Genomic DNA, 72,089 nt, shown 5'->3' on the forward strand with positions numbered 1-72,089 from the left:
CAACCAACAGCCTCCCGTCGGCGTCCCTCCTGCTCAAGGTAATCTCCGATTTCAAACTGATGCCGATGGTTTTGATTTGGGTATGAATGATTTCTGCTGGCCGTGAATTTCTGATTGATTTTAATTTTGTTTGTGAGGGATTAGGTTATCCGCCGGAGGGGTACCCCAAGGACGCATACCCTCCGCCGGGATACCCGCCGCAAGGCTATCCTCCTGCGGGATATCCGCAGCAGGGATATCCGCCAGCAGGGTATCCCCAGCAGGGATATCCGCCGCCCTACGCCCAGCAGCCGCCGCCGCGCCAGCAGCAGAGTAGTGGACCTTCCTTCGCCGAGGGATGGTAACGAAACCCGATCCTTCTCTCTCTCTCTCTCTCTCTCTCTCCATCTACCTATTGTTCTGCACTGCTGCCGGATCTGGCACATCTGGAGAAGATTTCGTCGATGGAGAGAAGGTACATAGTCGATCAAAAGGGGCAGAACTTTTGATGAAGGAAATGTAATAATTCCGCGAGATCGAGCGAATCGATCGATCTTGATCAAAAGTTCTATCCTTCTGATTTTTGTCTGGATTTTTTTCTTCTCCGTTGACGAAGTCTTCTCCACAGCAGGCTTTCGCCGCCGTCGGCTGGTGGCTGAGCACAGCCTGGTCCATCGGGACCACGCCACCGGCGCATGATAGCGTAATTGTCGTTATCGTACCAACCACTGGCAGCTAATTCCGCAACATTTTTTTGTTTTTCTTCCGTTGTTTCACCGTCGATGCTGCTATGTTTATTACTTAACGTTGAGATGAGCCAAGTGCGGACCCACGATGATAGTTATGTTTGATCAAATGGTTCTAAAAGGGTCCGCACAGAGTTTCTCAGTGCAGGTCCTTTGGGGGAAAAAAATAAAATAAAAGGAAATTAAAACAGTGTCTCTTATTATTTTTTTAAGTAAAAAGGACGCATTATTTTAAAACAAAAATATTTTGATATTATTGTAGCCGCTGTCATCGTATTGGAACAGAAGGGTTCAGTTTCGTTGATCCCTTAATTAAATATACACAAATAAATTATGGGAGTATTTTTTACCCTAACATAATGACTTTTTACCTGGATGAGATTGGATACTAACCGGATATTTTATACTCTGAGAGCTATCGAAATAGCTGTTATCTTCGTAGCTATTATAATACGTAGTCAATTATGTCCTTAGTATAGCTGCTATTACAATGTTGATGCGATTTTGATGAAGTTGGATTGGTATTGTTGGAATTGAAGTAATTTTGATCGATAAATAATATTTTGGTATAATAATACTTTTTAACTCCGCCCATGATAATTGGTCATGGTCGATCCTAAGCCCGGATAAAGGAGAAGGGTTGTGTTAGGTTGCCAGTCAGCGTCAAACTATGACAAATATTCAATGAATGAATTCATTAAATTATTGTGCTAATGTTAGGTTGTTCCCCGGAAGGAACACGTTGTAGGGTTCGATTGTAACGTCTCGACAAGAACCGCTACATCTCCAAAACTCGGGTGTAGTGATAAATATGCAAGAGTTCGCGTTACAGGATCTGACTGTAACGTCTCAGCAAGAACCGCTACATCTCCATGAGAACTTGAGTGTAGTGTTAAATAGGCAAGAGTTCTCGCACCATAAGTTAGATAAGAACAAATATGAAACATGGAATATAGAAACTCTCACTGGTAAATCAATGGAGGTAGTAGATATGATGATTAGGAGAAAAATTAGTATTTTGTGTGTACAAGAGATAAAATGGACAAGCGAGAAGGCAAAGATGATAGAGAACTCGGGTTTTAAATTATAGTACACTGAAAAGAGTAAAGCAAGAAATGGAGTGGGTGTCATTGTAGATAGTTTGTTAAAGGATAAAGTTATAAGAGTAGTTAGAAAAGGGGATAGAATTATAGTCCTTAAAATAATAGTGGCGAAAGAAACTATGAACATAATTAGCGTATATGCACGACAAGTAGGATTAGATGAAGCTACCAAATCAAGGTTTTGATAGGACTTAAATGAAATATTACAAAATATTCCACCAAATGAAATGATTTTAATAGGAGGTGATCTAAATGAGCATGTCAGAGTGAAAAATGAGGAATATGAGAGAGTACATGGGAGTTATGGGTTTGGAACGAGGAATGAGGAAGGGGAAACTATATTAGATTTTGCGATAGCATATGATCTTATATTAGCTAATACGTTTTTTAAGAAAAGAGAAAATATATACAATTCTTAGAATTAAGTGGTGGAAGTTAAAGGATGGGAAATAAAATATATTTAAGGAGAAGGTAGAAATACAAGCATTAGGTGAAATATACGATGACTCTAATACAACATGGGATAAGATGATATCAAAGTTGAAAATAATAGCTGAGTGTACTCAGTGAGTCAAAGGGACATGCACCACTAAGTAAAGAATCTTGGTGGTGGAATGAGAAAGTACAAGAGAAAGTAAAGGAAAACGAATAGCTTATAAAGAATTATATATTTGTAAGATCGAGGAAAACTTAAAAAAATACATAATAGCAAAGAAAAAAGCTAAGAAAGTAGTGAGTGAAGCAAAAAAATGAAACTTTTGAACGGTTATATCAAAAATTGGATACAAAAGAAGGGAAAAGAGGCATTTATAGAATAGCTAAAGTGAGAGAAACGAAAACAAGAGATCTTAGCCAAATAAAATGTATTAAAGATGAATGTAATAGGGTATTAGTAAATGATAGAGAAATAAAAGAGCGGTGGAAGAGGTATTTTCATCAACTTTTTAATGAAAGCTTAGGTGACCAACTTAACTTAGGTAATTTAATTAGGTCAAATGAGCATAGGAATTTTAATTTTTATCGTAGAATTCAAACTTCAGAAGTAAAATAAACTTTAAATGAGATGCATAATGGAAAAGCTGTTGGACTAAATGATATTCCGATAGAGGTATAGAAGTGCTTAGGGAAACAAGGTATTGAATGACTTACAAAATTATTTAGCATGATATTAAAAACGAAAAGAATGTCTCATCAATGGAGAATAAGTACTCTAGTTCCCTTATATAAGAACAAAGGAGACATACAAAATTGTGCAAACTATAAGGGTATTAAACTAATGAGTCATACTATGAAACTTTGGGAAAAAGTAATAGAAAAAAATTAAGGAAGGAGACCACAGTGACAAAAAATCAATTTGGGTTCATGCTTGGAAGGTCGACAATAGAAGTTATACATCTCCTTAGACAATTAATTGAAAAATATCAGGAGCAAAAATAAGATCTACACATGGTATTCATTGACTTAGAAAAAACTTATAATATAGTCCCAAGAGAACTTATATGGAGAATTTTAGAAAAGAGAGGTGTTGGCGTAACATATATTGAACTAATTAAGGATATGTATAAGGATGTAACGACCAAAGTAAAGACTTCGAGCGGTGCAACTGAAGCATTTCCAATAAAGATAGGGTTACATCAAGGATCAACCCTAAGTCCCTATCTTTTTACACTAATTATGGACGAACTCACTACACACATCCAAGACACGGTACCGTGGTGCATGTTGTTTGCAGATGATATTATTTTGATAGATGAGACACGTGAAGGAGTAAATGCTAAGTTAGAATTTTGAAGGGAAACACTAGAAGGGAAAGGTTTTAAGCTTAGTAGATTAAAGATAGAATATATGAAATTTAAGTTTAGCAATATTAGAAGTAATAAAATAATTGTTAAGATAGGAGAGGACGAGTTGCTCGGAACCGAGAGATTTAAATATTTAGGATCATTTTTACAAAATGATGGAGAGATTGAAAGAGATGTCTTACATAGAATACAAGCAGGATGGGTGAAATGGAGGAGAGCGTCGGGTGTTTTATGTGACCGTAAAGTACCTCTTAAACTTAAAAGTAAGTTCTATAAAATCGCAGTTAGATCTGTTATGTTATATGGAGCTGAATGTTAGGCTATGACTCGAGCACATGAGCAGAAGATGAGAGTTGCAGAGATGAGGATGTTAAGGTGAATGTGTGGACATACGAAGATGGATAAAATAAGAAATGAGAGCATTAGAGAGAAAGTCGGAGTTGCATCTATTGAGGACAAACTCTGAGAGACACGTTTAAGATGGTACAGACATGTACTTAGACGACCAATAAATGCTCTAATTAGATGATGTGAAACTATGATAAACATGCATATCAAACGAGGAAGAGGAAGACCAAAAAAGACTTGGTTAGCAACAATAAAACAAGATAAAATTTATTTAAATATAGATGATGATATAATAGAAGATAGAGCTCAATGGCGTAAAAGGATTCATACAGCCGACCCCACCTAGTTGGAAAATGCTTGGTTGTTGTTGTTATTGTTGTATAATAATACTTTTTTATAGCAATTTTGATAAGTAAGAGTAATTATGATGGTAAAAAGTGAATACGCTCGTCCCCAGCGCCCTCGTCAACTCGTCCCAGGATCAACATGGATGAGGTAAATCACGGGCGGCTACTAGTCTTTAGAATAGTGACTAGTACATAAGGAAGATTTGAATCCCAAATCTTATGATGGTAACATTTCATGTGCTAGTCACTAGATCGTCCCGAGAGAACTAAGTGAGAGTAATTATGTCACCTATGACCATAGCTGCTGCAATAATCCTAAAATAAGAAATTTCTGAATGAAAAAAAAAAAAGAGTGGAATGTCCTTTTAATATATATATTTTTTTTAAAAAAAACTTTTTGAAGATAAAAAATAGCCTTTTGATATTTGCTCTAACTATTTTTCCTAAAAGCACTTTAACTAACAATACCAGCATCTTGTGGCTCTTCAATTGTTAATAATATGAGTGCGGAGCAAAAATTTATGGATGTTAGGAAAAAAAATATTTTTTTTTTCCCTTTTCCTAATAATATCCATCAATTTTTGTTCCATACTTGTGTTTTTGACAATTGAAAAGTCATGCTCGTGCTGTTATTGTTAGATTAATGTGCAAAATACTTATACGAAGGGACCTACACTGAAACTTTGTGCAAAGTAATGGTGCTAAATGAGACAAAGTCATTTATGAACTATTCGAATCTTCGCTCGAAAAAAAAATTATTGATTAAGTTAACGAGCTGAACTCGAATATAATTTCGATCTCAAAAATATTATCAAGCCAAACTCGAGCTTAACAGTATTTGATTCATGAACTCATGAACATATTCATTTAAAGACTAGTGAATGTTTTTGTTAAAAGACTCACAAACGTATTTGTTAAGAGACTTATTTATATTAATTATTATAATTAATTATCTTAAAAGAGCTCAAACTAAGCTCGTTTAATTTTTACACGAGCTTTTTTTTTAACCGAGCTCAAGCCAAAGTCGAACTATTTAATTTTGTATTAGGAACCAAGCTCGAGCTTAAGAACTAAAGCTCGAATCGAACTCGAATCGAACTCGAGTCGAACTTAAGGACAACGAACCGAGTCCAAGCTCAAGCCTCTTATTGTTCTACTCAGCTCGACTCGTTTATAGCCCTATGTGCAAGCCACCTTTCGAACCATTCAATCAGAAGGATTAAATGTAAATCAATCTGAACAGCCAATTAATGGTCCAGATTGATTTTTCTTCTCTTCCAATGGCTTAACAAGAGGTTTTAACAAAAAAATCTGGCCCTCTTCATATAAGTTTTTTTTCCCTTACTAGAAAATGAATCCAATCTTTCAATAGTGCCACATATGCCTGCTAATTTTTCTTCTCTCAATTTTCTGTTTCTGAAGCTTGGCTGCGCTTTGCTGCTGCTGCCTTCTGGAGGCTTGCTTCTGAGAGTGGATAAGAACTGTCTCCTATATCATATGAATTTGAGGATGGCATTGATCCTGTCAACTAAAGATTCCTGAGCAAAATTATCATGTAAACATTGATCTGTCTTTCTTTTTCATGTAATAGTTAGAAACTTAACTTTGGTGTGTTTTGGTGGTTTTGCATTTGGATTATACTATCGTCATGATTTCTCATTATCGAATAAAAATGAACCATTTGATGGTAGTATTTGGCTTGTTAAATACTCTGGAATGGTACTAAGGAATCTCTTCCACATGAAAAGAAATGATGCATTCATATACTTCAAATGCAAATTGTTGTTGTTTCAAATACAAGTATCTCGATGCCCTAGAATTTGTATTGTTGATAACAAATTGAATCTCTTTCTTCTACTGTTAAACTTTTAATTCAATAGGCCTTTTTCTATGTAAGTATACTGGATTTTCCAGGATTTCCCACGAAATATCTATTTGATCTCAGTCAAATTTGTTAGTTTACAAATTTTATTAAATTTAATAAAACAAAGATAAGTTATATCAAATGTAATCCGATCAATAAAAGTCTATCATTGATTTGGCATGCAAGTTTCAGTGAGCCTAAACTATGCAAAATACTTTTTACTAGTCAGTAAAATTTATCTGAATTATACAGTTTGTCGTGAAAATGAGACGTTGAAAGCTAGCATTTCGGGCTAAGGTGAAATCTAATATTGAACAGAAGTACTTGCCTATTAAATTTGTGAAAAGAGCTGGCATTGAGTGCGCAAAATTTGACCAGCTAGCTGCAGTGACCACAATGTCAGATATGAAGATCCTCAATGTCAGTCAATAGAGTTGCACCACCAGTTGATCTTTGTTCTGAAAGGTTCAGAACCAATTGCCCACAGGCACCACTGATATCTTGACCCATCTCTTGTCGGATTGTTGTCCTGATATTATACACACCTCTAAGAACTTTCTGGAATCTTGTTACGCTCTGCTCGCTGCTAGTCTTGAAAGAACTGGAACTACCGATCGGATTGAAAGGAATCAAATTTACGACCTGTCCATAAAGGAAAACGTTAGAAACAGGAGCTTGCAGAAGATATCACCTAAGAAATCACGATAACATCAACTAACCAAACAAATTGCATATTCCTAAAAATCCTATTTATAAATGACATGACTAGATCAGGAAAAAAAATGCAAACCTAAAGGAAACTAATGGTTTGGTCTACTTTGACCATATGCTAAAGTTTAACGGAATTGCATATTTGATCTGCTATATCATTATTGAAATGAAACATTCTATATAATTTTGAAATGATACAGCAAAAGATCAGCACAATTCAATGTGGCCTCATGATGGATAAGAGAAAACAAAAAACAAGAACAAACGCTCAGAAAAGGGACATATAAGTTTATTTCACATAGACCTGGAACAACGTCCTACACTACAATATTCATGATTTATGTATCAAGCACCAGATTGTTTGTAATTATAACATTGATGATCCATTGGGAGAAATTTTCCTCCCATCTCTCTCCAATTAAACATATTCTTAAGCAGGAAATGCATGCATATACGTTACTTAACAGATCACGTATCATCAAGAAACAGAGCATGTACAGAACAACATGTAGTCCCACTATCCTGTAGACTACTTATTGGGAGGGCAGGTCCTCTAGTTCGCAATCCCTGGTCCCCTCCTAGTTCCTTCCTCAATTTGCACGTCGGATCGCGATGAGAATCTAGCCAAAATTGGCTTCGATCTCCCCTGGGTCCGCCTTCCAACCTAAGTTGTAGTTTGGGTCGAGCTAGGCAGCTGGAGGCCATCGGCGGTGGGCAGGCCGCCCCTCCCCCCCCCCGGGTGCCATGCAGTCCATCCACCGCCGGGGCGGCCTCCTGCCGCTTGGCTTGACCCAAACTATAACCTAGGTGGGAAGGCGAACCTAGAGAGATCACAGCCAATTTTGGCCGGATTCAGACAGCAATCCGACATGCAAATTGAGGAAGGGACCAGAGATTGCGGAGCAGAGGATCTAAACGCACTTATAGGCATGATTCTAGGATCCCATTTTTCATACCAATTGGAACCACAACAAGATACTGAATAGGACACAGCTCCATCAAGAGGAAAGTGTCACTTAAATTGCAACCATGCACAACAGATGCATCTCTAAATCAGAGAAGAAAATCATACACAGTGACACAAGTTGATGAACCAAGTTAGATGACAATTCAAGAGTGAAGCATTCATATTCATCACTCATTCTCACAATTGACTATAGGAGCTTGGACATAGTTCTCTTCGTAAAGCCATAAATTAGGGCAGTTGTCCTTGCAAAAGGCATAATGGATAAATATCCCCGATATATGGATTTCAGAGAGTGCTTGTCCCACAAAGGACTGATAGCAGGCTAAAGTTCTCTGGGCCAATCAATATATATTTCCTTTCTGTATTATAGATAGATGTGGTATGGCATTAGCTTGACCATTTCCTAACATCGAACACAAGACAATGTGTCCCAATTATTTCTGGAAACCAACATAGTATAGGATGATAACTTAATGTTTGCCACATAAGTAAAATAAAGAAAGTAACTGAAAATATTTAAAGATATATCTTAGACAAGAACCAATCATTTGATATCGAATACGCCGAACAATTTTAGAAATGCAGCTTTGGATTTCATTCCAACAGACGGCAATGCAGCGGCCAAGCCTATAAGAAACTACACAATTCACACTGATTAACAGGAACAAAAGTTAATGTGCAAGATTAATCTTGTGTCTACTCAAGGGAAGCAAGGGGGGATAGAAAGGAAGAGTGTCGGAGCAGGGAAGAAGGGACCAGAAAAGAGATAAAGGAAGAGTGTTTTTCTTTGTTTTGTCTACTTGAAAGGAGACGAAAGAAGAGGAAATGAAGGGAAATAACAACTTAACCTTTAACTTTTGTCATTCTCAAGACTTGCAAGGTTAAACTGGTCTTTTTAATATTTTTCTTCCCTTTCTCCCCTCTTCTGGAAGAAAATAAAAGTAGGGACAAGAGAGCTCACTTTTACTTCTTTTTTTTTCCTTTACTTTTTATTCTTACACTAAGTAGACAAGAAAATGACTTTCTGTCCTCCCTTCTCTCTATTCGGGATTCCTTCATCTCAAGTAGAAGTGTTTTTAGTGGCAATCAACAGAACTTGTAGAGTATAAGACAACTGTTGGCATGCAAACCAACAAATTCTTTAGCCTCAGAGCAAATAAGATGCATCCATAGATTCTACAGTAGATTTACTAGTAATATTCCAACCTAGAACTCCAATAACTAATCCTTGATTCATGAGAAAAAATCATTAGTATATTTAAAAAAAAAAAAATTGTAGGAGAATCCTGATAATATGGAGCATGGGAGGATTGGTGGAACAGCAACTTGAGCTACTAGCCTCCTAAGTTGAATCAGAGCAATCTAGTACGGATATAAAGGTAAAAAACAGAAAACTAAAAACAAGTCATTAGATAGTATAGAGTCCAATTGTTCCCAATTGCATCTGTCAGTTTCATTTTCACAGGAATGTCTCATGTTGTCAGGCATTGAACTATGGTAAACTACTGTGCTTGAAATTTATCTGCCCCTGGTCAAAATCATACACAAAGTTTGTGCAGAATCACAAGATGCTGACAAGTTACAACAACAGATGGTAAGCAATATATTGAGATAACTAGTGTTTCATGCACTTGATCATTTTTCTAAACTTTTTGCACAACCAGAAATCATGTTTATAGACAAGTGGCCTACCACATGAAATGTTTCTAGTAATTTGCCAAGCTGGTGGGCATGCAGCTCCAAATCGTTGACCCCATCAAGCATGATGTACTCAATAAAAATTTTCTGCTGACTGCAATCAAAATTGAAAAAAGAAAATGAAAATCATTAACCTCTGATATAAAAAATGTTAGTATGCAGGAGATATTATTTTAGTTCTTACGTGTTTGTTTGATAGGTCTGTAATGCATCCATAAGCTTTCCTATAGGAAAAGCTCGTGCTGCTGGCATAATATGACAACGGACATCCTGATCTGGTGCATGCAATGACACAGCTAAATTTACATTGGGAAGATCACCAGGTAGCTTGTTGATAGCATGAATTATCCCAACCTAGAGAATTCATGGAACAAATTGCATATTCTTTCAGACAATTGACTGTGCACTTTAAGGCAGCTTGTTATCAGTTCAGGAGTAACAGATTTTAATTTTTACAAAAAATTGTTTGTTTCAACTTTTTAGTGGATGGTGGAAAAGACATTGCAATAAGATTAAACTAGCTTCCTTTGCCAAAAATAGCGGAAACTGGAAAGTAATAAAAAAAACTAGAATTATGATATCTAATTGTCTGTATTTTTCCTATATATATATATATATATATATATACGGGTGGTTCCTAAATAATAATAAAAAAATCACTAACTCCTTTTTACAGGAAAAAAAATGATGTTATGTGAGGAAGGATCTGATTGTGTATGAGAAAGAGAGAAAACAAACCAATGAAAGATGAGATATAAGAAACTAAGTTATTGCAACATAGTTTAATTGTTGAATTTACACATGATCACGACTTCTCAGTTTCTTCAAGCACATTGTGATAATTATCAACATGTAGAGGCATCCTAAAAAAGGCATTGGCGGAGACCATGGTTTAAATGACGAGATTTCGGTCCCAGACCAGAACGATACAGTTTATCATATCGTGCCGTACCGATATGGTTTCGGTATTTTTTTTATTTATATATAGTAATTATTAAATAAATATGTTTATTGTGTATAATTTAAAAATAAGTTGTATATTGATTTTATATAATTTCTCAATTGTTGGACAACTTAATATGGTTAGAAAAAATAATTAAATATAATTTTTTAAAAAAATTAATTAATTATTAATTTAAATAATATATATTTTAAATAGTAAAAATAACTAATTAAACAGTAAATAGTAAAAAATTATAAAATAAAAAAAAATATCATAATATAAATCTAATTTATTAAAAAAATTTAAATTTTTAAATGAAATTTAAAATAATAAAAAAATATCAGAATATAAATCTGAATTGTTATAATTTTTAAATGAAATTTAAAACATTAAAAGATAAATTTTCAGAATATTAATTAATAAAATTAATTAAAATTTTTTATATATTTTATGGAAATAATTTAATTAGGGTTTATAAAAATTTGTTCGAAATATCACACATACTTGAGAATTGTTTAAATTAATTAAATTAAAATTTTAATTTACTGTGTTAAAAACATCGCCGTGAATCGCTGCGAGGGATTGCGGGGGCGTCCGACGGCACCGAAAGTTTCCCATGACGCTCCCAACACCGCTGGAAGCTTCCCACGGCGCTTCCGACACGTGAGGTGCCGGTTTTGCCAACACAACGGAACGGTAAATACCGTCTGGCACGGACCGACATTTCACTCCATGGTGGAAACAAAAGAAAAATAGGATTTAAGGATCTATTACATGGGATTATGCCATCAGGTTTATGGGAATACTATATGGGATCATGCGCACACTACATGAATAATGGAATACATAGGGATCGGAAACTCTAAAGCTACTTCGATCTAATGAACTAAGCTTATAGAAATCTCTCTCACAAAAAAAAAAAAAGTAAGTTAATGGTCATTAAATCAGAATGGCCAACAAGAAACTGTCTTTTCTCTTATCTAACAAATGAGTCTAGATATCAACAGAAAAAAAAATCTAGCCGTCATATGATTTGTTTACTTCAAAGCCAGAATAAATTACAAGACAAATGTATGCATATGGGAAAGAAGGAACAGTTTTATCATTAGAAAGACACCAGTGTTAGTTAAAAAAAACAGCATTACATGATAGTACCTACAGTTGATACAGTAATTCTTTTGGGAGATATCTGAAATGGGAATCCTGTCATGATATGGATAGCTTCTACTAAAGCAGCATAGTTGTTCAATGGTTCTCCCATGCCCTGTACAAGTTCAAACACCAATTTAAAAATTGAAAGAACCGAATAGGGCAGGTAATATGATCAGCATCTCATGATCACAAGATTTCATGTTGTTTTATGTACATGATAAAGAACCTCCAGATCGATTCACTAGATCTTTGGAACTATATAAACATTGTTTCACAGCTAAAGAAATGCACAGTATAATATCGCATAGTTTCAACTTCTTTGAAATTATTTATTAAATAGCCTAAATTCTTTTTTTTCCTAATTGTATACATGAGATTCTTATCTCTTTTTATTTATTTTTTTCCATTTTTTGGTTTTGCCTAAAAATTTTACCTAAGTAAACATGATTACTGTAGCTAAATTTTATTTTCCCAGTATGCTTATTCTGCATAAACTATGATAAATGTGCACATCAAACAAAGAAGACAAAAAAAAAGATTTGGTAAACAACAATAAAACAAGATAAAATTTATTTACATATAAATGATGATATAATAGGATATAAAGTCCAATGGCATAGAAGGATCCATATATCGACCCCACCTAATGGATAATGCTTGATTGTTGTTATTGTATATTTATTCTGCATAATTTTCTTAACTGACATTTACTGTAACTAAATTCACCGATACAATCTAGCTAAATGGTAACAAGAGGATCCATGCATATATATATATTTCACCGATACAATCTAGCTAAATGGTAACAAGAGGATCCATGCATATATATATTTCACCGATACAATCTAGCTAAATGGTAACAAGAGGATCCATGCATATATATATATATATATATATATATATATATATATATATATATATATATATTTCACCGATACAATATAGCTAAATGGTAACAAGAGGATCCATGCATATATATATAAATCCAAATCTGGTACTCAATCATGATAGGAGTTAATAAGATGCAGGAAGGATGGAAAAAACAATTCTCTGAGAGATGCAACATAATTACTATCGAGTCACTGCTTGCCGGCAGTCTCCACCAGGACAATGAGCGCGGTGGTGTAAACAGTGCTCTTTGCCACAATCATAGAGACATAAGAGCAAAGAGCAGGCCTAGATGTGATGTTGGGAGCAAGCATGGCAAGGACTTTTTCACAAGAGAATCTGAGGCAGGAGAGAAAGAACATGTTCTCGCATCCAAGCACAAAGTCAGAAAATGAAGCACCATATCACAAGAACCAAGAGATAACTGTCCTTCAACCTGCAATTCCTCTACCATCATCGCTCCTGATTTTAGGCAGAAGCATTTAATGCAAATTTGGAATATGCTGACTCCTTTGTCAATTTCATTCCATCATTTTTCTGTTAAAGTAAACATCGAAGTCCCAGATCCATACTGCATGATCCCTCTTCTGCAGAATTGCTTCCACATTCCCTCGAAGTAAACAGACCTCAAGAAACAATGGGAGAAAGGAGAAAGGAGAAAGGAGAAAGGAGAAAGGAAAAAGGAGAAAGGAAGGCCTATAAGGCAAGTTATTCTAATGCTTGTTGAGATGGCATAATAGATGGTTATCATCCATGTAAAAAGTGTCATATGTCAGCTTAAAATGTGTGTATGTGTGTGGAGGGTGTGTGTGTGGGAATATACTATCTTTAAAAACTCAAAGCTTAGGCTAAATAGAGTAACCTGCTAATGAAGACAGGAAATAGACAATTAAGTTGATCCAGTCACAAGATGAATACTCTACAAGGAGAAAACTTTTTAAATGGTGAACAGTGCTATTACTCTTTTCTTCGTCTGATTAACTTTAGGTTTCTAAAGTTCGTATTGAGATTTTTTTTAATTAAATCAACTTCTGTTTTAGATGTTACAAAAATAAAGAATTAAATGCACAACAACATTATATTTAAGGAACAAATCCATGATCATTGGATACATAGAATTAATTAAACAACGATATACTGAAGGAATAAACCCATCATTGGAGACATGGCTGGATCCTCTACTGCCTGAGCAAGTAGGTGGTGGCCTAATGCCTATCCAATGGTTGAGATAAATAACGTATGTGAAAGTAAGATGAGATATTGTCTCAAAAAACTAGTTCACACATATACCTACCATGAAAACAACATTCCGAATATTTGTGAAGCGTGATGCATACACCAATTGTTCCACAATCTCTCCTGTTGAAAGATTATTCTTAAAACCCATTGTGCCAGTAGCACAAAACTTACAACCCATCTTGCAGCCAACCTGAAAGAATCTGGTTAGAATCTAGCCTTTAACTAAGAAAGTTGTAAAAATTTTAACTAGAAGCAGATCATAAAATGGACAAAATAGCCTATCATATATTGAAGATGCAAACTATAGTCAAACAAACAGAATATTATACCTGTGATGACACACACAAGGTAGATCTTGGGCCTCCAGGACGAGGCTTTCCATTGTATTTTCCTAATCTTGTATCATATCTCATGATTACAGCTTCCACAGAATTTCCATTCTGATAACACAATTTTTTTATGAAAGAACGTAATGTATTTTAAATTTTAATAAGACAAAAAGAAATAACATCAGAAAAGATATTTCAGCTTCTCTAAAATACATAAGAAGAATTTAATAGATAAATTAGAATGAATGCTAAAACATCCATTAGCACAATCCTTGTCTATCTATTTAGTTAAATATTGAGAAATTTTACTTTTATACTTCTAATGGGCATTGAATAAGTTTTCTGAAAACTTACTTTAGTGGTATGCAATTATAGGGGTGTCAAACATTGACCCGACCCGCCAACCCAACCCAAGTCGATTCGAAAAATATCAGATTAGCATTGGGGGTTTTCGGGTTCAAATTGGGGGTTGGGGTTAAGTTTGGGTTCGGGTTGACCCGAATTTAAGATTTAGGAGTTTTTTTGGTTAAATTAAATTTTATTTTAAAAATTATGATGTTTTATGTACAAAAAATAGCAAAATGCTAGTATAACAATGATAAAATATTGAGATAAAGTAAAGAATTATAGGAAAATAACCAAATAAAAATTGGTTAGGCAGGTTATTCATTCAGGTTTAGGGTTTTTGGATTGAGTTCAGGTTCGAGTTGAGATTTTCTTATAACATTCTTGCTTCGACTCGATCCAACCCGAACTCACATGATCCATCGGAATTGACACCCCTACGCAATTAGACACCACATAATGCATATGTCATGTGTATGCATATGTGAGTGCATATGCAGTTCATAAAATCTTTTAGAAAACATGATGCATCCAAAAATATGAGTTTGCATTTATTGTATAAGTATCTAAATTAATCAACCAACCAACCATTCGAAAAAAAAATTGCATCTATCACTTGATAATTAAATTGATCATGTTAATTCATTCAACTTAATCAAATATTTTGTATGAATCTAAGCAATGCATATAACACAAATTACATGACACGTTAATACATATGTTAGTCAACCATGACAATTCATATAACAAAATGTTTACCTTTTGAGGTAAGGAGCATATATAACTTGCTCCAGAATTTTCTACAACAACAACAACCAAATCTTATCCCACTAGGTGAGGTCGACTATATGAATTCTTATACGTCATTAGGCTCTATCCCCTACTATATCATCATCTGTACTTAAATAAATTTTATCTTGTTTTATTATTGTTAATCAAGTCTTTTTTGGTCTTCCTCTTCCTCATTTGATGTGAGTATTTATCATAATTTCACATCGCCTAACTCAAGTGTTTATTGGTCATCTAAGTATATATTTGTTTCATTTTAAACGTGTCTTTCAGAGTTTTCCTTCAATAGATGCAACTCCGACTTTCTCTCTAATGCTCTCATTTTTATTCTATCAATCCTCGTATGTTAACACATCCACTTTAACAACCTCATCTCTGCAACTCTCATCTTCTTCTCATGTGCTCGAGTCATAGCCCATCATTCAGCACCATATAACATAGCAGATCTAACCGTCATTTTATAAAATTTTGCTTTAAGTTTTAGAGGTGCTTTACGATCATATAAGACAGTCGACGCTCTCCTCCATTTCAATCTTGTTTTTATTCTATATAAGACATCTCTCTCAATCGCTCTATCATTTTGCAAAAAAAATATCCTAAATACTTAATGTGCTACAACTCGTCATCTTCTATCTTAACAATTGTCTCACTACGTCTAATATTGTTAAACTTAAATTCCATATATCATGTCTTTACTCTACTAAACCTAAAATCTTTTACTTCTAGTGTTTCCCGACCAGATTCTAGTTTCTCATTTACTCCTTCACATGTTTTATCTATCAAAACAATATCATTTGCAAACAATATGCAGCACGGTACGATATCTTGAATGTGTATTTGCTCATGATTAGCGCAAAAAAGATAGGAACTTAGTGTTGATCTTTAATGTAATCCTATCTTTATTAGAAACGCTTTAGTTAATCCGTCTGAAGTTTTCACATCGTTACATCCTCATATGTATCCTTAACTAGTTCAATATAAGTTACGCTAACACCTCTCTTTTCTAGAATTCTCTATATAATTTCTGGAGCTCTATCATAAACTTTTTCTAAATCAATGATACCATGTGTAGATCTTGCGCTTTTGTTCCCAATACTTTTCAATTAGTTGTCTGAGAAGATGTATAATTTCTATTGTCGACCTTCCAAACATGAATCCAAATTGATTTTCAATCGTCGTGGTCTCCTTAATTTTTTCTATTACTCTTTCCCAAAATTTCATAGTATGACTCATTAATTTAATACCCAGTTTGTACAATTTTGTACGTCTCCCTTGTTCTTATATAAGGGAACTAGAGTTCTTACTCTCCATTAATTTAACATTTTTTCGTTTTGAGTATCATATTAAATAATTTTGTAAATCATTCAATGTCTTGTTTCCCTGAGCACTTTCATACCTCTATCAGAATATCATTAGGTCTAATGACTTTTCATTTTGTATCGCATTTAAAGCTTGTTCTACTTTTGAAGTTTGAATTCTACGATAAAAATTTAAATTTATATACTCATTTAATTTACTTAATTACCTAAATTAAGTTGGTCACCTAAACCTCCATTAAAAATTTGATGAAAATAACTTTTCCACCGCTCATTTATTTCTCCATCATTTACTAGTACCATATTGCATTCATCTTTAATATATCTTATTTGGATAAGATCTCTTATCTTTGTATCTCTCACTTTAACTATTCTATATAAAGGAACTAGAGTACTTATTCTCACTGATCAAATATTTTTTTTCATTTTCAATATCATGTTAAATAATTTTGTAAGTCATTTAATACCTTTTTCACTAGCTATTCTATAAATGTCTCTTTCCCCTTCTTTTATATCTAATTTTCGATATAAGCATTCAAAAGTTTCATTCTTTATTTCATTCACTGTTTTATTAGACTCTTTCTTGACTATTATATATTTTTTATATTTTCCTCATTCTTACAAATGGATAATTCTTTATAAGCTATTCGTTTTTCGTTAACTTTCTCTTGTATTTTCTTATTCCACCACTAAGATCCCTTACTTGGTGGTGCATGCCCCTTTAACTCACCAAGTATACTCTTGGCTACTATTTTCAATTTTGATACATCTTATCTTATGTTGTCTAAGAGTAGTCATATATTTTACCTAATGTTTATACTCCTACCTTCTCCTTAAATATGTTTTACGTCCCAACATTTAACTTTCACCACTTCATTTTAGGAGACATGTATATTTTTCTTCTATTGATATTATAATTGAGACATATATCCAACATTAGTAACATATGTTGGGTAATTAAGTTTTCTCCGAAGATGACCTTGCAATCTTTACAAATCTTTATATCCCTCTTCTTAACCATAAGAAATTTTGCCGATGACGAATTACTAGGTCGGTCCCAAGCCCGGATAAAAGAGAAGGGTTGCATTAGGTTGTCAGCCAGTGTTAAACTAAGGCAAATGTTCAATGAATAGATCCATTAAACTATTCTGTTCAGAATTTCCTATTTGGCAAAATTAGTTTAATCTAATCAATATTAAATTGAACATCACCTTGACTTTAACAAGATAGCAATTGATGAAACCTGCATGATCCTTATGTGGCCGTTAAGTCAGATGTCATGCAATCCCTCACTGCATAAGCTGGTGCAGCCACATAAATGGTTTATGTGGAGAATTTTTTTAAAATAATGATCAGTTGATTGATGTGGTGGTTTTATGCTAGATAGAATTTTTATATTTCCACATCCAACACAAGCTTAGAATGCATGGTGTGATATAGGTAGGTATGAATCAGCTCAGGTTTCATTTATGTAAAACTCAACCTTACTACAAAATAGGGAATTGTGGCCTGTCATACGCTTCCTACAACTTTTCACAGTTCAATAACTAGCTGATTTGAACTTATTTGTGCATTTAGCACTCATTTATATCAGTAGTAATATGAGAATAAGTGGTCGTCTATAATTATTATCAGAATATAATAAAAGAAATGAAACTCAAACTTCCATGAAGCTTATAATTAATTGTATCTAGATGAGAACTACTCGCACCGCCTTATCTCCCACAGTTGCAGGAGAACCATGATGCTTCTAATGGATTGTATGTACAAGGGGGAAAAGGAGGAGATATCTAGTCACCTACTTCAGTCATCATCTCATCAGCATTACACTTGCCATGCTGCAGTTGCATGAAACAGTATAGCTTCTACCTTTCCCTATACTCTCATTACACTCGAATTGGAGAGAGAGTTAAGAGAGAATAGAGGATACGCCAACCAATGAGAGAATGATTCAAACATTTGGTCCTCCTTGAACAATCCCCGAGAATGTCAGTTTGTAGCACTAACAACTACTTAACAACAGCAAAGCATATCCTACCTGGTGCATATGTATGATTTATTTGTAAATGCTGAATGAAAAGTAGATTTTCCATGGACCGTAACTAAGAGCAAAAGAATCCACTAAAACAAATCCTGCATGGAAAAATATGCAAGAAAATAAAAGGAGCCAAAACTAAGCGCAACGCAAGAAAGAGCAAGGAACGAAACCTGGAGGGTGATGAGGAGCTTGGTAGTGAGGTGGTCCTTGGAATCGATGGCGGAAGAGAGGGATGAAGTAAAGGGCCGGAACTTGGAGCGGAGAATAGGATATGCCGCTGAAGGGAGGGAGGGAACATTGCCGAGGTCGCATCCCGGGACCTGGAGGACGTACCTGCCCACATTGACGCCATCGAGCAGAGATCAAAACGAATGATCGCGCAGCCATTGCTTGATCGATGATAGAAACACAAGAGGAAATGAATGAAACCCTAAGAGGACGAATCAGGGAAGGATAGAGAGAGAAAGAGACTTCCAGATTAGCGGGACGAAATTGGGACTGATGCCGGCGCTTTCGAGCTCGGCCCGCAGGGCTCCGCCGTCGAAGACGGAGCGCAACGCCATGAATGAGAGAGCAATCAGATCGATTCGATCGGAGCAGCAATGACCGACTGGACTCAGTCACAGTTTGTTTGGGAAATCACAGATTACACTTCCAATAAACTTAATAGGTAGATATTTGGGAAAGATTAAAAACTAAAAATAAAAAAGACATTTTATCATATTCTTACCCGAAAACAACATTACCATATAAAAAAATATAATAAGATATATTTTAAATATTTTTAAAAATAATATACCATTTTAAAATAATTTTTAAAAAACGCTTATTTAATTTTTTTTTCTAAATTTGTTAGGTTGATTGATTAGTTTTTTCCCTTAAATAATCATATAATCTTTATTTTTATATTTTTTGAATTTTTAAATGCATTCATTTTGTTTGTAAAGATGCGTAACTTTCTTTTTCTATATTTTGGACGAGTTTAACTAAGTTAAACTTTATTTAAACGGGTTTATATCGACCTAAGTTAAAGCGAGGCTAAAATAACTAAGGTATTAAAATAGTTACTCAAAACTTGATTTGATTTCTTTGATATGAGCTTGGATTTAGTTCAAACTTCACTTAATTTATTTAGTTATTATTGTTGGATAATATTTCATAATTTAGGAAATATTTGTCAGAGTTATAAAAAAATAATTTGAATTAAAATTATAATTAAAATTAGATTTATTTATCGAGATAATTTGAGTTGATAATCTCAAACTGTAGTCTAAGTTAGTTAGGCCAATCTGTTGGATTATCTAAGTGGTGTTCCCAGGTAATCCCAAGTGTCACAAAGTCCAAGCGGCCTGAGTGCTTCCTGAGTCCGAGTGGGAAGTCGAGTGTCACCCTAGCGAGTTACCGAGTTGGGATATCGAATGCCTAAGCTGCTGAGAGTTAAGTCAAGACGTCGAGTGCCCAAGCTTCCAGATGTTGAGTTGAGATGTCGAGTGCTTGAGCTACCAAATGTTGAGTCGAGATGACAAGTACTCGAGCTACCGAGTGCTCGAACTGTCAAGTTGTCGAGTCGTTGTGTCACACGATTACCAAGTTGGCAGAGTTGCCGAGTGTCGATTTGGCCAACTCTGAATGGAATAGCGAGTAGGGAAAATGAGAGGTCCAAGTATGTGTTTGACGTAATTTCCTTAAAACATATTCATCCTCTCCGGTGGTGCTTAGAGGCTATGTCGAACGTCTATGTCTTAGGATACAATAGTACAATCATGTACACAGATAGAACTGCCAAGCAAAATGCACGACAAAAAGAAAGGAAGAGAGAGGGAACGAAAGTGGATGGAGTTTCTTTTTTTTCCATTTGCTCTTGTGCTTCTCTTTTGCTTATGGTCATGACTATAAGTATTCGAGATAGTTTTGATGTTGATCAACTGAATTAAGTTAAGTCCTATTTGTTGGTCTCTTAGCGACTGACAAGAGGGAGGTAAATTACCCTGCAAGCACAAAGACACCTTTCTCAGACTTTACAGCGTAATTAAAATTAACACTTGCATAAAAGGAATTAAGAAACTAATTAAGAAAAAGAGACACCAAATTTACTTGGTTTGCAATCAGGTAATTGCTAATCCAAAATCTTGAAAAAGCGCACTAAAATTTTCCTCTAGGCGAAGTAGCCTCTTACAACATTGAAGCACACAATTACAAAGCCAAACAAGAAAAGAATTGATTACAAGTGATGTGTTTAGCTTCGGGGATCAGGGTTGTATTTATAGCCCTGATCGGAGCGCCTAGAAGGATTCCAGGCACCTGGACGCTAATAGAATTTTATCTGCGTCGCAACGGTTCGGGACATATGTCATTTTGATAAAATTTCTAGTCTGGGCACCCGGACCGGGTTGACCCAGGGCGCAGCCAGGGTGCGTACCGTGGGCGCCCTGGCTGCCCCTGGTGATTCGGGTGCTTGGACCAAGTTCGGGTGCACAGACCAAGAAAGTCAACATCAATTGACTTTTTTGGTCCAAGACTTCCACTCTAATTCCTCTCGCTTGGGTTCGGGTCTTCCGTTCTGGTTCCACTCACTTAGGTGATTTTGGTCATCCAGAATAGAGCTCACCTGAACCCATCTTCAGGCCTTCTAGTAGTCTTCTGCTCCGACTTCTCATCCCTTGGAAACACTGCGCGCCTCCTTCTCATCCGCCAGCGTACTCTTCCGCGACGCCTTATCCCTCGGACGCACCAAGCCCGTCGGGTCTCTCCCATGCCGTCCTTCTCGCTAGCTGCGTCTTTCGCTTGACCTCTTGTGCTCCTAAGTTCCTGCATACTTAGACACAAAGTATTATATAATAACAAAACCTAACTTGACTTGCTTGATCACATCAAAATCATCACGAGATACTTACAATCTCCCCCTTTTTGATGTGGATCAACCCAAGATAAGTTAGGGTAAAACAAGATATTAAATTAAAGACATTGAATGAAATTAAACAATAGATGTAACAGTAGATATGCAATAAAAAATTATACCTCCCCCCTAAACTTAACTTCTAACTCTCCCCCCTTTGATCACATTAAAATAGAGATTTTATTAAAATAAGTTGAATTTAAAGTCTAAGGAAGCTATACTTGAAATTTAAAAACAGTGACTAACACTTAAAAAAACTTTGGAATTTATATTCAAAATTCTGATTTTTTTTTTACTAAAATAAGTTGAATTTTAAGCAGTAAATTATTTTCTAAAAGAAATAGTTTTGAAGTTCAAAATTTTCTGAAAGTATAATAAAGCAAGTATTTTTGTAAAAAAGATCAAATTTTCAAAAATTGAGTTTTTGAGAATTTTTTAAAGTTAGTATTTTAATAGAAAATTCAATAATAGTAAAATAAATTTTGTAAAAATAACTCTGCAAGATATTTTTAATCCAAGATATAATCTTTTTGAAAAAGTTTGGACTTTAATAAGTTATAAATGAATTAAAAAATATTTGAAAAATATTTTTAAGCATTTGAAGAATTCTGAAAATTTTAATAGGGGTTGAATAGACATATATTAAACAGATATAAAATTTTGGGAAAAGAAGTTATTTAAAAAAAATAAACTAACAGTTAACAGTTAGTCAATTAAACATTTATTTCAATAATTGGCTTCCAAGCTGTGACGAGGTACTAGGTCTTATTGGATATTAGAACAACAACCACATCTAGATAAAGCTTTTTAAAGAAATTAAACATTTAATTTTCTTTCTACAAATTATAACCTTTTTAAAAAAATGAATTTATTCTAAGTAAGATTTGGGAACCCAATATAGATTTCTTCCTACTAGATTGATCAAGTATTTTCTAGGGATATATGATTTTATTACTTTTATAATTTAACCATTGTGGAATTTGTAATATCAGTTTAGTTTTTGATAATTTCTAAAATTTGAAGTACAAAAATTTGAACATGTAAAACTTTTTAAATTTTCTATTTGTTCTTTCAAATTAATATTTTCACGTTTTAATTTTTCAAAATCTTCTATCAGACATGATTTTGCTAAAAAAAATTTATTTCTAAGATCTCCTTTTTCAAATTATCATTTTTACTTTTTAATTTTTACATTGATTTAGTCATAGACTTAATACCGAAATAGAGTTGATTAGGAGGTAAAAGACATACCTCACTTACCATGTCGGATTTAAAGCTTGACTCTCCCCCTGCTTCGCTGCTTTCATCTAACGTCACTCCCCCTTCATCGATGTTGGCTTCTGAGGTGCTTTGATCTTCGTGGCTAGCCATCAGTGCTAGTTTAGCGTATGCTTCTATTTCTGACTCGGATGTGTTGGCGTAGGAAGCACCAGACGATCAAACTTGGATTTTGATTATATCAAAGGGCCCAAAGTTAAGTTGTCTTGTGATCTAATAAGGTTAATTGAGCTTGCAAAAAAGTCATAAGTTGTCTTAGGCAAAAGTCCTAGTGGATTCTAGGTAGGTAGGAAACCCTAGAGGGTGGTAACCGTAGGTGATGGAAAGTCCTAGCTGTGATTAAGCAGGTGGAAAACCCTAGGGGGGTAACCCTAGGTTCTAGGGGGAGGTAACCCTAGGTTCTAGGGGGTGGTGACCCTAGGTTATGGAAACCCCTAGGGGGAGGTAACTCTAGGTCCTAGGGGTGGTAACTCTAGGTCCTAGGGGTGGTAACCCTAGGCAGAAAGTCCAGTCAGTCTAGAGGACCGGTCTAGCAACAGGTAACTTCTCTTGAAAGAAGTAGGTGAGGACACGTTCCCTGGTGAGGGAACAGTAGGCGTCGGTTCAACCTAGGATTTCCGAAGGAAATCCAAAATTAGAACCGGATAGTTCGAATGCTGTCAAGATATTAAGTTATATATTATTTACTATTTTATCTAACTCTATTTTGCAGGAAACTAACAGTTTTGCAAGGTCGGACTTAACCTTGATTGGTCGATCGAACCTCCTAAGCAAACAGATAGATTTCCAGCTTAATGAACAGGTTCGATCGAAGGATCAGTCGACTGAACCTGGGGTTCGGTCGACCGAACAGTGGATATACGATAACTGAAATCAGGCCGGATTGATCGGATCAAATGACATAAGCTAGCGAGGATACTAGGATCGGACGACCGAATGGCGGGATCGGTCGACCGAACGAGGAATCATCCAAAGCTGAATCTAGACCGGAAGACGAATTGATTCAAGCAGGATCGGTCGACCGAATTAGAGGATCCATCGACCGATCAGCGACGAGTCAAACCTGATCCCGAGATTAGTGCTTTTGGATCAGGCCTAGCTTGGCTATTTACTGAGAGCTTGACCAGTTGCTTCAACAAGACAATTACCAAGATCAAGAATGAACAACTGCTACTCCGACAACCGACGAACAAATTCCTAATTCCTTATTGTCGGTATACTTTATTTTTTTAGTACTTGTAATTGCTTACTTGTAAAAGATTTCTGAGCTACTAGTGATTGCCCACCGAAAGTGATCAACGATCGCGGGCCTTGGAGTAGGAGTCGTCACAAGCTCCGAATCAAGTAAAAGAAAATTGTGTTAGCATATATAGAAGAACAGTCCAAGCATGGGTTCTAAAATCTAATCTGACTAATCAAATTGGATTTGGTCGATATTGGATCCTCAAGGGTCAAATATATTACCTTGATAGACCCTATCGAGGCTATGATCCAGGGGAGCTAATAGAAAAATCATATTCATTAGATAAACTTGTTTGATATAAGTTCTACTGCTTTCTATTATTCTTGCTTACATTAGGGTAGATAAAGACTTAGCTTGATTCACACTTGACTAGTTAGACTTAAGATTTTCATAAAGAAAATTAAAATATTTAAGTTCTTTAAAGGTTTTATCTAGAAGTGATGGATGACCTCATACCCAAGAAGGCCTAATGTCTCGCCATAGTCTGGAAGCTAATTATTGAAATGAATATTTAATTAACTAACTGTTAAATCTTAGTCTAACTCAAATGTAGATCAATCCTTAGATTTGAATTTAAATTGAAGATTAAATTAACTATCTTACAAAACTACTAAGGTTCCTGATTGAAAATTTAGAAAAGGGTGAGATGGATTTAGGTTTAAAATATAAAGTAGTTAACCAAACTCAAATTAATTAAACTCAATTAAGTTAACTGAAAATTAATTCAATTAATCTAAGTTATTCTAATTAATAATTAATTTCAAAATCTTAATTAATTTAAAAATTATAATTATTTTTAAAATCTAATTAATTTCAGAATCTTAATTAATTTTAAAATCATAATTAATTTTAAAATCTAATTAATTTCAAAATCTTAATTAATTTTAAAATCATGATTAATTTCAAAAGCTAATTAGTTACAAAATTTTAATTAATTTTAAAATCTGATTAATTACAAAAGTTTAATCAATTTTTAAAATCTTAATTATTTTTAAATATTAATCATTTTCAAATCTTAATTATCTTTAAATAATAATTAATTCATAATTAATTTTCAAATCGTGATTAATTTTTAAAAATATAATTAATTTAAAATTCTTAATTAATTAATTTTAAATTTTAAAATTCAAACTTAAATATTCTGAAATTTAAAATTCAATTGAAATCTAAATTTAACTTAACTTATTTTTTAAATTCATTATCTTTCAATATCATAAATATTTAACTCTATCTCACACAAATTTATAAGCCGAACATGCTTGATAACCTAGAATGGGTGAGATGAAAAATCAGGAAAATAAATAATAACTTTATATTTTTAATTTACATGCTTGAACTCTATGACCCTCAAACATTTTTGGCATTAATTAAGGGGGAGTTAAGACATTAATTTTTATTTTGTTAAAGTATTATTTTTCAAAGTTAAACTTTTTAAAAGTTCAAAATACTTATGAAAGAGGAAGTTTAATTTTTTAAACTATTTTTTAAAAAAAAACTAAATTATTTTTGAAAAAAATAGAAACTAAGTATTTGATAAAGTATTTTTAAGTATTTTTCAATGAAATCATTTACTTAGCTAAGTATTTTTATCAAAATATTTTTAAAGCTAAGTGCTTATCAAAATATATTTTTTTAAAAATAAAATTTTTATTATTATTTTTTAAATCAAATAACTTTTTTTTAAAAGCCAAGTTGTTATTAAAATTTCTTTTCGGAAAGTTAAAGTACTTAATAAAGTATTTTTAAGCTAAGTGCTTTTGCAAAGCAATTATTTTCAAAGCTAAGTTTAGCTAATTTTTTTTTTTAAAAAAAAAAAGGCTAACTCACTTTCAATGCTTAAAAATTAGCTAAATTTTTTTTAAATGCTCCCCTTCAGGGGAGCTTAAAGTTAAACAGAGTAAAAACGTTTTGTCAAACAACCTTTTTTCCACTTATATTACTTTTTTATTTATGTCAAAGGAGGAGAGACAAGTTAAAGTTAAAAATTAAACATAATTTTTATGAAAGGGAGAGAATAAGGGATTTTTTTATTTATGCTCATGCTAAAATTTCCTTAATTATTGTTATGTTTTACTTAACTTTGAATCGGGTTGTTATAATCAAAAAGGGGAAGATTGTTACTGCAGAAAGCACCAGACGATCGAACCTGAGTTTTGATTATTTCAAAGGGTCCAAAGTTAAGTTGTCTTGCGATCTAACAAGGTTGATTGAGCTTGTAGGAAAGTCCTAAGTTATCTTAGACAAAAGTCCTAGTAGATTGTAGATAGGTGGAAACCCCTAGGGAGAGGTAACCCTAAATCCAAGGGGCGGTAACCTTATGTGATGGAAAATCTTAGCTGCGATTAGGCAGGTGGAAAACCCTAGGGGGTGATAACCCTAGGTCCTAGGGGGTAGTAACTCTAGGTTATGAAAAACTCCGGAGGAAGTAACCCTAGGTCCTAGGCGGTGGTAACCCTAAGTTACGGAAACCCCTAGGGGGAGGTAACCCTAGGTCCCAGGGGGTGGTAACCCTAGGTCCTAGGGGGTGGTAACCTTAGGTCCTAGGGGTGGTAACCCTAGGTTATGGAAAACCCTAGGGGGTGGTAACCCTAGGTCTTGAGGGGTGGTAACCCTACGTCTTAGTGGGTGGTAATCCTAGGCGGAAAGTTCAGTCGGTGTAGAGGACCGATCTGGCAACAAGTTGTTAGGACCAAAAGTAGCTAGAGGGGGGGTGAATAGCTCATCGCGTTCGCTTGGTGCTTGGCGTTGCTTGGCGTTGCTTGTTTCTTCAAGAATATGCAGCGGAAATACAAAGAAACAATCACACAACGCTAACACGGTTGGTTTACTTGGTATCCACCTCACAAGAGGTGACTAATCCAAGGATCCACACCAACACACACACCCTCCACTAAATAAAACTCTCCTTTATGGTAACTACCAAGGGCGGAGAAGCCCTACAAGACTCAATACAAGAAGAGAGGGAAAGGATACAAGAAATACAAGCTTACAAGCTTACAATGAGTATAAACCCTAACCCTAGCTTCTCTTCTTGGCTTTGATCCGCCTCTTGACTTGGAAACCTTCCAAGATCCTTCAAGAACTGGCGATCTGAGCTTTGTGAGTGTTGTGGAGGAGCTGGCGAGAAATCTGGAGTGAATCGGAGAAGAGATTGCTGCAGCCAACGCACGCCTGCAGCTCAAATACGACGCAACGGTCGGATCCCGATCGATTCGAATATTCCCAATCGATCGGGGAGGCTTTGGATCGATCCACGGATTGATCCGGTAGCTGCCGAAACGCTGGATCGATCCACGGATCGATCCGGCGCTTATCGCGCGAAGCCGCGTCCCAATCGATCCACCGATCGATTGAACATCTGGATCGATCCACGATCGATCCGAGGCTCTCTCCAGAAGCTCCGGATCGATCCACCGATCGATCAGCTCTGGATCGATCCATCGATCGATCCAACACTTGGTTTTGCCCAAAACCAAGTTCCAAGCCTCTCAAACCAACATCCGGTCAACCTTGACTGTTGGTACATCATGCCTAGCATCCGGTCACTCCTTTGACCTGCTAGGACTTCCCACCAAGTGTCGGGTCAATCCTTTGACCCACTTAGACTTTTCTATTCATGCCAAGTATCCGATCCTCTTGACCCACTTGAACTTCCATCGTCACCTTTGACCCATCTCAGATTTCCTCGTGCCAAGTATCGGTCAATCCTTTGACCTACTTGGACTTCCCAACACCAGATGTCCGATCATCCTTGATCCATCTGGATTTTCCCTTGCCTGGCTTCACTCACCAGGACTTTCACCTAGCTTCACTCACTAGGGTTTTCCATCTGCCTAGCTTCACTCACTAGGGCTTTCACCTGGCTTCACTCACCAGGACTTTCACCTAGCTTCACTCACTAGGGTTTTCCTTCTGCCTGGCTTCACTCACCAGGACTTTCACCTAGCTTCACTCACTAGGGTTTTCACCTGGTTTCACTCACCAGGACTTTCACCTAGCTTCACTCACTAGGACTTTCACCTAGCTTCACTCACTAGGGTTTTCCTTCTGCCTGGCTTCACTCACCAGGACTTCCCTGTCAAGTATCCGGTCAATCTTGACCTACTTGACTCTTCTTCAATCAATTTCTTATTGTCAAACATCTAAACTCAAACCAAGACTCAGCTTGGTCACCCAGGTCAACCTTGACCTGAGGGATGTTGCACCAACAATCTCCCCCTTTTTGATGTTTGACAATACCACAATAACACTTACAATACCACATGTAAGTTAGGCTAATCCTATAGCCTCAATCTTCATGCCATTAGGTAATGAACATATAAATTAAGCTCTTCATTCTCCCCCTACGAGGGCACACTCCCTCTAGGTAATGAAAGCCTAACTTACACCCATTCATAGGTCCTTTCATTCTCCCCCTATTGGCACACATCAACCAATCTTTGGGCACACATCAACCCATGCCCCAATTTTGGGTACACATCAACAAATCCATTTGTTGACGACTCTCCCCCTGAAGAGTTACTCATCATTGTTCACAACATCACTCGTTGTGATCAACACGATAATGAAGGTCTCATACCCTTCATTTATCCTTAACTTCTCCCTCAATGTAGACAAATACCCAACCTTGAGCATTATCTAACCACTTGAGTTCCCACTTGAAATAATGAGGATATCCACTCCCCATTTCAACTTCAAAAGCTCATACATGAGCATTTTCTTTAAAGAAGGTTAACCACCTTCCAAGGTTCATGAAAAGTAATTTTTCATGTCTTTAAAGAGTCCCTCCCCCTAAAGACATGGTGGTGACTTCTGTCATTGCACCAACAATGACTTGGAATCCCTAAACCTTTAGGAAACCCAAATTTAGAAGTTTTGAGGTTCAAATACTCAAAATTTGAAACAAACCTCAACCTAAACTTCAATGAAGCCTTCCTTAACCAATCCATCCTTGTTTTCACATGAAAACACCCTTTGTATGTATACAAATGTATTTTAGGGTTTGGAATGGTTACCTAGACTCAAAGAGGTTCAAAGATGCTGAAATCAAGCCTTCCCCAAAATCAGCAACTTGGATCGATTGGAGTTGGGTTCCAATCGATTGAACCTTTCCGAATCGATCCACCGATCGATTCAGACTACCGATCGATCGGTGATCGATCCAGAGCACTTCTATTCTCGAAATCGATCCACGGATCGATTCGGCACTCAATCGATCCATGGATCGATCGAGCTCGATAGTTGCTGAAATTCCATTTCACTCAACTCGAAACCCCTAGAATATTCTACAAAAATCCAAAAATCATGAAATTTCGTGTAGACATTATTTAGGGCATACTTAATCATGGAAAAATAGCTTTCTATGAAAATACATCATATTTTCAAAGATTGACACAAACTTGAAAACTTGCAAAAACTTTAGTGTTTTTCTTCAAGTTTGTGTCTAACTATTCAATGGTGATTACTATCAAAAGATAGCCTTCACCAAGATTTTCCAAAAACATTTTAAAAACATTTTCAAAACCAATATCCCATCATGTTCCTTGGGCATAATGCACATGACTTGTACATTAGCTTTCCCAATGATGGGAAAACACATAACTATGTGTTTTGATGAACCTAAAAACTCAAAAGAATGCACTAAATCAACATCTTGAGCTTCGTTCATCATCCTAACATCTCACTTGTATCTAATGTGCACTAATCACATACAAGTCACCTTATAGTCTTTGTGAGATGTAGATTTTGGTTTTTGCCCTAATCTAGGGATCATGCATATCTATCTAGGCATTTTAGAAATATTAGACATCCACCTAAGATGTCACTTGTCAATAAGTGTCGTTAAATGCCATTTGTCCTTAATTACAAGGAATTAAATTTAACGCATGATTATGTTATGGCATATATCAAAGTAAAATAATTTTCAAAAGAAAAATATTCTATAACTACATGATGTATGAATGTCATGACATGGTATTTTTGGATTTTTCATAATAAAACATGAATGCAAAACTAGACATGATGTCATGGCATATGATGGGCAAACAATCATGGCAAGATTTAGCATAAATAAACTATACCTAGATTAACTATCTAAGTATCCTTAAAGTCTTAGCTAAACTTACAACTTAAACCTAGATTGCCCTAAAGTGCTACAAGAGAATGCCAAAGCCTAAATTTGACATTTCTAATTTCCTTGATTTAATGTATGCCAATTGAAAATAAACATGTCCTCAAATGTTGGCATATTCCATTTTTCCTCAAGAGTGATTACATAAATCAAGGCCCGGATTGCCTTAAATTTCCAAGAGAATACCAAAATCCCAACTTGGTATTTCTCAAGGTTTTCCCAATTTGTGCCATTTTAAGATAAAATCAATTTTTCACCATTAGACACATTTTACTCTTTCAAGGAGTAATCAATAGGTCCATTTCATTTTCAAAGGTTAACTAAAACCTTGAAAATGCTCCTTGAGTGTCAATTTCCTCAAAGTTGGGTTAACTACCCTTCTAATTGGAGTTGACACTCTCTAACCCATCTATGGGGTAGAGAAGATGCTCCTAGGAACCCAACACCTATTGGTGCTCCTTGGATGCTCTAGGTACTCACTAGGGATAACTTCCCTAGATACCTTCCTAGTGACCTTGTTGGGCTTCTTAGAAGCCTTGGTCACATTTTCTAGGTCAACTCTAGGGATAGCCTCCCTTGTGACCTTGTTAGTGACTTTCTTAGACTTCTTAGAAGTCTTAGTCACTGTGGTTGCAAAGATACTTCTAGGGATATCTTCCCTTGTATCTTTGACTTGACCTCTAGACTTAGAGTTTGTTCCATAGCTATATGGAACCCTATGATAACTAGGCACATCCTTTTTAGCTTTGGGTTTGTATCCCAAACCTCTATAGCCATTGGATGACCTTTGTGCTCCTAGCCCTAGGTATTGCTCATTTTGCCCTTTAAGGATATTCTCCATCCTTTTTAGGGTCTTTTCTAGTTTGTCAAGTCTTGACCTCAAGACTTGATTTTCTATCATTAAATCCTTAGGTTTTGGTCCATGAGCATTTTTGATCTTGGGCATGTGTCTATTTTCCTTAGTGTTCCCGCCCAAGTGTCTATCTACCTCCCTAACCTTAGGTTGGGTAGTTTTGGCATGTAGGGCCACATGTTTTTCCTTAAAGCCCTCATGCTTTCTATTCTTATGGTAAATTGCATTAAAATGATAAAAGTTAGAACTATCATGCTTTTCACCATAATGTAAGGGGGTAGGCTCAATAAAAGATACCTTCTTCTTTACCTTGGAGGCTCCCCCTTGACTAGTGCCTCCTTGAGCCTTGACCACCTTCTTCCCCTTGGGGCATTGACTTCGGTAATGCCCATTTTGATTGCAAGAGAAGCATATAATATGCTCCTTGCTCTTCTTTGTGTTGGGGATGATCTCCTTGGGCTTCGCCTTGCCCTTTTGTGCCACTTGGCCCTTCTTCTTGGCCAATTTAGGGCACTTGCTCTTGTAGTGCCCATGTTCCCTACACTCAAAGCATATAATATGATTTTTATTTTTAATTGAAATATTTATACCTTTGCTTGTAGGGGTGGCATCTTTTCCTTTGGATCCGGAGGTAGAAGCTTCCTCTTGATCCGATCTTGATTCTCCTCCATTTAATTTTTCTTGACTCGTGGAGGTAGAAGCTTCTTCAATCTCTTCATCTCTTGACCCGGATGTAGAAGCTTCTCCTTCTTCTTGATCCGGCGTCACCAAGGATTGCTCCCCCTCAATCCTAGAGGTGGAGGCTTCATCATCTTGAATATGAAACAAGGAGTATGCTCCCTCCTTGTTCCCTTCGTTGCATTCCCTTGAGGATGAAGCTTCTTGGATTTCCTCTTCTTCGGAGGTTGAGCATATCTCAACCTCGGAGTCCTCCTCTTGGTCTTGCTCCAAAGAGTCACCCTCTCTGGATACTTTTTACTCTTGTACAGTGGAGGGGATCTCTTCATGAAGCTTGGCCAATTTGCTCCATAATTCCTTTGCATCTTCAAATTCTCTAATTTTGCAAAGGATGGTGCTTGGCAATAAATTTACCAAGAGCTTGGTCACTTTATCATTGGCCTCGCACCTTTGGACTTGCTCTTGGCTCCACTTGCTCCTCTTGAGAACTTTGCCCTTTGAATTTCTTGGAGCCTTGAAGCCTTCCATTAGAGCAAACCATTGCTCTATCTCCATCATAAGAAAATTTTCGATTCTTGATTTCCAAGAATCGAAACTCGTAGAAGTGTATGGTGGAGCCACCCTTGTGTCAAATCCAAGCCCATCTTGGAATTGCATCTTGAAGTTGAGCTTGATAAAGTCTTGAACTTGAAGAATTTGCTCCAACTTCTTCACCCTCTAGCTTTTCTTGATATGTTTGCCCCTTCCGGCGGTGATTCCGGTGAAGAGCAACCTTGCTCTGATACCACTTGTTAGGACCAAAAGTAGCTAGAAGGGGGTGAATAGCTCGTCGCGTTCGCTTGGTGCTTGGCGTTGCTTGTTTCTTCAAGAATATGCAGCGGAAATACAAAGAAACAATCACACAACGCTAACACGGTTGGTTTACTTGGTATCCACCTCACAAGAGGTGACTAATCAAAGGATCCACACCAACACACACACCCTCCACTAAATAAAACTCTCCTTTATGGTAACTACCAAGGGCGGAGAAGCCCTACAAGACTCAATACAAGAAGAGAGGGAAAGGATACAAGAAATACAAGCTTACAATGAGTATAAACCCTAACCCTAGCTTCTCTTCTTGGCTTTGATCCGCCTCTTGACTTGGAAACCTTCCAAGATCCTTCAAGAACTGGCGATCTGAGCTTTGTGAGTGCTGTGGAGGAGCTGGCGAGAAATCTGGAGTGAATCGGAGAAGAGATTGCTGCAGCCAACGCACGCCTGCAGCTCAAATACGACGCAACGGTCGGATCCCGATCGATTCGAATATTCCCAATCGATCGGGGAGGCTTTGGATCGATCCACGGATCGATCCAGAGCGCCTCTGTGCTCTGGAAAAACGCCTGGATCGATCCACGGATCGATCCAGCGCTTATCGCGCGAAGCATCTGGATCGATCCACGGATCGATCCAGAGGCTCTCTGTTCGCTTAGGAGAAGCCTGGATCGATCCACTGATCGATCCAGCTCCTGGATCGATCCACTGATCGATCCAACACTTGGTTTTTGCCCAAAACCAAGTTCCAAGCCTCTCAAACCAACATCCGGTCAACCTTGACCTGTTGGTACATCATGCCTAGCATCTGGTCACTCCTTTGACCTGCTAGGACTTCCCACCAAGTGTCTGGTCAATCCCTTTGACTCACTTAGACTTTTCTATTCATGCCAAGTATCTGGTCACTCCCTTGACCTACTTGAACTTCCATCAGATGTCTGGTCAATCCCTTTGACCTATCTGTATTTCCTCGTGCCAAGTATCCAGTCAATCCTTTGACCTACTTGGACTTCCCAACACCAGATGTCCGATCATCCTTGATCCATCTGGATTTTCCCTTGCCTGGCTTCACTCACCAGGACTTTCACCTAGCTTCACTCACTAGGGTTTTCCATCTGCCTAGCTTCACTCACTAAGGCTTTCACCTGGCTTCACTCACCAGGACTTTCACCTAACTTCACTCACTAGGGTTTTCCTTCTGCCTGGCTTCACTCACCAGGACTTTCACGTAGCTTCACTCACTAGGGTTTTCACCTGGTTTCACTCACCAGGACTTTCACCTAGCTTCACTCACTAGGACTTTCACCTAGCTTCACTCACTAGGATTTTCCTTCTGCCTGACTTCACTCGCCAGGACTTCCCTGTCAAGTATCCGGTCAACCTTGACCTACTTGACTCTTCTTCAATCAATTTCTTATTGTCAAACATCTAAACTCAAACCAAGACTCAGCTTGGTCACCCAGGTCAACCTTGACCTGAGGGATGTTGCACCAACACAAGTAACTACTCCTGAGAGAAGTAGGTGAGGACGCGTTTGTTAGGACAGAAACTGTAGCTAGAGGGGGGGAGTGAATAGCTCGTCGCGTGCTAGGTGCTCGTCGTTGCTTGTTTCTTCAGAAATATGCAGCGGAAAATACAGAAATAAACTACACAATGCTAATAATGAGGGTTTACTTGGTATCCACCTCACAAGAGATGACTAGTCCAAGAATCCACACTCACTCACGCACCCTCCACTAATAAATCACTCCTTTTCAGTAACTAACGAAGGCGGAGAAGCCCTACAAGCTCACAGTACAAGAAGAAAGAAAGGAAAACAAATACAAGCAATAGCTTACAGGTTTTACAACTGAAAACCCTAACCCTAGCTTTCTTCTTCAGCTGTAGATCCGCCTCTTGACTTGGAAGACCTCCAAGAACTGGCAATCTGAACTTTGTGGAGAAGCTCTGGGAGCACAGTGAAGATCTGAGATGAATCGGTGAAGTTCTGCTGAAGGAAACGCTCGCCTGCAGCTAAATACGATGCCAACGGTTAGATCCCGATCGATTGGATTGCTCCCAATCGATCGGGGAGGCTTTGGATCGATCGACGGATCGATCCAGAGTGTCTCTGTACTCTCGAGAAAATGCCTGGATCGATCGACCGATCGATCCAGAGCTTATTGCGCGAAATCAGCTCTCTCCAATCGATCCACTAATCGATTGGAGCCTCTGGATCGATCGGCTGATCGATCCAGAGAGGTTCTGTTCATGCGACATTCCTCCCCAATCGATTCACTGATCTATTGGGAGGATCCTTGTCGCGGGGACTCATCCGATCGATCAACCGATCGATTGGACATGAGCCAATCGATCGGCTGATCGATCCAACTCTTGGTTTTTGCCCTAAAACCAAGTCCAAAGTCCCCTAAACCAACATCCGGTCAACCCTTGACATGTTGGTACATGTGTCTAGTATCCGACCACCCTTGGCCTGTTAGGACTCTCTCACCAAGTGTCCGGTCAATCCCTTTGACCCACTTGGACTTTTCTTCCTCGTACCAAGTATTCGGTCAATCCCTTTGACCTACTTAGACTTTCACCGGATGTCTGGTCAACCTTGACCCATCTAGATTTTCTTGTGCCTGGCTTCGCTCACCAGGACTTCCCTTCTGCCTAGCTTCACTCACTAGGACTTCTCTTCTGCCTGGCTTCACTCACCAAGACTTTCTTTCTGCCTAGCTTCACTCACTAGGACTTCCCTTCTGCCTAGCTTCACTCACTAGGATTTTCCTCTGCCTGGCTTCACTCACCAGGACTTTCATCTAGCTTCACTCACTAGGATTTCCTCACTGCCTAGCTTCACTCATTAGGTCTTTCACCTGGCTTCACTCACCAGGATTTTCCTTTGCCTAACCTCCAAGGTAGGACTTTCACCTAACTTCACTCACCAGGATTTTCTAGTCAAGTATCTGGTCAACCTTGACCTACTTGACTCTCCATCACAATCTCCACACATGAACAATTGCACTTGCAATCTCCATGTGTTGTCTACATGTATTGTCAAACATGTATTGTCAACATGTATTGTCAAACCACCAAAACATAAACATTAAGACTCGAGCTTGACCCAATTCAAGCTCAGTCAAACTAGGTCAACCTTGACTTGGGGAATATTGCACCAACAATCTCCCCCTTTTTGATGTTTGACAATACCTTCTTTAAGTTAGGCTAATCTCATAGCCTAAACCTCCTTCATGTCACTAGGTAATGAAGGCATAAGTTAAACCCTTCATTCTCCTCCTAAGAGGGCAAACTCCCTCTTAGATAATGAAGTCCTAACTTAAACCCTACATTTCTCCCCCTATTGGCACACATCAAAACAAACTCTCCCCCTGAAGAGTTGCTCAACGTTGTTCACAACTTCACTCGTTGTGATCAACTCGATAATGAAAGTCCCATACCTTTCATTTTTTCTTAACCCTATATTCTCCCCCAATGTAGACAAATGCCCAACCTTGAACATTTACAACTTAAACAATGAAGATATCCACTCTCCATTGTAATCCAATGCTCAACCTTGAGCATCTTTCACTAAGGAAGGTTAACCACCTTCCACGGTGTATGAAAATTTAGTTTTCATGTCCTTAAAGAGTAACTCCCCCTAAAGACATGGTCGTGAACTTCTATCATTGCACCAACAATGACTTAGAATTCCTAAACCTTTAGGAAACCCAAATTTAGAAGTTTGAGGTTCAAAAATTCAATATTGAAACCAAACCTCAACCTAAACTTCAATTTAGTCTTCCTCAACCAATCCATCCTTGTTTTCAACATGAAAGCATCCCCTAAATGTATACAAAAGTGTTTTGAAGGGTTAGGAATGGTTTCCTAGACTAAACTTGGTTTGGAATGCTGAAATCAGGCTTTCCCAGCCAAAATCAGTTTCCTCAATCGATTGGAGTTGGGTCCCAATCGATTGAATCAGCTTGAATCGATCCACTGATCGATTCAGGAGGGCTGGATCGATCGGTGGATCGATTCAGGAAGCTTCTGTTCGCGAGAAGCTTGCTCTCAATCGATCGCCTGATCGATTGAGACCCTTCAATCGATCGGGTGATCGATTGAATGCCTGATAGTTCTGAAATTCACTTGCGGTGAATTTCAGAAACTCCCCAAAAATTCCCTGAAATTCTAAAAATCATGAAAATTTGTGTAGACACTATTTAGGGCATATATTATCATGGAAAAATAGTTTTATAAGAAAATACTTCATATTTTCAAAGATTTATACAAACTAGAAAACTTGCAAAACTTTAGTGTTTTCTTCTAGTTTGTGCTTAACTATTCAATGGTGATTACTATCAAACGATAGCCTTCACCAATGGTTTTCCAAAAGCATTTTAAAATAATTTTCAAAATCAATATCCAACCATGTTCCTTGAGCTCAATGCACATGACTTGTACATTAACTTTCCCAATGATTGGAAAACACATAACTATGTGTTTTGATGAACTTAAAACTCACAAGAATGCACTAAATCAATATCATGAGTTTTGCTCATCATCCTAACATCTCACTTGTATTTAATGTGTACTAAAATACATACAAGTCACCTTATGGGTCTTTGTGAGATGTAAAGTTTGGTTTTGCCCTAATCTAGGGATCATGCATATCTATCTAGGTATTTTTGAATTATAGACATCCACCAAAGATGTTACTTGTTAATTAATGTCATTAGTCCTTAATAAACAAGGAATTAAAATGATGCATGATGATGTTATGACATACATCAAAAAGAAATAATTTTCAAAAGAAAATTTTCTATAACTATATGATGTATGGATGACATGACATGGTATTTTTATATTTTTCATAATAAGGCATAAGTGCAAACACAAATAAATAAATATGATGTCATGGCATTTGATGGGCAAGCAAAGCATGACAAGTTAGCATAGATAAAATACCTAGATTACCTACCTAAGTATTCTTAACCCTTAGCTAACTTAAAAATTTAAACCCTAGATTGCCCACTATTTCCCAAGAAAATGTCAAAAACCAAATTTGACATTTCTTTTGCTTTTCCTAATTTGTGCCAATTTAAATTAAGCATATTCCTCAAATTTTGGCACTATTTACTCTTTTAAAGAGTAATCACTTTAAGTTAAGGCATATATTACCTTTAATTTCCTAAGAACATACCAAAAACCCAACTTGGTAGTTCTTTTGATTTTCTCAAATTGTGTCATTTAAAATTTCATCCAATTTCTCAAAATATGACACATTTTACTCTTTCCAAGAGTAAACCCTTTATCCTTTTTATTTTCAAAGGTTAATAATAACCTTGAAAATGCTCCTTGAGTGTCAACTTCATCATGATTGGGTTAACTACCCTTCCACTTAGAGTTGACACTCTCTAACCCATCTATGGGGTAGAGAAGATGCTCCTAGGAACCCAAAATCTATTGGTGCTCCTTGGATGCTCTAGGTACTCATTAGGGATAACTTCCCTAGATACCTTCCTAGTGACCTTTTTTGGCTTCTTAGAAGCCTTGGTCACATTTTCTAGGTCAACCTTAGGGATTGCTTCCCTTGTGACCTTCTTTGTACTTTTTTGGACTTCTTAGAAGTCTTAGTCACATTTGTTGCAAAAATACTCTTAGGAATAACCTCCCTAGTATTCTTGACTTGACCACTAGACCTAGGGTTTGTTCCATAACTATATGGAACTCTATGGTAAGTAGGTACATCCTTTTTGGTTTTTAGTTTGTATCCCAAACCTCTATGGCCCTTGGATGACCTTTGTTGTCCTAAACCTAGATTTTGCTCATTTTGCCCTTTAAGGATATTTTCCATCCTTTTTAGGGTCTTTTCTAGTTTGTCAAGTCTTGACCTCAAGACTTGATTTTCCATCACTAAGTCCTTAGTTTTTGGTTTTCCATTTAGTCCATGAGCATTTTTGTTTCTAAGGTTGTAGCTAAAATCCTTAGAGTTCTTGCCTAAAACTCCATCTACCTTCCTAACCCTAGGTGTGGTAGTTTTAGCATGGAGAGTCATGTGTTTTTCCTTAATGCTATCATGCTCTCTATTCTTATGGTAAATAGCATTAAAATGATAAAGACTTGACTTAGCATGCTTTTTACCATTGTTCAAGGGAGTAGGCTCAATAAATGATACCTTTCTTTTTACCTGGACTCCCCCTTGAGGTGTGCTTTCTCCTTGAGCCTTGACCGCCTTCTTCCCCTTGGGACATTGACTCCGGTAATGTCCCTTTTGATTACACAAAAAGCACACAATGTGCTCCTTGCTCCTTTTTGTTCCGGGAGCGGTCTCCTTGGGCTTCTCCTTGCCCTTTTGTGCCACTTGGCTCTTCTTCTTGGCAAATTTAGGGAATTTACTTTTGTAATGCCCTTTTTCCCTACACTCAAAGCAAATGATATGATTTTTGTTATTTTCTATTGAAATTGTTATACCTTTGCTTGTAGGGGTGGCATCTTCTCCTTTTGATCCGAAGGTAGAAGCTTCCTCTTCATCCAAACTTGATACTCCTCCAATAGATTTGTCTTGACTTATGGAGGTGGAAGCTTCTTCATCCTCTTCTTCTTTTGACCTGGATGTGGAGGCTTCTTCTAGCTCTTGATCTGGTGTCAATGAAAATTGCTCCCCCTTAATCCTAAAGGTGGAGGCTTCCTCATCCTCATCTTGTACATGGAACAAGGAGTATGCTCTCTCCTTGCCTTCTTCATTGCATTCCTTTGAAGATGAAGCTTCTTGGACTTCCTCTTCTTCGGAAGTTGAGCATCTCTCAACTTCGGAGTCCTCTTGCTCTTTATTTTGATCCAATGAGTCACCCTCTTTGGATTTTTCTTGGTCTGGTACAGTGGAGGGGATCTCATGAATTGATGTCAATTTGCTCCAAACCTCCTTGGCATCCTTGAACTCTCCAATTTTTCCAAGAATGTGGCTAGGCAATAGATTGACCAAAAGCTTGGTCACTTTATCATTGGCCTCACATCTTTGGATTTGTTCTTGGCTCCATTTGCTTTTCTTGAGGACTTTGCCCTTGGAATTTGTTGGAGTCTCGAAACCTTCCATGAGAGCAAACCATTGCTCTATCTCCACCATCAAGAAATTCTCGATCTTTGATCTCCAAAGATCGAAGCTTATAATGATGAATGGTGGAGGCACCCTCGTGTCAAATCCGAGTCCATCTTAGAATTCCATTTGAAGTTGAGTTTCTTGTGATGAAGCCTTCGACTTGTATAATTGCTCCAACTTTTTCACCCTCTAGCTTTGCCCCTTCCGACGATGATTCCGGTGAGGAGCGGCCTCGCTCTGATACCACTTGTTAGGACCAAAAATGTAGCTAGAGGGGGGTGAATAGCTCGTCACGTGCTAGGTGCTCGTCGTTGCTTGTTTCTTCAGAAATATGCAGCGGAAAATACAGAAACAAACTACACAATGCTAACAACGAGGGTTTACTTGGTATCCACCTCACAAGAGGTGACTAGTCCAAGGATCCACACCCACTCACGCACCCTCCACTAATAAATCACTCCTTTTCAGTAACTAACGAAGGCGGAGAAGCCCTACAAGCTCACAGTACAAGAAGAAAGAAAGGAAAACAAATACAAGCAATAGCTTACAGGTTTTACAACTGAAAACCCTAACCCTAGCTTTCTTCTTCAGCTATAGATCCGCCTCTTGACTTGGAATACCTCCAAGAACTGGCAATCTGAACTTTGTGGAGAAGCTCTGGGAGCACAGTGAAGATCTGAGATGAATCGGTGAAGTTCTGCTGAAGGAAATGCTGGCCTGCATCTAAATACGACGCCAACGGTCGGATCCCGATCGATTGGATTGCTCCCAATCGATCGGGGAGGCTTTGGATTGATCGATCGATCGATCCAGAGTGCCTCTGTACTCTCGAAAAAATTCCTGGATCGATCGACCGATCGATCCAGAGCTTATCGCGCGAAATTAACTCTCTTTAATCGATCCACTAATCGATTGGAGCCTCTGGATCAATCGGTTGATCAATCCAGAGAGGTTTTGTTCGTGTGACATTCCTCCCCAATCGATCCATTAATCGATTGGGAGGATCCCTGTCGCGGGGACTCATCCGATCGATCGGTCGATTGATTGGACATGAGCCAATCGATCGGCTGATCGATCCAGCTCTTGGTTTTTGCCCTAAAACCAAGTCCAAAGCCCCCTAAACCAACATCCGGTCAACCCTTGACCTGTTGGTACATGTGTCTAGCGTCCGACCACCCTTGGCCTGCTAGGACTCCCTCACCAAGTGTCCGGTCAATCCCTTTGACCCACTTGGACTTTTCTTCCTCGTACCAAGTATCCGGTCAATCCCTTTGACCTACTTGGACTTTTACCAGATGTCTGATCAACGTTGACCCATCTAGATTTTCTCGTGCCTGGCTTCACTCACCAGGACTTCCCTTTTGCCTAGCTTCACTCACTAGGACTTCTCATCTGCCTGGCTTCACTCACCAAGACTTTCCTTCTGCCTGACTTCACTCACCAGGACTTCCCTTCTGCCTAGCTTCACTCACTAGGACTTTCACCTAGCTTCACTCACTAGGATTTTCCTCTGCCTGGCTTCACTCACAATGACTTTCACCTAGCTTCACTCATTAGGATTTCCTCACTGCCTAGCTTCACTCACTAGGTCTTTCACCTGGCTTCACTCATCAAGATTTTTCTTTGCCTAACCTCCAAGTTAGGACTTTCACCTGACTTCACTCACCAGGATTTTCCAGTCAAGTATCCAGTCAACCTTGACCTACTTGACTCTCCATCACAATCTCCACACATGAACAATTACACCTGCAATCTCCATGTGTTGTCTACATGTATTGTCAAACCATCAAAACATAAACATTAAGACTCGAGCTTGACCCAATTCAAGCTCAGTCAAACTAGGTCAACCTTGACTTGGGGAATATTGCACTAATAATCTCCCAACAGCGTTCCCCGGTAAGGAAACACTAGTCGTCGGTTTGATCTAGGGGTTCTGGAGGAAATCCAAAGTCAGAATCGAACAGTCCGAAGACTGTCAAGTTATTGAGTTATATGTTATTTGCTATTTTATCTAACTCTGTTTTGCAGGAAACTAACAATTTTACTGGGTCGGACTTAGTCGGGGATCGGTCAACCGAACCTCCAAAACAAATAGATAGATTTCTAGCTTGATGAACGGGTTCGACCAAAGGATCGGTCAACCGAACCTGGGGTTTGATCGACTGAACAGTGGATATACAGTGACCGAAATCAGGCTGGATTGATCGGATCATACCATGTACGCTAGTGAGGAAGCGGGATTAGTCAACCGAATGGCGGGATCGGACGATCGAACGAGGACTCATCTGAAGCTGAATCTGGACGGGAAGAAGGATTGATTCAGGCATGCTCAGTCGACCAAACTAGGGATCAGTTGACTAATCAGCAACGAGTCAAACCTGATCTCGAGATTAGTAGATCTTGATCAGGCCTAGCTTGGCTATTTAAGGGCTTGACCAGTTGCTTCACTAAGACAATTACCGAGATCAAGAATGGCAATTGCTACTCCGATAACTGACGAATAAATTTCTAATTTTTTATTGTTGGTATATTTACTTTATTTTTTCAATACTTGTAATTGCTTACTTGTAAAAGATTTCTGAACTACTAATGATTGTCCACCAAAAGCGATCAACGATCGCGGGCCTTGGAGTAGGAGTCGTCACAGACTCCAAATCAAGTAAAAGAAAACTGTGTTAGCATTTATCTTATTCTCCTTCGTTATTCCGCTGCGTTATTCTGAGTTTTCCGATAAATGAACGAATTAGCCACGAGTGTTATTCACCCCCCCCTCCTCTAGCACGTCATCGATCCTACACGGAGCATCACCCAGGCGAGCATAGAGTGATGGTCAACTCTAAAGGTGGCCATTCAAGGCACCTCTTATTACTGGAGGCATCCTACTGATTTGAAGACCTGAGGCATGTCAATTGATTGGAGACACCTTTAATGAAGAAAACCATTATGAAGCAGATAGACATTGGAATCCAACTTAGCAACAGCCGAGACGCCTCCAATGAACTGAGGTACCTCCATTTATAGCCAGATCGACCGAACATTGGCAAATTTTATCCATTGGAGATGCTCCTGTCAATCGAGGCGCCATGAGTTGCCACATCAACAAAACGGTCATTTCGACCTGTGCACTATAAATAGTACCCTAGAATCAGAAGTTCAAAAACACTTGTTCTAAACTCAATATTCATTTTCTGTATTTTTTGTGCTTTCAAACTTTATAAGAGATTACTCTGTCTTCACGAATGAGATCCTAATTGAGCTTTCATTTGCCTTGGATTAACAATCTCTCCGGTTGTAAATCAAGTAAATCTGGAGTCCCTTCATACTTTATTTATGTTATTCATTTTGATTAGTTAAAGTGTGTTCTTGCTAAGTAAGTAGCAAGAAAAGTGTTCATTTTTATTTGCAGTTCATCTATTCACCACTCTAACTAGTCCACTTGATCCAATAATGACCTCCTCCTTATATAAGAGCTTAGGACTGATGCGATCGATAGATAGGGTGAATATCAATCGGTCTTTTCATCGTATGTTCGTTTTTTCTATCAAAGTTAGTTGCGGCGAAAATATAATCAAGAACACAAACCAAAAAGACACACAGATTTACTTGATTCCCAACCTTCTGAGGGTCAATAAATCTAAGGCATAAATACGAGAGACACCTGTTCATTAGATCTTCTTATTTCTGGAACTTTTCCAAAAGTGGAGAGACCACTTACAAGGGTTGTATCACAAGCAAAGATAAAGAAATCAAGTGCAAATACTTAAATAAAATACAAACAAGCTTTTTGTGGATCTAGATGTCTTGAGTGCAACGAACCCCTCTTGGAACTTCCCTAATCGTAGAGCCTTGAATGTTTCATGAGCACAGAATAAGAAAGTCGTAGAGAATTGTTGTTGAGCTATGCTCCCAAGGCTTCTTTTTATAAGCCTTTTTTCAGCCTACCAATAAGGTTTATCAGTATACCGATCTTGGATAAACTTGATCTCAGATCTTGTCATTATCATATTGATTGTCTACTAATCTTGGGGATTAGTCTACCAATCCTAGAGATTAGTCTAACCAAACCAGGCCATGTCATCGATCTGAGTCCAGGGGATCGATCTACCGATACTTGGGTTTGGTCTACCGATCCTTGGGATCGGTTGACCAAACTAACTTGGGTCCAATTCACCCCAAGTCAAGTCTAGTTCACCCCAGCATCCGATTGCCTTCATCTACTTTCCTTCTTACTTCTAGCTTCATGATCCTGTAAGATAAGCGCATAAACATAACAATATTTGTAAACCTAATTATGTAAGTATATCTGTCCTATTAGACTTACCTCTTGTTCACTTATCCAAGACTTTACCATTTAAAGATCACTCCCTAAGGATCAAACCCAACCCTGATCTAACCGATCTACTAGACTTCTTACTTAGACTTCCTCTAAAACTTTACCACCTAAGGTCCGCTCCTTAAGATCTCACCACCTAAGGTTCACTCTCCTAGGATTTCTCTTTGTCAAGCCTCTAGTCCTTTAAACTCACTCGGACTTGCCCTTGTCTGACATCCTGCTAGGACTTTCTTTTATCAAGCATCTGGTCATCCTTGATTTACTTGGATTTTTTCTTGCTAGTCATTTATTCAACCTTTGACTTGACTAGACTTTGCCTTTGCTAGTCATCCAATTAGCCTTTGACCTGACTAGACTTAGCTCACTTTCAAACATTAGGTCCCGCTTGGACCAACCTTTAGTCAAACTTAACCAGACATAGATATATTATCAATATCGAAACCTTGGAGATTGATTACTCCAACACTCAAATCTTTAGCCGCATTAAATGACTGAATAAAAGTTACTCATTGTTAGTCATCAATGATTGGTTATTTCACTCAACGGTTACGGATGCTCCATTAATACCTTTGTTACACTTGAGTAATAAACAAAAGAATGATTCGTGTGACAAAATATTAGTTGCTTTTGCTTGGGTAAATTTTGTCACAATCGATTTGATATTTGACGCACACAAATCATACTCGCACGCGAGTCAACTTAATTTAATGCAATCTGGATTCTGAATTCACACCCTCACACATATATTTACAACTTCAATGCTTGTATGTTAGGAGGCACCACACTTCCTAGATTTACTTAGTAGATAGAATGTGGGATCAAACCGACTATCTCAGGATTTATCATATTATAAAATTTAGATACCTTGTAAAAAAAAAATTATAACAATTTCAATACTTATGATATATTATAAACCAACCACAAATCCACACTCCCAAACGTGGGACTAGACTCTCATGCAATTGAAAGACTTTCCCATCCACCTCTCGTCTTTATTTAAATTTCAAACTCTGGTCTTATAAATGTTTTAGTTGATTAGTAACTTTGATATTATAAATTTATTGGTGTATTTACAAATTTAATAAGGATTTATTGATGATCATAATTCATAAATTTTATTTGTATATGTTAGTCACAAATGATTCATAATATTTATTTATAAATATAGAATTAGTAGAACATCAAATTTATTCCTTATATTTATGCGGACACATCATTTATTGAAGCTGTTAACCAGGTTAATTAAGCTTACATGGAAGCATATACATGATCCACAGCAACTTAGCAATTAAAGGAAGCTCTGTCTCTCTCCCTTCCCGTCACGGTTCCGGCTCGAAAGCGGACTTGGGGAAGGACTTGGACAACCCCGTGGCGGTCAGTAAGACGACCTTCTCGGTCGACTGCTCGTCGACGCCCACTTGCTTAACGGTGAGCCAGATGAGCAGCTCCCGCGCCTTGATGCCGGTTATCTTCTTCAGCTTGCGGTCCTCGATGAAGGCGGTGACTTCGGTGGCGAACGACACAAGCTGCTTGATCTTCTCGAACATGTGGTTCTTCTTCTTCCTCTGGATCAGCCACACGAAGCCGGTGACGCGGTTGTGGCCGAACTCCTCGATGTCCTCCAGCGGCAAAATGCCCTCCGGGAGGGAGAGGTCCTTGAGCAACGGCACCAGGTGCTGCCTGCAGACGCCGTGCCCCTTGTGGATCTCGGCGCCCCTGCGCTGCTCCTCGATCAGCTGGGAAGCCATTGATCTGATGATGAAATACGATGATGAAGGAATAGAATAGCTTTTAATTAACGAGGCCATTAGTCAAGTCTTTGACGGCTTTTTGTTAGAAATTTTAAAATATAGAGTGGTAAGAAATAGAATATAATGTTTTTTCAAACAATTAGGGTTTCATTTCCACTTAAGCCATATCTATGGCTCTCAGAATTACTTTTAAAATTAGAATGCCACGTCAGGAATCATGTTTCTTGAATTTATTTGATGGATGAAATATAAAACTAGACCGTCCGTCTATCCAAAATTAATTAGATTGCAAGAGTTGAATACTTGCTATAAAAAAGTGTAACTGATTCATTTATCTATTTCAAATTGATTAATTAGGTGAACTTACACCTTCAATTAGAATTTAACAATAAGGGACTCAAGCACGACGGCACATCAATACTCCTTATCCTGCGATCCCGAGGGTATTTTATATCATCATTTTCCAATCTAAAGAGAAGAATTTCCTTGGATAGCGATTGACCATCTTATTCTTATGCCAAATGAAACATTGTGGTGGCGAATGGCGTACGTCAACAACAGCTGTTTCAGTTTCATCTTCACGTAGTTCCTTTATCAATACGCCCAGCTCTGCATGATGCTTCCTATGTTTGAATCTGCACCCAGCTACTAGCTACCCACCAAATTTGGATGAAGTATTTGTTTAAAATATAATAAAATCGAATTAATTGAAATTAATTTTTTTTAATCAATGAAATCGATCAAATTTTCTTAATAAAATCAAACAAACTAAAATAATAAAATATATCAAATAGTGCAAGAAAAGCTTAATACAACAAGATAGGAAAACTAGCCCAAAAGTAATGGCATAACAACACGAAATTTTCTTAATTTTTAAAAATAGAGTCTCAACTTTGATGAATTGAAAGATAAATTTATCTTAATATATAATTATAAGTCGAGTTTTGAAATGTTCAAACTTATTTAATAAGATAATCGAATTAAATTGAACCTAAAATGAACTAAAATTTTAAAATGGTTGTTCAAGCTTAGTTTGACTTATTTTTTATAAGCTTAAATTTATTTAAAGTTTAACTTGAACTTGAGATTTTATTAATAAATATTATTTACAAATATTATTCATGAACAATAAAAAACTGAACATATATATATTTAAGTTTATTTATTTAATTTAACAAATTATTTAAACTTGTTTATTTAATTAATTTTATATATATTAAACGAACATAAATAATTTCTTACTAAATCAAACACCAAATTTATTCACGAACTTAATATATTTATTTATAACGCTATATACAATTGATTTAATGGGCTAATAGATTATCCGTTATAGACCCTTTTTGATGTATCTTGATAATCGATAGAAAATTATCACTGAACAAAAAAAAACATAGGTAAACTAGTCCAACGAAATAGTTAAAATCTTTGCGTAGGAAGCTATTTGGCGAGAGATGGTGACCCAGAAAATCTCTGTTGGAATAGTTAAAATCTTTGCGTAGGAAACTATTTGGCGAGAGATGGCGACCCAGAAAATCTCTGCTGGAAAGATACTCGATGCTCTCTCTAAATGGTTGGAGGAATTTGTCTTGGTAAGCTTATTTAACAACTATAGATTTAAACTTCCCATGGAGAAATCTTGAAAAAGAAAAAGAAAAAAATGATAGAAATTATATATTTTGTAGATTTATTAATAATACTGATATTAAAAAAAAATTATATCAAAATGTTTTGTCCAAGCCATTACGCATTTGAGTCCTGCAAAGAGGGCTGATATACAATAGTCCAAGATGATGTTGGATCCTTTTCAAGGTTTCTCGCATTAACGTGCGAAACAAATACCATGGAAACTGGAAAAAATGGCGCTTGCAAGTTGAAAATCAATTCATTAAACCAAAATACTGCTTAAAACATTGCTCAGCCACAGTTCATTCATTCAGACAGTTTCTAGTCTTGGGAAGAAACATGTAAAAAGAAATAAACTAAATCTAATAGCGCATAGTAGTTTCATAATGAAAACTCTTCATCGTTGAGACCCTTCCATCTTCAGCGATACTAAAATGAACAATTGATACTTTTGATTAGATTACAATCCATCACAAAATCTAAAATAAAAGTAGAGGTATATTATGAACAAAAAAACACATGCAATGTATCAATTCTGCAAGCAAAGGCGATTTGTATATAAAATTCCTACATGTTAGGAAAAAAGTTAAGAATGAAATAGGGGGAAAAAACAATGCTGCACAAATGAGGTTGATACTTTTCGATATAATATCTAGAGGAAATAAATACATTCATTATCATTAACAATAAATCAAGCTATGCAATTAAGAAATAATAATCTTATGATGACAAAAGGCAAATACGTTCGCCCCCAGGCCCCATCTCCCGCCAGCCCATCACAGGACCAACACGAAAGAAATAAATCACAGACGATTACTAACTTTTGGAATAGTAACTAGCACATAAGGAAAATATTTATCTCGACTTTGCTGAAACTCGAACTCGAAATCTCATGATGGCAACAACTTATGCGTTAGCCACTAGACCATCCCGAGAGGGCCAAGAAACAATAATCTTAGAACCATAATGAGCTTTTAAGTAATAAGATTGTCATCTAAAAAGAATCTAATATAAGCATCCGTGTCAAACTGTTCCTTGAATAATTTGTACACATTAATAAACAGCATCTCTGATCAAAGAGTTTAAAAGAATGAGAATGTCTTCGAGTTACTGACCAGATGTTAAATGGCTGCTAATAGGAAACTTACACTCAGCGTCAGGTCCTTCGCTTCAGCTTTTAATGCCCACATCAAGAAGAGTTTCTGGTATTAGAAATTCAGATAGAATAACCCTTCAGACAAGCATGATTTCCATTCAAACCTTGAAAGGAAATACATCCTCAATGCATCAAGGCCTGTCCAAGTCTCTTGTAGAAATTAATATCTGAGGTGGTTCCCCAATCCCCAGTCTTAGTCACTCCAAGATACATGCACCATTGGAGGAATGCAAGTCTTTGTTTGGATGGAGTAAGGGAAGGTTTATTAATGGAAGGGGAAAGGAGGGGAAGTAAAATATTTTTTCCCCCTTGTTTGGGAGGGAGGGAAGGAGGAAAGGGAGAGGAATTAAAGTTAAATATATAAAATTATAAAAATATCCTCATTTTTTAAAACAAACCTATATGTGAAAAAAAATAGGGATACAATTGGAATGAGTGCTCCTTCCCTCTCCTTCCCCTTCCTTACACCTCAAATTGGGATGTAAGAAATTGCACTATTCCCGAGCATGTAAGGGGTAAGCCTTACCCTTCTCTCCCCTTCCCCTCCATAATTCACTCCATCCCAAACAGGGGTAAAAATTCCACTTCCCCTCATTTACCCTTCCCTCACCTCCTCCCAAACAGAGGGTAAGAGCCTTTCTATTCATTTTTCATTGCAAGATTTATGTTACAAAAGACTACTAGAACTGACCCCTTCAGCAATCGGTACAGGACTCAGTAAGGCATACAATCAACTGCCACAACTAGGGGCTACTAAACTTATACTAGGATCTGATACATTCAGCAATCAGTACAAAACTCAGTATGACATACATGAATTGCAACCCTATGGACCTTCAAACTAGGATCTGTTACCTCAAGCAACCAATACAGAACTCATATAGAATAGATTTTGTTGCTGCAACCTGTAAGATGCTAATGGCCTTTCAACTATAGCATACTATAGTCAAATAGATTTTAGCACCTGCCCAGTGCTTATCACGTGCATATGTTTTCCCTTCTTTTTGCGCACTGAGTCCCACATATGATTTCTAATGCTAACTACCGACCAGCGCTATGCCACATCCTGGCTTTAGGATATTACTTTTATGACCAAAAAACACAAGTTTCTTCTCGATGTCACTTCAAAGAAGTAACCCAAACAAACATCTTGAACCCAGCAAATTGTTACATTTCCCATTCCTCTTCTCCTATTGGATTTAAAATTTTTACTCCCGAGAAATTGTGTTGCCCAGAATCTTTTATTTATTTATAAATTGACCAATGAGATATGAAAAAGTGAATGGAATCATTGAATGATCTAGTAGTTTCGGTGATAAAGAAGTACAAATTTAAATAGTCATAAAAACTGTTAACAAATCCAAACCCTGCTAAACTATAAAAATAAGAACAACAACTCATAAAATCCTGTCAACATCTAATAATAAATGAAAACAAATGTTAATTAGCATAATGTCATAACCAAGCATAATAGAAGAACAGAAAGAATGTGCATAAACATCTAAATTATCTTAGTGACATTGAGTTTTATCTAGCAAAAATAATCAACGATAACCATGAAAGTTATAGAAAGAAAGATGTGCAAGAACCTTAATAAAGCCAATTTCTTTGGCGTTGCTGCGGAAGCACTGTCTGCAACACATGAGACCATACTTCCTGATTATTGCATGTGGGTTCCCACAAACACGGCTACAAAAGATAGAAAACAATCATGAGACGCACAGAAAAGATAACAACATAGAGTATAAGAAAACATGTATGAGGGTAGACATCTACCTCAATTTAAACAACAGGAACGAGTGATCATTCAAAAAAATAACATAGTTAAAAGATCTCTTACGTCTCGGTAACAGATGAAAAATTTAGCAAATAAAGAAATCAAAAATTTTCAGGAGTAATAACGAGCTGATCAGAGAACATCCATTGAGAAATATACCATACATTCCGATCAGCTTGACCTTGCGAGAAACAAACCAATTCTAGAGAAACTACGAGATTGAATGATGGATACACTTACCATAGCCGAGATCCAGGTCCATAGTTCTTGGGATGCGAGTTCCAGACGTTTGAGTGCCCCATCTCCTCTCCGGTAGATCTTCCTCGAATCGAAAAGCAGAACAACCCAAGCAGCGGCGGCAGATGTGAGCGTCGAATCGACAAGGAGAACCCTTTTATAGAAGTGGAAAGGAAACCCTAACACTTTTTTATTATAAATTTTTTAACTCTTTATAAAAATTGTTGTGTAAATAAATTTTTTAAAAATACATTTAAAATAACTTATAGGGGGGACTTTTAAAATTTTAGAAAAATATATTTTTAAAAAATAATAAGGATCAAATTAATATGAATTTTATATATGTAAAAGCAATTTTTATTAAAAAAAAAGAGAAAATTGTATAATTTTGGTAAAAATGATTCTGTAGCTATTTTTTTTAATAAATTTTGAATAATTTAATGTGGCCTTACAAGTTTTGTCCATATTTTTTAAATAATCAAATAACTGAAAAAAAATAGTTGTGTAAAAGTTTTAAATAAAACAATTATATAGTGATTTGTATTCAAATTTTTTAAAAGAATATGTTTGTCGGGGTCGTCCTTCAGTCGGTCGAGAAGATGATTCCCTTCATACGGTCGATGTGGATCACTAGTGAGACTTGCTCTTGCTCGATCGACTGACCTATGACGATCGGTGTTAACGAGCTAGCCAGCTTTGCTAGCTCATCCGCCGCTTGATTTTCCAATCGAGGGATCTTCTGTATAACCACTTCTTGGAAGTTGACCTTCAGCTTTTCAAAAGCCTCTGCATAGAACCTTAGTCGTGTGCTGCTTATTTCAAAGGCCCCAGATAGTTATTGGGCGGTGAGCTGGGAATCCGAATGAATGAGAATTTTATCTGCTCCCACATGTCGAGCTACTTGTAGGCCAGCTATCAATGTCTCATCCTCTGCTTCGTTGTTAGTAGCTCGGTAGTCCAACCGGATGAACAGCTGCATCCGGTCTTCCCCGAGGTGAGATGAGGATTAAGCTGATCTCGTTGCCCTGCCGAGTGAACGAGCCGTCCACATATATCTTCCACGTTGACGTCAGCTCGTCACTTTGGACTTCTATAACAAAATCCGCAGTTCTTGAGCCTTGATCGTCGCACGGGGTTGATATTGGATGTCAAACTCGCTAAGTTCGGTCGTCCACTTGATTAGACGTTCGGACGCCTCTAGATTGAGGAGGACTCTTCATAGAGTACTGTTAGTTATCACTATTATTGAATGCGCTAGGAAGTATAGGCGAAACCTCCGCGCAACGAGTACCAGTGCATAGGCCAATTTTTCAAGACTAGTGTAGCGAGATTCAGCATCCTTCAATATATGACTCAGGAAATATACAGGTTGCTGATCTTGACCGTTCTGCCTAACTAAAGCCGACCCAACGACATATTCGTTGGATGACAAATATATCCAGAGTGGTTCACTCGTAATTGGCTTGGCTAACACAGGTAGTGAGCTCAGATACTCCTTCAGCTCCTCCAGCGCCTGGTCACACTCATCGTCCCATTGGAATTTGGTGGCTCGGCGCATATCTTGAAAAATGTTAGGCTCTGATCGGATGACTTGGATATGAACTGGGACAATACCGTGATTCGACCGGTCAGTCTCTGAGCTTCCTTCAAATTCTGAGGCGGAGGCATGTTCTGCAAAGCTTGGACTTTGCTTGGATTGGCTTCAATGCCCCGCTCGGTGACGATGTAGCTCAGGAAGCGACCACTTTTTGTGCCGAACAAGCACTTGCTCGGGTTTAGCTTTATTCCGTATACCCTTAGCGTCCAGCGGGTTTCATTGATATCTGCACATAAGTCAGCAGTTCGGAGGGATTTGATGAGTATGTTATCGACGTATGCCTCCATATTACGACCGATCTGTCATCGAAACACTTTATTAATTAGCCTCTGGTAGGTGGCTCCGGCATTCTTCAGTCCGAACGACATGACGTTATAACAGTATATTCCATTGGTCGTGATGAAGCTGACTTTTTCTTGATCCTAACGAGGGAGTGACACTTGGTGGTATCCTTGATACACATCAAACATATAGATCAACTCGCAGCCCGCCGTTGAGTCCACCAGTTGATCTATTTGGCGCAGCGGATAGAAGTCCTTTGGACATGCCTTGTTTAAGTTGCGGAAGTCGATGCAGATCCGTCATTTGTTGCCCGGCTTGAAGACTAGCACCACATTGGCTAGCCAGCTCGGGAATTGAACCTCCCTGATGTGGCCGACCTCCAATAGCATTTCTATCTCCGCCCGGATGATCACATTCTGCTCGGCACTGAAGTCCCGTGTTCTTTGTTTGACTGACCGAGCACCCGATCGGACGTGGAGCTCGTGCCGGGCCACGCTTGGGGAGATGTCGGGTAACTCATGTGTTGATCAGGCGAACACATCGTGGTTTTCCCTGAGGCGGGCGAACGACTCTACCTTCTTCTTCTCTTCCAGGTCGGCAACCACGAAGGTAGTGACTTCCGACCAACTGGGGTGGATCTGCACCTCCTCCTTTTCTTCATATACAAAGGTGGGAGGTTTCTTGGTAATAACATTTACCTTTAGCCGTGGAGTTTTTCGAGCTGCTTTGGCCTCGGCTTTGACCATCTCCACGTAGTAGATGGCGACTCAAAATAACATTGTAGGCCGATGGCACGTCCACAACTATGAAGTTGGTGGTCTAGGTCCTCCTCAACGGCTCCTCTCCCAGCGAGATAGCTAATTTTGCCAGGCCGCTTGACAAGACTTCATTGCTTGTGAACCCATAGAGCGGGGTTGCCATGGACAACAGTTCGCTGCGATCAATTTGCAGTTGATCAAACGTTTTCTTAAAAATGATGTTCACAGAACTCCCCGTGTCGACGAAGGTTCGATGAATGGTGTAGTTCGTGATCACCGCTCGGATGATCAAAGCATCATCATGAGGGATTTTGACCCCTTCTAGATCATCGGGGCCGAAACTGATATGAGGCCCTTCAACCTTCTCCTTGCTGCACCCCATGACATGGATCTCTAACCGCCGAGCATACGACTTTCTGGCCCGGTTGGAGTCGCCACCGGTCGGGCCTTCGGCAATCATGCCTATCTCTCCCCGGGAAGCGTTGTTCCTGTTCTCCTCTTCTCGGGCAAACGACCTATTTCACTTGGCTGGGATCCTGGAGGGATCGATTTCCTCCCTCCGCTGATGGTGATGGCGCTTGGACTCCCTTCTTTCGTCTTGTCGCTCGGTTGAGCGGTGACGATCCTGTCGATCAGGAGATGGGGAGCGACGACGGTATCCCCTGGGGTCGATCGACTGACGATTGGCGTCAATCCCCGACAATCCCGCGTGCTGTGCATCATCGACTGGTGGAATGAACAAAACATATGCGTCCATACCTTACCCTTGGGTGCCTTGGGTCAACCGGACGCCACTATACAGCATCCGCCTGGGTCTCTTGGTGCGTCCGTGCTCCTTCAGCCCTCGACCCCTTGGGCGGCAGATGACTACTAGTCGATCAATGCTCGGTCGGCGCCGAATGCTCAATTGACACCAAATGCTTGGTCGACGCCTCATTTCTTCTGGCCGCCTGAGCTTCCTCCACGTTGATATATTCATTGGTCTTCTTTAGCATGTGGTCGAAGTCCCAGAGCGGTTTTCTAATGAGCGATCGAAAGAAATCCTCTTCGACGAGCCCCTGGTTGAAGGCATTCATTATGGTCTCAGACGATATCAAGGGGATATCCATGGCACTTGGTTGAAGCCCTGAATGTACGCTCGAAGCGCTTCCTTGGGCCCTTGTTTCAGGGTGAAGAGGCTGACACTTGTCGTTTGGTAACGTCGGCTGCTGGCGAAGTGATGCTGGAAGGCGACTCAGAAGTCTCTGAAACTTCATATTGAGCCGTCCGGCAGTCTTTTGAACTAGCACTGCGCCGATCCAGAGAGAGTAGTGAGAAAGACTTTTCACTTCACTTCGTCCGTGTACTGGTGTAGCATTGCCTCATTGTCGAACCGATCTAGATGATCATCTGGGTTGATCATTCCGTTGTATGCCCCTGATCGCTAACGGGGTGTAATGTTGGGCAGAGGGTCTTGTAAGATCTCCTATGAGAATTGCCTGTTGATTCGTTCAAGAGATGTGGCACCTCGGGGCGCTTTTCCTTTTCGCGTGTCTCGAATGGGCGCTTCGTTAGAAGAAGATCCCCACTCCTGATGTGCTTGGGCTATCTCCGAGGGAGTTTGGAACAAAGCTTGATGGAAAGGGATCGACGCGGGCGACGCTTCCACTTGGGTGCCGGTCGTCCTTCCGTTCTGCCCCCATACAGAGAGTTGTTCTTCTTGGTCTTCTTGCCCCGCTCGTCTATTGGTCGCCGAGGTTGCTGGTTGCGGTGCTGGTCGATCGCCCAGCGCTTGTTGTTGTTATTATTGCTCTATCATCTTTGCTGCCCGTGCTTGCACAAGCATATCCAACTTTTCTTAAGTGAGCGTCGCGGTGGTTAGTCGTCCAACGTCTTCCATTTCTTCAGCTCGGATTCAGGTGACGTTCCCACAGACGGCGCCAAATATGATTCTGTCCGAAAGTCGAAGAGACGAATGCTGGGGACGTGGCGCTCTCGCTGACCTCCGGTGGGCTTCGCTCCCACCTGTAACACAAGCAGCGTCAGTGTCGAGTCAGGGAAGGGGCCCCCGACGATGGTCCTCCGACGCTCAAGTCAGTCTCCCGCGAAGCAAGAAGTAAAGAGAACTGTAGTGCAACAATAGAAATCGCGAAAAAAGCATACCTCCACTGATGCCTGGACCCCTCTTTATATAGGGCTCCTGTAGCGTGTGTACACACTTCTTAAAGCGGGTACACTGTCCCAAGCTTTCCCTGACGAGACATGTTAGTAAAGTGTTCCTGACACAGTACCTTAACGGGCCGAGCATATATCTGAAGTGACAGTGGAAGCTTCCGCCGTACGATCCTCTATTTAACCATGTCGTCTGTCAATGACACTAGCTCCCAAAAGGATGTCGAAGGATACCTTGCTATGCATGTTGTCTGGTTGAACAGAATGGCCGCTCGACCAGGATTCTGACATCTTTGCATCTGCTGCCACACCGAGCGGGATAGTGACTCGACTGATAGTCTGTTGTCCAAGCGTCGACCGTTACCGGGGCGAGTGGGATGACCGCTCGACCGAAAGCACACTGTCGCGCCGAGCGAGAGAGCCACTCGGTTGAAAGTCCTCGGTCCGTGTCACCCGTGGCTGGGCTGAGCGGGATGACCGCTCGACACGGCTTCTATGCGTCCCTTGAACGTCGATTTGATTACTCTGTGTCAGAGATGATGGGTCGATGCTCAACCCCTGGTCGGAACGTGCCCCGCTCGATCGATCAAGACCATCCGTCCGTTGACCGTCTTGACTTTGATCTCTATTGACCTCCACCGTGGTAGCGGGGCGAGCCCCTTATCCTCACCGCATCAATATCAATATCAAATCAGTTAATAAAATTATATATTTTAATTATAATTTTTTACTATTGAGATTTATTTTAAATGTAAAAACAATAAAATTGATACAACAAACTTTAAAGATGGCATTTTCATTTATTATACTAATTTTATATAAAACTTTCTCATTTTTATGAATAATTATTATCATCTTAGACAGTTAGTTCTATGTCACTCAAAATTATGTCTTTTGCTATCACAAATAGTTAATTGACAACTTTTTTGTTACATCCAATAATGGTTTGTGACAAAATTGTGAGTTGATTTTATTATAATGCGGATTATTATATATAAACCACTAATTTAACTTCTTTCTCCTCTAATTATGTCTTCCCTTTAAAACCTACCTTCAAGTCATCCTCCTCCTATGAGTTTAGCAATTTCGCTTATCAATTTTTTTGTTTTTGATAATTCAGTTATTTGACCTTCGATCCAATTAGTCCATGGACAGTCTGGTCCCACGGATCGGCCACCAGACAAATCTTAAAGTATGCAGGACTGCTCATCCATCAGCCATTAACCCTGTAATGCATAGCTGAGCTTTGAATCGTTGAAGCTCGGTAAATTGCTTGATCTCTCCCATCATAATCTTTTTTTTTTAAAAAAAAGAAGACAAATTTTACATTTTATTATCCAAATGATACAAATACAGAACAAATTTCCTCATCCTTACAGTTCTATCTCTATCTATATGACCATGAATCTGAAGACGATCGACTAAAATTTATCCTCAGACCTGTCTCTGATCTCTCATCCATTTAGTAACGACCCATTTCTCTCCTTTCTTGACCGGACAGCTCCCATGCAGCGACGTCTGATAAAAAGAAGAACGTCCAATCAACAAGACATTCTGTTACTATCACTAATTCTCAATTTATCACTTACAGGATCAATGGTCTGATTTAAGAACATCGAGAAGAATAAAATTCCATCGCCTCTGTTTGGCTTGATCTTCAACCCAATACACTCCTCATAATCATAACCAATGTCCATATTGGAACCATTCTGCAAAGAGATCGCCATTCATATAACTGATAATCTATAGAATACAAGTCTGTTTCTACCATTACCTCAAAGGGAAAAGCAGTTTCTCCACCTTCTTCCACATCTGAAAGATACAGTAGGAACGTAGCTACCTAATCGCATGAACAAGAACAAATAGTCATTCGAGAAACAAGAAATTAAATGAAAGCAGTGGGGGAAGAGGAGAAGTGGATACCCTACTGCTCGTCTGTGGTCCGTATTCAGCAGGGTCGAAAGCATCGTAGTGAGAAGCATACTTCTGTCCGATCTCATACCGGAGAACGTTGAATGGCTGAAAGATGGATAGAGATGCTTACATGTAAGGAAATGAAGAAACAGGCAGAAGTTTATTCATTAAGATCGTCGATGTAGTACCTCTCCATTTTCTCTTGGGATCAGGGATACTCTTGCAATCTTCTGCTCGATTTCTTCCAGAGTTCCAGTCGAATCTTCTGAGGCTCTGAGAAACGTGCCAGTGCTGTTTAACAGATCAAAAGATTGTGATGTGAGGGTCAAACTTGTAGATATTTGTCAAATCTATGAGTATTGACCTCGTTCTTATTCCTTTAGTATTTTCGGGTGTCTCTCCCTCGCGAAGCATTAGTTTTGACGGCTCGAGTCTTGCCCTGGCAGTTTCTGTGATAATTTCACACTGCTCCTTCGTTGCAAACCCAGGGAAATAGACTGCACGAGGTTTCCAGCTCAAAACCTGCATCGATTCAATATTTCAAAATCCAGCAATTCTTGAATCCATTTAATTAAAAAACATATATATTCACCAATAGCAAGCTCAAAAATGGAACAACACCTGGTAAGGGATCGAAGCAGTCTTAGACTCGCCGGTGCGCCCATGAAGCACGGTCGGAGGCCCGCCGCCGGCCGAGGAACTACCCTGCAGCAGTTGCAATGCGTAAAAAATCAGAAGTACGAAGCTGAACCACAAGGAAGGAGCTAACTGCAACGAAGATGGTGTACCTCCTGGAGGAAGAGCCGAGACGTGAAGAATCCGGACACGAAGCAGAGAAAGCAGCACCAGAGCAAGAGACGACGCTCGACCATGGATTCTTTCCTCAGCCTCCTGACCCCCATGGCGACCAGTGTTCCTCCGATTGTAAATATTTTTTATTTCCGTTAGTAGATATTTTAATCTCATGGAAAATGCATTAATAGGAAAATGAACTGTATTTGATAATTTAGAATGTGTAAATGCTTTTAAGCGTTTCATTAATATTAAAATATTTTAAATTTGTTTTATTTTATTATTAAAAGTTTCATAAATATGTAAATCATTTAAATGATGCACTTTTTAAAAAAAAAAAATCAGAGAGAATATTTTTATTAATAAATGTAAAAAATTATTAATATATAAATTTTATATAATCTTTATATATTTTCTCAAATTTAATGTGAACTTTTACTCTTTTATATCCATTAAATTTGATATCAATACAGTCTAAGCAACCCAAGATACCTAATTTGTCTGTTTAAGAAATAGAAGTATGCCAATTTTTAATAATGGATAAATGAAATTTTAAAATTATATAGTGGTTTAAAATTTTAATATAATTAATAAAGGTTATATTTTATACAAAATTGAAAAAATGTTTGAAATTATCCTTAGATTTACTTATTAATTTATATTAAAAATATTACTATTATTTTATCATTAAACATACTTTAAATTTTTTTTAAAAAAAAATAATATGAGAGTTTATTTTTCATCCTAAAAATACTTTTATTTTAGTATTAAATAACTACTCATATTCAAATAAATCAGTTAAGTTTAATTAAAAATATTTGTATGTAAAAATTATTTATTAATTTAATAAAAAATATTTAAATTTAATTAAAACCATTTAAATACGTTTAAAATCTCAATTATAAATGATAATTACAATTATTATAATAATTATTAATTAATTGTATAATAGTTAATTATAGTAGTCACTAGGGCCGACCAATCGGTTCAAAATCGAACTGACTGAACTAATTTAATTGAATTAGAATAAATTAATTTTTTTTTTCAAATTAACTGAATGATTTAAATTTTTTTAATAAAAATCGAATAAATTGAATCCATAAAATATTTATTAATCAATTTTCAATCGAATTATTCAAACTTATTAACAATTATACATTTATATCCTATTTTAAATTTCTACTTAGTTAACTTAGACTTAGGTATTTCTCAGATTTAGAGATTTAATGTTTGACTTATTTTTAATAGAATTAAAAATTTTAAAATTAAAACTAAACTGGATTAATTAATATTTTAAAAAAATAGAATTTTTAAAACAATCAAATCGAACTTTTAAATTTATCTATTTAGTCGATTAATTTAGTTTAAGTGAATTTCCACTCACCCTTATCTCTGAGTTTATATGCGAAGAAGTCCTTTGCAATAAGTTCTGAGTTTGCCTTTCAAACTCTTTGCCACAGAATATTTTACGTAATACATTTAGTTTAAGTTAACTTTCACTCACCCTTATCTTTGAGCTTATATGTGAAGAAGTTTTTGTTGGGGATCTTATATGGTCGACAAAAGAGGGGTTGAATAGTCAGTGCCTTTAAATCGATAGCTTCCTACAATGATTAGCTTGCATAGCGGAAATATAAAGAAAAATAAACAAGAAAGTTAAAGACAAGTAAACCGCTAATATGTCCGTTTAACGTGATTCAGAGATAACTTATTCTTATTTCACGGTTATTCGTAAGGTGGACGATCCCTATAATTCTTCGGTGGATCAAGCCCCGGAACTCCGACTAGCACGAACTCCTTCTTGGTGGAGTAAACCTTGCACAAACTTGATCAATACACCGTACACCAATCACAGCTTCAAGGTAGACTACTAATAGGGGTTAACCACCTCTATTTCATCAACCTTAACCAAGCTTCAAAGTCTTGGTTATATAAGTCACGGTTTGGAAAACCCTACCTACCAGTCGACTGCCCTCTATGGATATTCGACCGTTACAAATCAACGGCTCGATACCAGTCGATTGGTGAAAGAACCAGTCGACTGATCCACACTGGCTGAGTGAACAAAAACATTCTATTCGCTCCCAGTCGACTGAAGAAACCACCAGTCGATTGATACCTGAGTACAATCTCTAAGCACTGGAACCCTCACCCTTATGACTCACTTGACTCTTCTTTGCAGCCTTGATCTCTTGCTTTCAAGCCTACTTCCTTTGGCTCTCATCCCTCGGATGCATCCAAGCCCACGGCTCTTCCCTAATGTCATCCTTCGTGTATGCCTCGAAGTCGTTTAACTCGACCCTTGTCCTTGCTGCCTTGTCTACGGTCTCTCGGATGCTTCATCCTTTACCGGACCTGAAGCCATCAAGCTAAGTTATATGTGTATCCTGTAAACCTGAACACTCACATACAAATATTAAATACAAGGGTGTACCTAACTTAAACCTTTTGCCCAACCACCAAAACACATGGTCACACAGACCATTGGGATTGCTCCAACAGTTAGAGCTGTCAGACGGGCCAACCCGTGGCGGGGCGGGTCGGCCCGTGGCGGGCTAACCATTTGGCGGGGCGGGGCGGGCCAACCCACCAACTTGGCGGGTTGGGAAATTTCCAACCCAACCCATTCTAAGGCGGGTTGCGGGTTTGGCGGACCAACCCGCGGGCCCATCAAAATTTTTTTAAAAAGTTAAAAAATATTTCATATCTTCAACATTTTACTTTGAAAAAATTTTCTACAATTAAATGTATACATAAACATGTATTTTAAATATAAATGAACACAAATGAGTACTTATGTTGGATGAAAAGTACTATTTTTATTTCAAAATTATAACAACGAAAGATAATAAATTGGCCTAAAACTTAGCTTACATGTGTTTTTCAACCCACGGGCCAACCCAAGCCCGAGCGGGCCGACCCGCGCGGGTCGCGGGCCTAGGCGGGTTGGCCCACGGCGGACTTGGGTTGATAAAATTCCAACCACCCGCTTAAATTATTTGGCGGGGCGGGCCAACCCGACGGGCCCAACCCAAATTGACGGCTCTACCAACAGTCTTCCCTTTTTTGATGTTTGATAATACATTTAAGTTAGGGAAAACATAATAGCAAATAAACATGCTAAAAATAATGGACTTACGTTGCCAAGGATACACACTTGGACTTACACCGCCGAATCAAAAATGCAAATATGCATTGGAATCTATCCCAAGACTTCCCCTACCCCTATGCTCCCCATTGAGTTAGGAATTTTACCACAAGGCTATTTAAGAACCTATCACAAGGCTCTGCCTACACTTATGCTCCCCATTGAGCTAGGAATTTCATGCAAATGCATTTAAGGTTTTTCCAACTGAACCTTACTTCTCCCCCTTTACCTAATATTAAAAAGCTCCAACAATATCCCAATTATTGAAACTAGTTGATCCTGTCCGAGTGTGAGTCGACGGACGCTGGAAAGGTGACGTTCACGTTGACCGGATGTCTACTAAAGATGACGTGGATCTCCGACAAGCTGAGCCTGCAACCACCCGACGTAGGAGGAGCGACCGACCCGCGCCCGGTCCGAGAAGTGCCACCCACTGTCCGTACTAAAGGCTCGGGGTCCTCGGGCGATGACGTACCGCTCACCTGCAAGAGACGCCGAACAGACGCGCCCTCTCGCTCTGCAACTTCAATCGTACAAGCTTCTGCGGGGGGAGGCACCCCGTCTCCAGCCGCTCTCGTAACAGTAGAGGTTAATTCCTCTAATCGGACTCCTTTTTTTTGGCTGAGCTACAAGAGCCGCTCGTCATTCGACCGATCACTTCCCTGCCTTCGACCTAGCGGAAGATAACATGGTCTGCTATTCTCCCAGTCCCCCTTGCCCAAGATTCCGACCCGACAGTTGTAGGACCGTTGGGGCCGGCTGGAAGGGAGTTTGTTGGATATCCTGCAACAACAAAAACAAGCGAACAACCCTTCCTCGAACTCTTTAAGCTAACACTTGTAAAATAGACAAAGCAGATAAATAAAAGCATAAAGAATGAGACACCAGTATTTACTTGGTTACAACCGATATGGTTGTTAATCCAAGGAAGATAAAGCTCACTATCAATCTCCTTCAGGCGGAGAAGCCTCGTACAACAATGAAGTGCAGAAAACATAAGCTTAACTCCAAACTAAAGCGTACAAGAGTTGGAAATGAATTACAGGAGTTCTTTGAAAAGCTTCTGGACCAAGGCTATATTTATAGTCTTGGTCGGGGCGCCTGGAAGGGTTTTGGGCGCCCTGGGGGGATAAAACTTTATCCCCCAACATTTAGAACGTATTAGAGATGTTCTGGTCAAAACTGCTGGTCCGGGCGCCCGGAGGGGTTCCGAGCGCCCCGGGCTAGTCCGAGCGCCCCGGACTGCTCCGGGCTGGTCCGGGCGCCCCCGGACCCTAAGTCAACTCCGATTGACTTTTTTCGCCTCAGTTGGGTGATCTCTGCCATCCGGAAAAGGGCTTTCTCGAACTCAACTTCCGGTCTTCTCGAGCGGGTTTCCCTCTGGCTTCTCGTCCCTCGGAATTGCAGCGTGTTTCCTTCTCATCCGCCGGCGTACTCAGCCGCAGTCTTCGTCCCTCGGACGCACCGCATGCCGTCCTTCTCGCTAGCTGCGTCTCTTGCTCCCCGAGCAATCTTCCGCTCCGGCTTTCATCCCTCAGAACCACCGCACGCTTCCTTCTCGTCCGCCGGTGTACTCTTCCGCAGCACCTCGTCCCTCGGGCTACCGTCTTTTTCGCTAGCTGCGTCTTCCGCTTGACTACTTGTGTTCCTAAGCTCCTGCACACTTAGACACAAGGTTAGAACAACACAAGACCTAATTTAACTTGTTGATAACACCAAAACAACCTTGGGGTTCCAACAACAGCCTCCGCTCAATCGGCGTCGACCGAGCGACGATCCATCACCGCCACGCTTTGCCTTCCGACGGAGGACTTCCTAACACTGGGCAACTAGCCTATCTCTCCTCAGCATCAAGTCTATATCCGCGGCCGGCTTGCCCATGTCTGGGAGGAAGCAAGGGCTCCCTCCCCTTCTCAGTCAGCATGAAGGGTAGTCGGTCCGACACTCCGACAGCTCGGTCAGATATTGAGCTCCCGACGCTTATAAAGCTCAAGCAGGGAGGCACGAAGGCCGAGCGACCGTCCCGCTCAGCTAAACAGTGGATACAGCCTCGACCCGGCAGAGAGGGCTCCCTCGCACAATGGGGGGAGCCGGACAGTAGAGTATTGGCCGAGCGGACACTCGGCCTGACCATTGCATCACCTAGATGGTAGACCGGCCGAGCGGCTCTCCTGCTCGGGCCAATAAAAGACAGAAGGAGTAGTTGGCGATATCTCCCTAGGGACCAGTGTCATCGACATGCAGTATGATCGGCGGCATGGTTAGACAGAGAATCGTACGATGGAAGCTTCCACTATCACGTCAGGGATATGCTCGGGCTATTAAAGTATGACGTCAGACACACTTTTCTGATACGTCCTTTCCAGGAATGCTTCAGGAAGCGTGCACGCGCCTCCCGGGAGCCCTATATAAGGACCCCCAAGTTTCGACGGAGGTAGGTTCACTACTGTAGCTACAGTTATGCTACTCCTTTCTTCTCTACTTCATTTTTCATTCGCTTGCCGCCGGTGACTGTCTTGAGCGTCGGAGGGCCATCGCCGGGAACCCCTCCCTGGCTCGGCACTAACAACTTGTGGTTGCAGGCTCAGCTTGTCGGAGATCCACGTCATCTTCAGTCGACATCCGGTCAACGTGAGCGCCACCTTCCCGTGTCTGGGAGGAAGCAAGGGCACTTCCCAGGTGTACACGTGAGTGCCACCTTTCTTCTCTACTTCATTCTTCATTCGCTTGCCGCCTGTGACTGACTTGAGCGTCGGAGGGTCATCGTTAGGGAACCCCTCCCTGGCTCGACACTAATGACTTGTGGGTGCAGGCTCAACTTGTCAGAGATCCATGTCATCTTCAGTCGACATTCGGTCAACATGAGCACCACCTTCCCGTGTCTGGGAGGAAGCAAGGGCACTTCCCAGGTGTCAACGTGAGCACCACCTTTCTTCTCCACTTCATTCTTTATTTGCTTGCCGTCGGTGACTGACTTGAGCGTCGGAGGGCCATCGCCGGGGAACCCCTCCCTGGCTCGGCACTAATGACTTGTGGTTGCAGGCTCAGCTTATCGGAGATCCACGTCATCTTCAGTCGACATCCGGTCAACGTGAGCGCCACCTTCCCAACGCCCGTCGACTCACTCTTGGACTGGATCACTAGTCATCCAAATTGACCCTAAACTCATGTATTCATTCCCCATGGATCTCATATACATATACAAGCTGACCTGGCCAAATCCAACACTGAAAAATAGTTTCAAGATGGTATCAGTCAACTGCTAGAAGTACTAGTCGATTGCCCTTATCGAAATCAACACCACAAAACCATTCTATGTTCGATAAACACTGTTACTGTTGGTGCAGCGGGGCCGGCAAGAGGGGAGGGGTGAATTGCCTGTAAAAAATACCCTCCTCAAACTTTCAACTTAAAGATAATAGCAACAATAAAAATTACAACGAAATAATTGAAAAGAAAAGTAGACTCAGCGTTTTGACTTGGTTACAATTAATAAGGTTGTTAATCCAAGGTGGTTGAAAAGAGCGCACTAGAAAAGTCTCATTCTCTGAAGGTGGAGAAGCCTTTTATACATTAAAAGCTCTTACAAGTTGCTAGGAATTGAATACTTAGTTGAATGAATAATTTTCTAGCTCCAGGGGCTTTTATATAGCTCCTGGAAACTCTATCTTGAGTCTTGAGGGCCCCTCCAAAGGGGTTGAGGGTGCCTCCAAGGGGTTTGACCAGATACAACTCTATCCGATTACAAACGACTACTTTAGCCAGGTCGAAGGCACCTCCAATGGCCTTGAAGGCGCCCTGGACAAGGTTGAGGGCGCCTTCAAGGCAATGAAGGTGCCTCCAAGCCTGCAGTCAGCGCAGGCGCCTTCAGCAATTCGTTGAAGGTGCCTCCTACTAGGTTTTCAGCTCCTTTTGACTTGTTCTCTTCTTCCGAGGCTCCGAATGCATGGGTGATTGCAGCCAACTGAAATAAGGCTCACCCGAACCCAATTTTCGGCCTTCTCCTCGAGCAGGCTTCCAACCCGGCTTCTCGTTCTTGAACGCCGCACACGTTCTTCTCGTCCACCGGTGTACTCTTCCGAAGCTCTCTCGTCCTTCGGACACACCGAGCCCGTCGGCTCCCTTCCCATGCCGTCCTTCTCGCTAGCTGCATCTTCCGCTTGACTTCCTGCGCTCCTAAGCTCCTGCACACTTAGGCACAGGGATCAAATAACAAGCAGGACCTAATCTAACTTGGTTGATCACATCAAAACAACCACGGGGTCTAACAATCTCTCCCTTTTTGATATGCATCAACCCAAGTTCAAGTTAGGGAAAAAACAGACAAATAATTTAAAGAAATTACTAAACTAACATTTTAAGCAAAAAAAGGTTACAATAAAAGAATTTGCAACAATAATAAAATTAAAAAAATATTAATTCCTTTAAAACCTAAAACTCCCCCTAAAATTGTCCTCTTTCCCCCCTTTGATCACATAAAAAAATGGGGTAATTATTAAGTAAAAATTTTTCAAAATAATTTTAAAAAATTTCTTTGTTTAGAGAATTTTGCAAAAATTATTTTTGAGAATTTCTAAGTCAAACAAAAAAATAATCTTTAAGATTTTTCTGAGTAAAAAAAAAAATTCTAATTTCAGAGAAAATTTTTACCTTTGGCAAAAATAGTTTTGAGAGTTTTTTTTATAAATGAAAATATTTTATGAAAAAAATTCTAAAAAATGTTTTAGAGTTTTTTTTCTCTTTTTTTAAAAAGTGTTTTAAAGCATTATTTTATTTTAATACTTTTACCAAAGAGTTAGTTAAACATTTTATTTCAATATTTTGGCTTCTAGGTCGTGGCGAGATACTAGGCCTTCTTGGTTATTGGAGCAACAACCACTTCCTTAGACAAAGTCTCAAAAGAAATTAGCTGTTTAATTTTTTTCGCTGAAAACGATAATTTTTTAAAAAGAATTAATCTAAAAAGGATTTTGGAACCCAGTATAGGTTCCTTCTGTTCGTGTGGTTAGCACTAAGGATTTTAGAAAGTTTTAAAATTAATTTCTCTCTTTTAAAACATGTAGACAACTACAAAAAGGAAAGATTAATTAAAACTTCTCTTTTAAATCATGGTTAAAAAAGGAAAGTTTTATCAAAAATTAAAATATCTCTTTTAAACATTATAGATAACTACAAATAAGGAAAGATTTTAATAAAATTAAAATCTCTCTTTAATTTTTTATAAAAGGAAAGATTTTAAAATTTTAAAACTCTCTTTAAAAATCATGAGGATGTCTATAAAAGGAAATTAAAATTTCTCTTTTAAATCCCTTCATGAATGACTACTTAAGGAAAGATTTTAACAAAAATTAAAATTCCTGTTATTCTTCATGTGGCCGACCCTTAGCTTAGGCACCAAGCTTTGGCCGACCACCTCTTGGCTCCAAATTAATGCTTGGTCGGGCCCCCTTGCTCCAAGCAAGGCTTGGCCGACCCATTACTTGGGTAAGAAGTGGGCTTAAGGTGGATATAAGGCTTCATATAAGAGGCTACAATAGGGACCAAAAGGAGGAATTTGTTTTGGTCTCCCGATGAGCTTGAGCTTCCCGTGTTCACCCTGAACACCCAACTCAAGTTCATCAATAATAACTCATACCACTAAAGAATTATTATTGAACTACCGCACCAATCCCATATTATATTATGGGCTCATTCTTATCATGAGTGTGTTAAATTCCCTGTGTTTAAGATATTGAATGTCCATTAATTAAATGAGTTACTGACAACTCACTTAATTAATATATAGCTCCAAGAGTAGTACCACTCAACTTTATTATTATGTCGGACTAAGTCCACCTATAGGGTTTACATGACAATCCTTATGAGCTCTTCAAGGGGACATCACCAACCTAAATCACTAGGACATAGTTTCATTCTATAATCAACAACACACCAGATAAATAATATCATTTCTCAACTTATCGGGCCTATTGATTTAACGAACTAAATCTCACCCTTTGATAAATTAAAGAAATAAATATTAAGTATATGTGCTTGTTATTATATCATGATTAAGAGTACGCACTTCTATAATAATAGAGGTCTTGTTCTTTTTTACAGTCAGTATAAAAAGAACAACCTCAAATGGTCCTGCTCAATACACTTAGAGTGTTCTAGTGTAATTTTATAGTCAAGATAAACTAATACCAAATTACACTACAACCATTCCATCTTGGTTGTGAGCTACTATTTATGATTTATAAGGAACTAATAACATGATCTTCTGCGTGACACCACACATCATGTTATCTACAATATAAATTAAATGGGCAACTATATTTATTATATAAACACAGACATTTGACCAATGTGATTCTTATTTCTAAATAAATGTTTATATAAAAAGCTAGGCTTTTAATATACATTCCAAAAATAGGAACATGCACAAAGATCAACCATTTAGTGGTGGACCAACTGGGGAGGTTGAGAGAGGCTTTAGCTCCCTAGCCTGGCTGCCATCCACTGGACATCGCCGGACTGTAGGAAATTTTCCTAGTCGACACAGGATGATGAGGAGGCTTCAGCTTCCACCACCTGGACACCACCCATGACGCTTGCCGCTTGTTGCTAGTGCTGGTGCAGTAGTGCGGCGCACTGGCAGTACATTGTTGCTAGTGCCGCTATGTGCAGTGCGCCTGTGTTGTGCGGGTGCGGGTGTTCCTGAGAAAAAGGAGAGAAGGACTCGTTTTCATTATTTTTTTCATTTCTTTAGCATTTTAATTAAACACCGTGGCAAGTGGGGGCTTAACTTCCCAAGTCAAACAAAACAAATAATAAAACAAAAACTAAACTAAAACATTAAACATGGACAGAAGGACTGACGGATACAGATATAACGCCTCTTTGTTTTCCTTGGCCTTCGCTGCTTCGTAGAAATAGAACGACGGAAACCCTAATCTCTCCAACTTCAACTCTCCAAGGATCTAGAGTGACAGAGTCTAGAGTTCAACCACCAAGCCTCCAACCAAGTCTCCAAGTGCGGTGGTCAATGGAGTCGCAGTCTCGCTTGTGGATAGCCAGGCGTTAGATGGCGGCATGGTAGCACTCTAGAGTCTAGTCTAGTAGTCTCCATTCTCCAACCGAGTCTCCAAGGCTCCAAGCTCCAACACCATTTGGATAAGGTCACCATAACTCCATGAGGTTAGAACTTAGATTTGTTGTGTTTTAAATGTTTTTTATTGTTGGCTTGTTTTTGGAAATGTACATAATACATTTGTAGTTTAGTTTTCCATTAGCTCGGTAGTTTTCCATTATTATTTGATTTTTTTTTTGTAAAATATACCGAATTACATTTATAGTTTAGTTTTCCATTAGTTTTTCATTAGATTGGTAGTGGTAGTTTATTAAAATTTTAGTTCAACATATATTTTTCCATTCCATTTGTAGTTTTCCATTAGATAATTTTTTTTTAGTTATTTATTTGTGTAGGATATGGAGAGATTTTTTAAATGAACTCGTAGTTTTGGCTCCAGCTCCTCTAATGAGCCGTATGTTATTGAACAAGTGGGAAATCAATCCCATGTAGAATTAAATTTGGATGATATTGTTAGTGATTCAGAATTACGAAAACCAATTGAAGAATTTTATATTGCTATTCGAGATCAAGCTCAAAGAGAGTATGTGCTCCGAGGGCCTTGTCAACCAAATGGTTATATGTATCTGAAAATAACTTTTGGTAATCAAGAAAGGAGTTTTCAAGAAACTTGATATAAAAGATATACATGGCTAAAGTATAGCATATCAAAAGATGTTGTATTTTGTTTTTAGTGTTATCTTTTCAAACCATTAAATAAAGAAAATGTAGATAATGCCTTTATAAAAGATGGATACAATAATTGGAAAAGAGCATTAGTAAAATTCAATCGTCATATGGGGAGTGTGATAGTTGTCACAATAAAGTGAAGCTAGAATACAATTTGAGTCTTTTCATAAAAAGGTAGATCCACTATCTTAGCAGCCCTCTAGTGTTGGCTCCACGGATACAATTTGAGTTTTTTTCAAGATCAAAGGTATAGTGTGGGAAATATTTTACGAGTACATAGTTGTGATATAGAAATTGTTTATCGTACCCGTTTAACAATAATGTTGGATATGACACGCTTTTTATTAAAGCAAGGGAACTAGTTCTTCAAATGGAGGTAATTTTCTTGAGTTGCTTAAATGGTATAGTCAATGAAATGAAGAGGTTTCCAAAGTTATAAAACAAAATGCTCCTGCAAACAATCAATTGACTTTCCCAAAAATTCAAAAGGATTTAACACGTGCTTATACCTCAGAAATCACACTTGCTATAATCAATGATATTGAAGATAAATTCTTTTCTTTGATGGTTGATGAGACTTGGGACAGTTCAGTGAAAGAGCATATGAGAGTTGTTTTGAAATATGTGAATACAGAAGGATGTGTGATTGAATGATTTCTTGCAGTTGTGTATGTGTCTGACACTATTTCTCATTATTTGAAAACAGCTATTAATGCGTTATTTATGCAATATGATTTATTATTATCTAGATTGAGAGGCCAAGGATATGATGGACTTCAAATATGCATGGTGAGTTTAATGGGTTGAAATCTCTAATGCTACAAGAAAATTCATTTGCAATGTATTTGCATTGTTTCTCTCACCAACTCCAATTAGTTCCTGTTGCTGTTGCCTATGACAATTTTACTGTGAGTGAATTTTTTGGGTATATCACCATGATTGTGAATATATCTTGAGCATCTTGTAAGAGGAGAGATCAACTTAGAAAGATTCAACATGATAAGATAATTACTGAATTGGAAAGTGGAGAAATCACTAGTAGAAAAGGAAAAAAAAAATCAAGAAACTAGTTTAGCAAGACCTGGAGATACTCGTTGGGGATCACACTACTTAACATTACTTCATCTATGCTCTATGTAGTCTTTAGTGATAGAAGTGTTAGGAAATGTACTTGATGCCACCTCTTATTCTACGAATAAAGGTGTCACCGTAGGTTTAATTGAGAAGATGGAGAGTTATCAATTTTTTTTTGTGTTACATTTGATGAAGTATATATTGGGAATTACAAATGAGTTATCACTTTTCCTACAACAAGGGGATCAAAATATTTTTCAAGTCATGTCCTTAATTAGAAGTGTGAAATGTTGACTACAAGATTTCAGGAAAGGAGGATGCTAGATAATTTTGGAACAAGTTAACACATTTTGTAAATTGAATATGATTCTAATACTTGATATGGAGGACAATATTCTAAATCGTGGTCATGGTAGGCGTAGAGGGCAACTCATCACTAATTTTCATCATTATCGTGTGGAGATTTTTTTGTTAGGTATTATTTCTAATTTTTTTTTGTTAAAGAGATTTCATTGATTATTAATGTTATCATGGTTGCAAATTTGAATGCTAGGTTGTTGATTTAATTATACAAGAGATGAATAATTTTTAGAAATTAGTACGGAATTGCTCAGCTGCATATCATGTCTTCATCCAAGAAATTCTCTCTCAATTTGATGTTCGTAAACTCATCCATCTTGTTGATTTTTTTCCCGAAGACTTCTTTGGTATTGATTATTTATTTTTGGAATAACAACTTATGGGTTACTTTTATAATCTGCAGGATGATCCTTAATTTTCTTCAATTCATGACTTGAGAATTCTTACTCAGAAATTGGTTGAAACTGAAAAACATTTGGTTTTTTTCATTGGTTTATCGTATGATAGAATTGACATTAGTTTTACAAGTTGCAACTGCTTCCGTTAAACGATTTTTTTTTCGGCAATGAAAACTATGCAGACTGATATACATAATAGAATGGGAGATCAATGGATGAATAACAGTTTAATTGTATATATTGAGAAGGATATTTTGTCTACAATTGAAAATGAGCAAATATTATAATATTTTCAACAAATGCAGTCTTATAGAATCCAATTGTTTTCTCTTGTACCGACTAGTCTGTTGTTGCAGACTTCTATGTCAATCCCGAAATGAAGCTCGCTTATGGAAGAAAGGTAGATTTCTATAACCCTTGAGATATCAAGGCCTAAAAGTTTAATGGGGAGAAACTTGACAGTAATTCAAACATGTGATGCATGATGATTACATTTTGTATTTTTTTTTTTTTGCTATTAGGAATGATGATTAACATCCTGTATTATCTATTAGAACTATTACCTTGGTAGTGATTAATCTACATAAATTTTTTAATAAATTTTATACTAATGTTAATATTTTGATTTCAAGTATATGTATCTTCTATAAGTTATGATACTTTATTAGTTATTTTTTATGAGCTAATATTTTTTAATCTATGTAGTACAACCTACCACTCAAAACAAAAGATGTTGTTGATGTAAAACTTTTATGTATTAAATATTTTTATTTAGTCATAAAAAAAAATCTCTATGCAATTCAGCCCTGCCCCCCCAAACCCCCCAATCTTTTTTTTTTTCTAGTTGCGCCCCTGCAACCATTCCTCTGCCTATGTAGGATACGTTCTATTACTATACTAGAGTACCAATCTAATATTATTTTGGATGAATTGGAATGCAACGAAGAAGGCTGCCTATAAAAAAAGCTAAACAACACAGCTAAAATTGCTCTCCAAGTGATTAAAACTACATCAAAACTAATGCCGCATCTCTTATTCCTCAACTAGCCACTGACTCTGCACATACCTCCCTTCATTTTTGTCAGATAAATAGGATTTTTTTTCTTCACAAGCTAAAATCTAAACTGATATCTTTTGCTACACTTGCTTAATTACACATTGGATTGAAGGAAGGCCTTTGCTGAAGCTACGCTCAGGCTGCCGATTTCTGGCTGTGGAATGAAGGACAGAAGCAACAACAGAAGCAGAGCGCAGGCACCATGGCGTGTGTCTGCTTCTGTTTATCACTGCTAACATTCACCGTTCTTGGAGCACCAAAAGCAGCTACAAGCTAGCTTTGACCCCCCTTCAAAGGTATG

The 72,089-nt window shown here is 38.3% G+C and overlaps 5 protein-coding genes across 5 annotated transcripts in view; 1 reads left to right on the forward strand and 4 right to left on the reverse strand.

Moving 5' to 3' along the window:
- Window positions 1-6,018, forward strand: part of LOC121981279 (cysteine-rich and transmembrane domain-containing protein WIH2-like) — a 6,137-nt gene extending 119 nt beyond the window's left edge. The window contains exons 1-3 of the mRNA XM_042533723.1: window positions 1-38; window positions 145-340; window positions 5,748-6,018. The exon at window positions 1-38 is cut by the window's left edge and continues 119 nt beyond it. Of these exons, the coding sequence (XP_042389657.1) occupies window positions 1-38; window positions 145-340; window positions 5,748-5,793 (280 nt within the window). The 3' untranslated portion in view covers window positions 5,794-6,018. The remainder of the gene's footprint in view (window positions 39-144; window positions 341-5,747) is intronic.
- A 363-nt stretch (window positions 6,019-6,381) lies between these two features.
- LOC121981278 (dual-specificity RNA methyltransferase RlmN-like) lies at window positions 6,382-19,255 on the reverse strand. The gene is made up of 8 exons (XM_042533722.1): window positions 19,076-19,255; window positions 18,775-18,937; window positions 14,117-14,227; window positions 13,843-13,977; window positions 11,668-11,772; window positions 9,750-9,919; window positions 9,560-9,659; window positions 6,382-6,831 (listed from the first exon to the last, which is right to left on the reverse strand). Exons 1-8 carry the CDS (start codon window positions 19,165-19,167, stop codon window positions 6,589-6,591), a joined length of 1,119 nt encoding a protein of 372 aa, XP_042389656.1. The 5' UTR covers window positions 19,168-19,255; the 3' UTR covers window positions 6,382-6,588.
- Window positions 19,256-45,079: 25,824 nt separating this feature from the next.
- On the reverse strand, window positions 45,080-45,723 carry LOC121983083. Its single transcript, XM_042536061.1, has one exon. The coding sequence runs from the start codon at window positions 45,715-45,717 to the stop codon at window positions 45,229-45,231; it is 489 nt and encodes a 162-aa protein (XP_042391995.1). The 5' UTR covers window positions 45,718-45,723; the 3' UTR covers window positions 45,080-45,228.
- Window positions 45,724-47,526: 1,803 nt separating this feature from the next.
- Window positions 47,527-50,620, reverse strand: LOC121981280 (40S ribosomal protein S29). The gene is made up of 3 exons (XM_042533724.1): window positions 50,460-50,620; window positions 50,032-50,131; window positions 47,527-47,715 (listed from the first exon to the last, which is right to left on the reverse strand). The coding sequence occupies exons 1-3, from the start codon at window positions 50,519-50,521 to the stop codon at window positions 47,707-47,709; spliced, it is 171 nt and encodes a 56-aa protein (XP_042389658.1). The 5' UTR covers window positions 50,522-50,620; the 3' UTR covers window positions 47,527-47,706.
- A 5,963-nt stretch (window positions 50,621-56,583) lies between these two features.
- Window positions 56,584-58,082, reverse strand: LOC121983084 (probable prolyl 4-hydroxylase 9). The gene is made up of 8 exons (XM_042536062.1): window positions 57,947-58,082; window positions 57,780-57,863; window positions 57,523-57,680; window positions 57,347-57,449; window positions 57,168-57,263; window positions 57,019-57,084; window positions 56,834-56,953; window positions 56,584-56,762 (listed from the first exon to the last, which is right to left on the reverse strand). Exons 1-8 carry the CDS (start codon window positions 58,058-58,060, stop codon window positions 56,679-56,681), a joined length of 825 nt encoding a protein of 274 aa, XP_042391996.1. The 5' UTR covers window positions 58,061-58,082; the 3' UTR covers window positions 56,584-56,678.
- Window positions 58,083-72,089: the final 14,007 nt, after the last annotated feature.

Source organism: Zingiber officinale, chromosome 5A (genome assembly GCF_018446385.1).
Source record: "Zingiber officinale cultivar Zhangliang chromosome 5A, Zo_v1.1, whole genome shotgun sequence".
NCBI classification, from domain to species: Eukaryota; Viridiplantae; Streptophyta; class Magnoliopsida; order Zingiberales; family Zingiberaceae; genus Zingiber; species Zingiber officinale.

Bases quoted from the DNA above. Each gene is read 5' to 3' on its own strand.
- LOC121983084 (XM_042536062.1), bottom strand. From the start codon at position 58,060: ATGGGGGTCAGGAGGCTGAGGAAAGAATCCATGGTCGAGCGTCGTCTC. The intron at 57,450-57,522 runs GTCAATACTCAT...TCTGTTAAACAG, and splicing joins ACTAAAGGAATAAGAACGAG to CACTGGCACGTTTCTCAGAG. The intron at 57,264-57,346 runs GTACTACATCGA...TCCATCTTTCAG, and splicing joins TCCCAAGAGAAAATGGAGAG to CCATTCAACGTTCTCCGGTA.
- LOC121981280 (XM_042533724.1), bottom strand. From the start codon at position 50,521: ATGGGGCACTCAAACGTCTGGAACTCGCATCCCAAGAACTATGGACCT. The intron at 50,132-50,459 runs GTAAGTGTATCC...TATCTTTTGTAG, and splicing joins GGACCTGGATCTCGGCTATG to CCGTGTTTGTGGGAACCCAC.
- LOC121981278 (XM_042533722.1), bottom strand. From the start codon at position 19,167: ATGGCGTTGCGCTCCGTCTTCGACGGCGGAGCCCTGCGGGCCGAGCTC. The intron at 18,938-19,075 runs GTCTCTTTCTCT...CAATGTGGGCAG, and splicing joins TTCGTCCCGCTAATCTGGAA to GTACGTCCTCCAGGTCCCGG. The intron at 9,660-9,749 runs GTAAGAACTAAA...TTTTGATTGCAG, and splicing joins CAGACCTATCAAACAAACAC to TCAGCAGAAAATTTTTATTG.
- LOC121983083 (XM_042536061.1), bottom strand. From the start codon at position 45,717: ATGGCCTCGTTAATTAAAAGCTATTCTATTCCTTCATCATCGTATTTC.